This window comes from Protobothrops mucrosquamatus, unplaced genomic scaffold (genome assembly GCF_001527695.2).
Source record: "Protobothrops mucrosquamatus isolate PMUCROS unplaced genomic scaffold, P.Mucros_1.0 scaffold_270, whole genome shotgun sequence".
NCBI classification, from domain to species: Eukaryota; Metazoa; Chordata; class Lepidosauria; order Squamata; family Viperidae; genus Protobothrops; species Protobothrops mucrosquamatus.
The window spans coordinates 172,767-233,714 of NW_015386346.1; the positions used below are offsets into that span (position 1 = coordinate 172,767).

The following is a 60,948-nucleotide window of genomic DNA, read 5'->3' on the forward strand; positions in this document are numbered from 1 at the left end:
ATGCTTCAGGAAATCTCCCAAGAGGATACAAGCAGATTCATAGGCCTCCTTGCCATATTTATATCCCACCTTTATTATTTTTACAAATAACTCAAGGCAGTGAGCATATCCAACACACCTTCCTCCTATTTTCCCCACTACAACAACCCTGTGAGGTGGGTCGGACTGGCCAAAAGTTATCCAGATGGCTTTCAAGCCTAGGGCGGGACTCAAACAGCATCACCTGCTTTCTAGCCTGGTGCCTTAACCACTCGGCCAAACACTATAATTTTTGCTCCATTTTAGAACCTCACCTCATCATCATCACAGTCAGCACTAAGAATCTTGTTTTAAAGCAGCCACTTTAAAAATAAAGTAACTATGTTCCAAAAGAAAAGCAATCTTGTTTAAAAGAAACATCAACAGAGAAGCTAAGGCTACAATGCTCACTAATGCCCATTTAACCTTTTAATCCAATTTCAAGCATTGAAAAGAAAAAAAGCAGAAGCCTAGTCCTCCAGAGTCTCTTCTCAGCTACAGAAAATACATTACAAACTGCAGCCTGAGGTCCTTGTAGCAATACCCAAATGCCTCGTAGTCCCATTTGCATTGTTTTGACAAGACAGAACTAGAACTTTAGCAAAGCCGTCTAAACACTGAGCTTAAAGCTTGTGAAATTGATTTGTACAAGCTTTTCAGTTTGTGTAGCATCTACAGCATCTAATGGGAAACTATTTTGTCATCATCAGTGCAGAAGCCAATGTTTCCTTGGTTCTTACCACCACTTCCAGGAGCTCCTTATTTATCTCCCTGGATCATCATTTTGCAATTCAAATGCAAACACAAACTGGGCCAAAATCCCACAATGTCCCTGCGCAAAAAGTGATTGCCTTTTAGCCTGTAATCAACACCCTGAAGGATGCTGCAAGCAGAGCAGGATCAGGTGCCACAGGGGAGATACAAGTTTCAGACACCTCAAGAAAGTTTGCTTATATATATATAAGTAAACTTCCTTGAAGTGTCAGAAAACCTTGTTTTTTTAAAAAAAATACATGGCCAACTTCCACAGCCCACCAAGTTTTACTTTAAACAGCCTTGCACCAGTGTGGCATGGAGATTAAGATGGTTGACCAGGAGTGAGGGGTCTTGGGTCCAAATGCATCCTCAGTCTGGAAAGACTCTGGACGGCCCCTCTCTTTCACCTTCACCTGGTTTACAGAGGCTCCTGCGAAGAACTACAATGGCAACGTGAACCACAGGAAGAAAGGCAATCTTAATCACCAAGAAATAACTGTGGTTCTTTGAAACTACTACTCCTTGAAGTTGGCAAGCCATTTTCTGGTTAGCAGGTAACCTGTGGACATCAATTAATTTCCAGGAATGTTTTATTCTGACAGGAACATCATCAGGCCATGTTCAGCAGCTCTTCTTCCAGCGGCACCTTCTTATCAATGCCCCTGTATTTCCTTTGTTGACAGCAACCGGAGCTCCCAGGCCAAGAGCCAGTAACTGACAAGAGCCTTGCAGGGGCCGAACAAAAGCAGCACAAGGGCTCCTCAGGGGCCGCTTTCCTTCCAACGACTTTGAAATATAAAAGACAACCTCAGCCAGGACAGGGGGAAGCCCTTCCACAGCTGGAAAGGGAGGGGGAGCTCAACAGGCAACCGACTGAAGGACAAATTCCCACTAGTTCTCAAAAAGGTGGCACTACGAAAAGCCTCGGCGTAAAAAAAAAAGGATTTTGATAGCTAAGAAACAGTGCAGCAATGTCTCAAAGGAAACCTGAGCTACAAGGAAATATATACATAAATAATTACCATCTCTTCTCCTCCAGCCTGACTCTTGATATTGCATAATCATTTGATCACTTGGCCTCACTTTTCCACCCTGTGTCTGCCACACCCTGTTAGAGGAATCTGTACCAATGGTAAGCCAACTGCATGAATCAGAAGAAAACAGGCTCTGCTTGGTTGGGGGTTTGAAAAGTGACCCCAGCCTAGCACTGGCCAAGGTTGCTGATTAAGAGTCCAAAACAATTGACCTGCATCTCCCATCAGTTTCTAAGCAGGTGTAATCTTGCAGTTGAGTGTGAAAAGATAGGAAGCCACATTTGCTCTGCAGTCACGTCAGGCCTCTGCCAGACCTCTTTATAGTGTCATCCTGAACCTTGAATGACGCTCCCCATCCTGATCTGTACATACAGACTATACCTATATATAGGATCCACCCCCACTAAAATCACCAGTTGCCAAAATGCCACAGCCCCAAAGCACCCAGGGACAAGGAGGGTCCCTTCCTTACAATCCACAGTGGATGGATGAAATCAAGCCTGCAAAACCTTTCCAAGTTCTTGTTTGCTATTTCACACAGCTAACTCTGCACTCGTATTAAAGTCTGGCCTATTTACACCATGAGCAGCTACTAGGGGAACAGTAGCACATTATGTTCCCTGGGCACTTGCAGGCAGCTTAATCCACCGTTGGCATGAAGGGTCCTGAGCCTCCCTAGAGAACGTAAGAGATGAAGAGGCCCTACAGTAGTTGCCCAACAGTGGCCCAGCATTCTTTGGTCAAATCCTGCTCACCTCCGCACACTGCAAAAATCCAGCGTAACAGAAATAGGACTGGTCAACACAGGTGTCCACTAGTTACCTTTTTGCGCCGAATACCCGTTTTGCTCATGCAGGATTTATTGAGCGAAAGGTAGCCGCCAATCACTTCGATCTCATTGACAGTGGGGTACCGTTTTTTGATGCGACCCGATTCCTCCTGCTGGAGGGCTCCCATCTGGGCTTCCCTTTGGCTTCTGTCCTCTCCCTCCTCCTCCTCCTGTAGCCAGGCTCCGCTGAAGGGCTCCAGGCCGGCCGTGGGGAGCTTCCTTTTGGGCACTACGGTGAAGGTGCTGCTGCGAGTGACATAACCAGTGGAAAAGGGCCCAGAGGTGGGCAAGGCAGGCTCCAGCATCTCCCGAGCCAGGCCACCTTCTCGGGGCACATGGAAGCCCTCCAGCCTGGGGCTCAAGACTTTCAAGGGAGGCAGGGCTGCCACCAAGTCCTCATCTATGTCAGTCACGGGCACCAGAGGCTCGGACGGGAGGGCCTCTCTGGGCCAAGAGGAAGGGGCCGGCCGGGGCTTCGGAGGGCCAGGGGGCTCCGCTTTCCGTTGGGGCACAAAGAGGAAGGAGTTGCGGGAGCTGAGCCGCAAGCTGGCCAAGGCGCGCGCCTGCAGGTCATGAGCAGGGATGGCGGCGAGGTCCGGCTTTGGGGTGGGGCAGATTTCAAAGGAGCAGCTGGAGCTGAAGAGCGGGCTGGGCCCGGACGGACTGTCCGGAGTGGCACTGGTTGGCGGCGGCTGTGGCGAGGCCTCAAGGGCGGCGGTGGCCTTGGGCTTTGGCTTCCCCGCCTCAGCTTCCAGCGGGAACGAAGCCGCGGGGCTCTGGGAGGATGGCACGGCTTTGGAGACGGCGGCCGCCCCGCGCTGATCGGGACCGCTGGGAGAAGGCGGAGCGTCCTCCTCCACCCTCGCACGCCCGTTACCGGACGCAGAAACGGCTGAGAGGCCGGGGCGGTGTCCCCGCGGATTCACCACGAAGGAGTTGGAGCCGATCTTCTGCAAGAAAAAGCCGCCGCCGCCCTGAGCGCCGGGCGGGAGGTCCGGGCAGGCGGCGGGGGAGCGGGGCGGCGGAGGCACCGGCGGGGCGGGGTCCTCGCCCCCTCGCCTCTTCCCTTTCGCCGCGCGGTCGAACTTCTGCAGCAGCCGGCTGACCAGACCGGAATCGGGGCCGGCGGCGATCGGCGGCGCTTCGGGCTCGTAGACGACCACTTGGGCGGCGCGGATCTCGGTGACGGGAGGGCCGCCACGGGCGAGCAGGTCCCGCAGGGGGCTCTGACGGACGGGCGCGTCTCCCGCTCCGCCGCCGCCTTGCGCGGGATCCGCCGGGTCGCTGGACTCGATGATGAGGATGTTGTCGGCGCGGATGGTGCGGATGCCCGGCACGGCGCCGTAGAGCTGGAGCAGCTGCGCCAGGGCCGGGGACTCGGCGGCGGGCGAGGGGGCGGCGGCCGTCCCCGGGAGATCGCAGGCGCCCCGCCGCCGCCGCCGCCGCCGCTCGCTCTCCAGGCGCATGAAGGGGTTCTCCCGCAGCGGGCCCAGACTCTCGGCCACCACCGTCCCCGCCTCGCGTCCGTCGGGGCCCTGGCCGAGCCGCGGAACAGGGCCCCGGCCGCGCTCGAGACCCATGCCGGCCGCCAGCTTGGCCCGCTTGCGCTCGAGAAGGGCCAGCTTCCAGGCCGGCGCCTCGGCCGCCGCCGCGCCCTCCCGTAGGCTGCTCATGGCGAGCGGCAGCTGCGGGCGCGGCAGCCTCGCCTCCCTTCTGGCCGACCGGCCGCGCCGCCGCCGCCGCTGCTGACTTCCTGGGCCCGCCGGAGATAGCGCCGCCCACCGGCCGCGGAGAAGACGCCCTGGCGGAACGGCCGCGCCGATTGGCTGTCGCGGCGGAATCCCGCCTCGGCGCACGAAAGACGGTCTCGATTAGCCTATCGCGAGCTCTCGGGGCGTTGCTGAATTTCAGCGTGGCAGCCGCGACCGTCTCAGTCGGTAGCGTCATTCATTGGACGGGAGGCGGGACGGCCCCGCCCAGCCGATTGCGGGCTCCCATTGGCCTTTTCGTTAGGTAAGCAGAACGCTCGTTGGAACGAGGGTTTGGAACGGAATGCCGCTCTTTGGGCGGAAGGCGCTTCGGGCGCGGCACAGCGCTGTGCGGGAAGCCTCGCCCGGGTCTAAGGGCAAGGGCAACGTAGAATCACGTCGAAGGATCCACGCGTCCCTTCCCGCTCTGCGCTGCGCAAGAAGCCCCGCCCTCTACGCGCAAGCGAGGTCTATTGGGCAAGAGTCGCGTCTTTTGGAGAACGTCGCAAACCATTGGTCGGGATCCTAGCTGGGGATTCTGGGAATTGGAGTCAGACAAGAGCGGGCCACCGGGGAGCGGCTTTGCAGCCTTTTCCTGCCTCAGCTGCATCCCTTCCGTGGGCGAAGCGTGCCTGAGATACGGTAGCGCTACTTTGGCTTCGCAGCCTGAGGACTCGGGGGTCCCTTCTGAGGCGCTTACCCCACCCCACCCAGCCCCATTCCTGCGTTTTATCCCAGCCATCGCTGGGCCGTGTCTGGCCGTCTCCACGTACTCTCAGATAGGCGCTGGGGCCACTTCCCGGTTCCTGCCCGTCCAGGAGCCCAGAGGAGAAGCATCCCCCTCCCGGCAGAAGGAAAGCCCACCTGGCGCCCTCCTCCTTTGCGGGGTCTGCCATGGGGCAGGAGGACTTTTCACTTATTTCCCTCAGAGCCCAGATCAGCCCCCCCCCCGTGGGCACAGCTGTGACTTCATTCACCCAACTTTTATATTCCTTATATTCAATCCACACATTTGCCAGGGATTCTAAACCATAAGACCAGTCCTGCACGACGTGCCCAGCCTGTCTGTGGTTCTCTGGTTGGTGTGAACTCTTGGAAGTCAGGGAGATTTACATTAAGCAAAACACGCCCAATCTTGCTCACGTCTGAGCTCTGATCATATAGCACAGATTTAATATTTTGTTACTTCTTTCCTACAGCATCGGCCCTTATTGCTGAGAACACAGTGCATCCAAAGCTGCCATGTGAGTATAAGACTGTACTAGGTTTGCCTGCAAGACTAGTCCAGCCAAATTAAAATATGGTTAATTTGCTTTTAGGGTCAGTGTGGTGAGAGTCCAGGCAATTGGGTTAATGTATTATGTTCCAGTGGGCCGTGGGCCAGCATATTGCCCTAACTCAAGAAATTACACACAGAAGCAAACTATCCACGTTATATATCTATATTTAAGGCTGCGATACATGCTCATATATTTTATTCACATTTTTCTACTGGCACTCTTCAGCAATCCAGATCATGGCATTTATTAGCTAAATCTCTCCATGTAGCCCACATGAGCCAAATCAAAATCCTTAATCCTGAAATTAGTTGGTTCAAGCACCTGACAATGTGCAACTTTAGAATGGTAGCGGAGGCGAAAAGCTTTCAATCCACATTGCTGGACTATGACCCAGCGATGCATCTGATGAGCACTTCATTTTCAGCTACACACTTGTAATTTTACTGCCATCAGTTTCAATGGAGTTTGCCCTCTCTTTTGCAGAGGAAGCAGCACAAGAAACCCTGCTCACTTTGAATGTGTGCAGTTAGCAATTAAGTTGGAAGTATACCCTTGCAGAAGGAATCATGTATAAAACTGTCTGCCATTTTTCAAACATTGCTGTCAGCTACTTTTTAAAATAATTTCAGCTTTCCTTTCAACATTTAAAAACAAAATCTCGGTGTTGGGGAAGAAAAGCAAGAGGCTTAAATACTGCTCTACATTTTTTATTCTTGATTTTAATCGGAACTTGCCCAAATCTTCTGGCCCTCAGAAATCAGAGTCCAATGGCAGAATGGGATGAGGCGCACAAGAAGGGTTACCCTTGAGGGCGGGGAGAGGCCTTGCGGTCCTTTCTCTCGGTGTTGGGAAGCAGGTCAGCAGCCACAGCTGGTCGAGAGAGTCTTCCAGGACAGTCCCGGTCAGCCTGCTGCTGTCCAGAGGGGCACGGTCATTCCTGCCAAGGCCGTGCCGGGCAAGCGCCTCCTCCTGCTAATTGACTCGGCAGGCGCGGATCATAAGCAGCTGAAGCAGGATGAAGACGGGCGACATGATCAGCCCGTACCAGAGCGGCTCGTGGCTCTGCTCGCCCAGCTTCTGGCACAGCAGCATCTCGAAGACGAACTTGAGGCTGAGGAGCGTCAGGATCCAGAAGAGGCGCAGCACGGCCAGGCGCTTCTCGCCGTCCTGGAAGAGGCGCACCGACACGATGGCCGTGAAGTAGGTGCTCAGCCCGTCGGCGGCGAAGAGCGGCGCGAAGACGCTCCACCAGCTCAGCCCGGCCGCCGCGCCGTCCGCCTTCAGCGCCAGCAGCCCCGAGGTCGCCAGCAGCGCCGCCGCCTGCAGGAGCAGCTCGAACGGCGCGAAGCCCAGCCACTGCACCAGCTCCCGCAGCGAGAACAGCATCCCCGCCGCGCCCGGGCAGCGGAGGCGGCCGCCGCGCCACCGCCAGAGGCTCCGACGCTCCGCGGGCCGGCCGGGGCGCTTCCGGCGCGCTCTGGTGACGAAGGCGGGCGCGGGCCTTACGCGCGAGGGGCGCGATCACCCAGCCAATGGGCACGTGCGTTTGGCCCCGGTGGAGGGAGCGGCGCCACCGAAGAGAAGAGTTGGCAGCGCTTCCCACGAGCCTTCGCAGAGCGCTCCGCTTGCTCTCCCCGCCCCCGGGCCCGGAGGGTCGTCCGAGAAGAGTTGAGAGCTCCTCAGGGGTTGTTTATTGTGTAGAAGTGGCTGTGTGTGCGAGAGAGAAAAGGAAAGCCCCTGTAACTTTGCACGGGGCCTCAAGTGTTATGTGGAAATGTGAACATGGACGCAAGACTGAGCTCTAGTTCGGATATCATGAATCTGGAGGGCAGTTTTCATAAAACCTTCAGGGTCTAGTGTGGAATTGCTAGATGTAAGACCAGCTTCTATTAACATGAGAGTTACGTATAAGGGACACGGCACTCACTCTACAAATACTTCTACACCATGTCAATTATGTGACTGACTGGTTTACAGCATAATGTGTATGTCGTACGTTAGAGTAAATACATTTTATACACCAGTAATTTGGCAGGACAAATCTTTAGTCTAGAACAGGCCATGTTTAGCCTTGGGGCCTCACTTGTTGGTCCTTTTTAATCAAGACAGGTAAGCCTAGATTCTCAGTGGTTGTTTTGCCTAGTGTTTCCACCAAGTTCAGGATGCAAAAACTGAAAGCCTCGCTGCAAATAGGTGGGCTGAAGTCAAGAGAAAAGTCAGCTTTATCTTTCCCCTGTTTCCACTGACAACTGTATCTTGTTTATTCCGTTGTGGTATTCTTAAATTGGGAAAGTTGTGCCTCCATCCTAATGACTGGATGTCTTCCTCCTGCTCCCCTTCAGATGGCAGAACGGAAGATGCTTGTGCTTTATGGCAGCCAGACAGGAACTGCCCAGGATACTGCTGAGAGGGTTGGTCGAGAAGCCAAGCGACGCCATTTCCACTGTAAGGTTGAGGCCCTGGATGACTACCAGGTGGTGAGTAGCAGCTCAGGGTCTTAACAGGGATTTCAGCCTACATATCTATAGAAAATCGTCCTCCCTTAGCTTATGAAGTGGCTTAGCTGTCAGATCTGTGGAAGAGGTCCCTCCCTCGGCCCCATACCCATGCACCCTTGGAACGTCTATAGAAGGGACAGCTTCCACCCAGAGGAGGTCAGGCGGGCCTTTCATGTTTTTTCCTGAATTGGGCGGGAGCTGCTTTTCTCATTTATTAATTTTTAAATTACATTTTAGCCTTTTTGTTTCACTTTTATTGATTTAATTAATTTCAATAGCCGCCCATCTCAACAAGTGGTGCTTTTGCCATCTTAGCTGCCCCAAATATAATTTGTTGGTGGAAAGATGGGTCATCAATGAAATGGATTCTCCTGAAGGAAAAGAACCTTGGTGGCCTTTGTTGGGAACTAATTGTGACCCTCTCTGTGTTGCATGGCTTCTTGGAAGGCAAGCCTGATTCATGAGCCGCTGGTGGTATTTGTTTGTGCAACCACAGGACAAGGCGACCCTCCGGATAATATGAAGGTCAGTTCAGAAACTCTCCCCTTGTTCCTGGGGAGGTGGAGGGTGCAGGGTGACCAGACAGCCCTTCCATCCCTGATCATGCTACTTGATTGGGCTCAAATTGTTTGGCAGCAGAGCTTCCCGCCTCTGATTTGGACCTAGGAAACGTCTTCACCCTGAGCCGGAGCCCTTTTGCACGGGTGGCTCAATGCGGCTGGCTGCAGCCTGGGAACACTGACCTCTCTTGTCCTTGCCATTCAGCTTTAGTTTCCCCTCTAGCGTGGCTACAGCCAAATTCCCTGCGGCAAGCAGGATTAGGTTCCTATGGGGAAAAGCTTCCATATAATGTCTTCCTTGGGGGCTCCTTTAATTTTCCAGAATTTCTGGAAGTTTCTATTCCGGAAGAACTTACCTCCCACTTCCCTGTGCCAGATGGACTATGCTGTTCTGGGGCTTGGGGATTCCTCATATCCCAAGTAAGTGCTGCTTCTCTCTTGGGGAAATTAACAGGCCAAGCACGTTAGTCAGAGTTCTTTGTCACGCTGGAGTTCCAGCATTCAGAGCTGCTGCCTAGGCTTTGGGACTCTAGAGCTTTGTCAAAAGAAATGTGGGGCAGAATCAGCTAAAGGGCTGATCTAAATTTTGACTGTAGAGTTGCACAAAAACAGGTAACTGAAATGCTACATGAGTGGGACATTTTCCTTTTTTGATTGTCTTTGAATAAAAGCATTCACTATATTCTGAACAAGATTTGCAGACCACTTTTTCTCCTGCAGCTTTTTCTCCCCACTACAAACTCTGTTCGCTGTTTGGGGCCCTTGTCCAGCTGTGCCAATAAGTTGCTTGTGAACAGATTCCTCCCCGCTCTCTCACACACACACATACCCGCACACGTATACACATTGCCATTTCACCACCCTGCCCATTACGGCATCCTGCTTTTTTCTATAAGATTAAATTGTTTATCGGGCCAAACGCTTTTAACGAGGTTATTGTCCACAGTCAAGCAAGAGGTTTCCTGCATTACCTTGATCCAAAAGACTCTTCCTGCTGTGTAACTCATTTCTGCATTCTGCTTCTGTGAGAATGGAGGTTTTGGAAGTCCCCCCCCCCCGATTCCTCAATTGCTGCTCAGTGTGTTGTTCTGTTTCCTGGTCCAGGTTCAACTTCATTGCCAAAAAACTGCACAGGCGGCTTCTTCAGCTTGGGGGCAGCCCCCTTGCGCCAGCAGCCCTGGGAGATGATCAGCATGACTTGGGGTAAGAGATGGATATGGTGGCTTTTCCTTGTTAGGGAGCTCTGAAAAACCACAGGGAATCTCTTACCCTCCACTCCCTCGGTCACTCTTCTGGTCCTGGTCAAAATCCCACTGCCAATTTCATGGAGGCGTCAAAAGCTGCTTCCTGCCCAGTCGCATGGCTGAGTCGAATAGCCCATTGAGTGTGGTGACCATCAGGGACTCCGCAGGGCGTCTTTCCCCACCCTAGCTGGAGAAGCCAGTGAGAGAATGTGGCCGCTCTGCCGTATTGAACCCCATTGACTGAACACAAAAAGGCGTTCTGTTCTGAAACTCATTCATTTCTTTGTAGACCGGATGCGGTCACTGACCCCTGGCTTTTGAGTCTGTGGGAAAAGATTTTAGCCCTGTATCCTCTTCCTCCTGGCCTCCATGTGATGAGCCCCGATGTCCTGTAAGTACAACAACAAGGAAAGTTGATACAGAATGTGGGTTAACCTTTGTGCACCTATTAATTAAAATAAAATAGAAACTGTTTTCCCTTTTTAAACAACCAAATAGAACTGGGCGCCTGTGCACGGCAAAGGGAGAAAAGGGATGGGTTTTCCACAGCTGCTCAGCAATCTTCCTGCCTTCCCCACATGCTGAGGAAAGAGAACTTATCATCCCAACTCTGACTTCTGCAGATTACCACCCAAGTACACTTTTCAATTCCTGGACGAGGCCTCTGGTGACCTCCGCAGGGCAACTTTGCAACCAGAGGATGCATTTAGTGATGTTCCATCGGACAGGAATCCTTTCGGTGCCCAGATGGTTTCCAATCGGAGGGTGACATCAGAATCCCATTTCCAAGATGTCCGTCTTATTGAATTTGATATCACTGGCTCTGGAATCGAGTGAGTTTCCTTGATTCATTTTGCTGCTGTCCTCAAATGGAGCACACTGAGAAAGGGTTAGAAGAGGATCTATTGTGGTTAGACGAAGAAGGGAGAGTCCATTACTCAATGCCCAGGTTAATCCCTGGTAGGGCAAGTGACAGGCAAGGGAACACCCCCCTCCCCTCAGCCCGGTCTCCTTAGAGTTGCTATGACTGAGCAGGTGACAGGCAGCTTCCCGAGTCCCTAACAAGCTTTCCAAGGCAGCTTGGCTTAAAAGAAAGTAGGAAATCTGAGAGTGTCTGAAACTGATCCCCAATGAGGACCCCGGACTCAGGCCTTGCCTCTTCCTGGCAGATATGCTGCAGGTGATGTTGTGATGATCCAGCCACACAATAGTCCTGAGGAAGTGCGCCTTTTCTGTGATCTCCTGTGCCTGGACCCAGATGCCTGCTTCACGTTGAGGCCAACAGAGGCAGGTATAAAGCGTTTCCCTCTGCAGTCTCTTCAATCCAGGCACAAGGCAGATGGGAGCATCTCCCCTCCTCCTGGTTGGCAGAAGAGTCCTTTCCCTGCCGCCGCCAGTCTCTCAGCAGCTGAGCGAGCCTGGGAAATCCCTCCGGCTGCCCACCTCAACCCGGACGAGCAGAGCTAACTGGCTTCCTTGCAGGCCAAGAGCACCAGAAATGCTGGCATTTAAGGACTGGCCAGGGGTCTCAAGTGTTCTGGGTGCCTCTAAAGAATTTTAGTGCCTCCAAATGCCAGACCCGTTCTTGTTCTGAGCGATCCCGTCTGAATCCTGTCATCTTGGTCACCTTGCAATTCTCTGGACAGGATCTGGTTAAAGAAATCTTAGGAGAATGAACCGACCAATTTTAATTAATTAATTGATAGGATTTGCAGAAATGAACACAGCTCTATAGCAGACATTTTGAATGGGATAAAATACTGTCATCTTGATTTCAAGGTGGTGGTTCTATAAAGGGTGGAGAAGCGATAAAGTCCAGTTGCCATTGGTAGTTTTTATAAAGTCGTGGTGTTTAAACAAGCGAGATTAGCCCCATTTTTTACAAGGAGCTTTAATCCAGTAGCTTTTCTTGGACTCCTGCATTCCAGGCACTTCTCTCCCTGCTCATCTGCCCCAGCCATCCACTGTCCGTTACCTGGTGACCCACTGCCTTGACATAACGTGTGTCCCTCGTCGCTCCTTCTTCGAGTTTCTGTTCCACTTCTCTCCAAATGAGCTAGAGCGAAGCAAGCTGCAGGAATTCAGCTCAGCCCAAGGCCAGGAGGAGCTTCACGCTTACTGCAACCGGCCCCGCAGGACCATACTCGAGGTAGGCTAAGCCAGCTTCCTTTCTGAATCCGGGCAGATGGGGAAGAAAGAGCTGCTGATTGCTGGTTGGAAGACTTTGTGGGGTCAGTTTGTCTTGGTCCCCTGTCAACAAACACAACCATGTTCCTCGATTAATCAAAATCACCTTGAAGTTCAGGCCTCCCAGGAGTCATTCCCCTTCACATAGCTTTGCACCTTTTGGTTACATGGCTGTAATTTTTTTTTTCTCTGTTAACTCTGGGTTGGGAGAAGAAATCCAGTCAATCCTGCCTTTTGAGATCTCAGAACCATTTACCATCAGACCTCTGCACGTACTTTCTGCCCCAGCTGAGCTCGTTCCATTAAAAAAAGAAACCTCCCAATCCTCTGCAGCAGGCTCGCTCTCGGGATTAGCTGCTTCAGAAAAGTCCTTTCCAGCCATGGAAATATTGCTGCTTCCTTTTCTGCACGGTTTTCTACTGTGGTTGAATATTACCCGAGTCACATCCATTCCTGTCCTCCTTCCCCAAGGTCCTCTGTGACTTCCCTCACACAACTTGTGCCATTCCATGGAACTACCTGCTAGACCTCACTCCACAGGTCAGGCCCCGGGCCTTTTCGATTGCTTCCTCAATGCTGGTAAGAGAGCGCAGGTGCTGGAGGGGGGGAGTTGTTTGCTGGGTGCTTTGAACTGATGCCAAATGGATTTGGAATAAATTGATGTTCCCCCCCCATCCTGTCCCTGATTCTTCACCTGCCGTACTAGATCTGCGCTGGTCTGAGTTTTGTCCTGAGATAATTCCAGGCTGCCCCTTAGTCTTGCCTTCATTTATAAGGGATTCTTGTAGTGAATCTAAATCAGAGAAAGAATACAAACAAGTCAGTGTGTACTTTCCTGAATGAGAAGATAAAGCTTTGAAAGGAATTTAGGCCTGGAATTAGAATAGAATATCTTTATTGCCATTGTGTAACTCACAAAGCAATTAAGAAATTCAGTCTGAGCAAAGTTGATTTTGATTCTTGGATAGAGGGAACTGAAATCCCGAGGTTTCCCGGTTTCTGCGAACCCTAGCCTAGGAGAGAGGAAAGCCCCCTTGCTTCCCCTGTGCTCCTGCCTGCTTCCTGAAAGTGGCGCCAGCTGAGTGTAACTGACTCCCTCTCCTGAACGAGTCCCTTGAATCCACGGGGCTGAAAAGCATAAAGGGCTGCCCTGGTTCCTTCACTTCTCCCACAGAACCAAAAAAACCAAAACTCTGACGCGGAGAGAGTTTTTCTGCCTGTGTCTGGCCAGCCCCCCCAAACAGCTCATTGCTCATGGGCTGTTTTTTTTAGAAAGAATGCTGTTCTTTTTCTGCTGTTCAGGGAGCAGGTACTTTCTCCCCCAGGATCCCTGCCCGAGTTCAGTTCTGCCAGGTGCCTCCATCCGGGGTCCGGTGCTCATTCTCTCTCTCTCTCTCTGCCCCACCCCTACCTCCCACCCCCAGACTCATCCCAACCGGATTCAGATCCTCCTGGCTGTGGTGCATTACAAGACCTGTCTCAGCAAAGCTCGGCGGGGCCTGTGCTCCACATGGCTGGCCTCTCTCAATCCACAGAATGGTAAGCTACTCTGCTTTCGTGTCGTCAAAACCCCTGCGGAAAGGAGGATTCCTTGCTTTGCAGAATGGGGTAGGTGGGTGGTTGGCGAGTCTTCCTCTGTCAAACATTTGTGTGCTGCCCAACTCCTAACAACCCTGGGTGACTCATAACTATCAAAACAAGGAAATTGTAAAAAAAACCATTTTAAAAAAGAAAGTTTTCTGCCTCTCTCTTCAAAGATCCCAAACGGATGCTCATTTAAGGCACTGTGCACACCTCAGGCCTGTGTTTCGTTTCCTTTCCTTTCACATGGGCTCCTCTCTCCTTTTTCAGAGGTGGTGCGAGTTCCTCTGTGGGTGAAGAAAGGGACCCTGAAATTCCCGGCGGAGCCAGGCGCTCCGGTGGTCATGATTGGGCCTGGCACTGGCGTGGCAGTTTTTAGAGCAGCAATACAGGAGCGAGTGGCCCAGGGCAGAACAGGTGAAGTCGCTGCGTGGGGCAAGGCAAACTTCTAAAAGTCTGGCTGGTTGATCTTTAAATCAGTCTCGCAAGAATAACTCGAACAGCAATGAAGTGTATTGTGTGATCTCACCTGTAATTTTCAGTAGGTGGCCCTGGGGGTGGCTGTGGACTTTCTGAAATGCTCTTTTGAACGGGGGTGGCGTGTGGAAGAACTCCGTAATATTTCTGTCTCTGCTTGTGTGCCAAGTCAGAGGCCTCATGAATGGCTGCTATGCTGACTGTTCAGCTGCTTTTATTCCAGCTTCAGCCATTAACTGCACAACATGCCCTCAGAAGGTTCAGTCCACACTTCGATCAGGCAGGAACTGGGATTGGCTGCGGTTCCCTGTCCACAGGGTAACATTGATTGCAATGCTCAGTCAGCCTCCCTTAGATGGTGATGTGGATGATGGCTCTGCCCAGGAGGACCCTGGGATTAAAATAGCTTTGATCATCGAACAAGCCAAGTTGCTCCTGGCCCCACTTCCTGCTCAGTTTGCCACTTCCCGATGTTGTCCCCGTTTGTCTTGCCTCAGGAAAGAACTGTCTGTTCTTCGGTTGCCGAAACAGAGCCAAAGATTTTTATTGCCAGGCGGAATGGGAAGAACTGGTGAAGAGGGGGCTCCTGACGCTCTTTGTGGCCTTTTCCCGGGATCAGGTAAATCTCGCATGCGCAGCTTTGTGCGGGTGTTCGCATACACCACCGAGCCCAGGGTGCAAGTGTGTGTTTCTCAGCCAGGATTGCCGAAATGGGCATTGAGGAGTCGGAAAGGGAGGGAGAGTGGGCAAAATGAACAGTTCTGCATGCCATCCGGTGGGAATGGTTCCTCCCCTCAGCCTGCAGAAGAGTCTCCCGGCCATCTCCTTCCCTTTGGCGCGTGCTTTTAAAGCCCGGAGGATGAGCCAAACCTGTGGTCTCCCAGGACTGGTATTTTGATGTGTGGCTCACGCCCGCCGGGAAGGGGTGGCACAGGGTGTTTCTGCTGAACGTGCAGCTTGGCTCTGGCCAAACAGTCAGAAAGACGTCTTCGGAAGAAGGCCGGGAAGAGAACAATTACAGGAGCAGCCCTGTGTCCACACCCAGCTTCCTGCGGCGGCTGCTTGAGAACATACAGTTGGTGTGACCTTTTTCTGAAATAGTCTGAACAGGCCTTGTGACTCCACATGTTTGAAATACTTCCCTTCGTTGCCACCTTCCCAGGAACTCTGGTGCTGAGGCTGGACTCCTGGGGAGCCTCTGCATAGGCATGGCTGGCCTGCCGTTGTCTGAGGCGTTCCGGTTGTTGGATTGGTTGAGGCCCCTTAGCAGCCTGTTCATTTTGCCCAGGGAAAAAAAGAAACGAGAGCTCATGCCAGGTTATAGTATGAGGAAAGCCAGGCTTCTGTGATTGCATAAAAAAAGGGGAAGAACTGTTTTTTCCCTGCTTTGTATGTATCTTTTTATTGTGCAACTCCTGAACCCCAGCGTATCTCCGTAGCAATATCCATGACACCAGGTTGTGCCTGGAACAGCTTCCCATTGTTCCAGATACCACCCTTTATGCTCCTGTGCGATTGCACCCGGAACCCAATTCTGAGCCTGCCAGGTTCAAGGGCTTCTGAAGGGGACGATTACGAGCAGCCCCTGCTTTCCCCTTGCTCTCTGGGCATCTGATGGGAGCCTAAATTGCCTGAGGTTCCCTGACCTCTCAGGGGTTCTCCCTGCAGGAAGAGAAGATTTATGTCCAGCACCGGATCAGAGAGAACAAGGAGCTCCTGTGGGAACTGGTGAAGCACGAGGAGGCCCAGATCTACTTATCCGGGTGAGTGCCAGGAAGCGGCCTAAAGAGTTAAGCCATCGTCCAGTCATCCTCAGCACTGAGCAAACTCTGGCTCCCATTTAGTGTATCCAGCCCCTTCAGAGGCGGCAGGGCGTGGAAGAAATCCCACCGTGGGTGGAGTCTGTGGTCAGGGATAGGCCTGGTGCTCTGCACTCTGCACTTTCCCCCATTCCTCTCGGCAAGTACCGTTGGACCGAGTCTGAGCAAAGGGTTCTTGCGGCCCAAGGACAGGGAGCCAGTTCGTAGCATTGAGTGATGCTAGGTTTTAGAGCAAACGCACATCACGGGAAGCCCCCGTAGCAAAATGGTTGGCTTTGAGGCACAGCTAAAAGCTGTTTTCGTTTACCCAGTCCCGTGGTATATTCCTCCTTTTACCCCACACATAAAGCTCAAGCTGGATTTACTACCAATCCGTATTTTGGAATTGCAGCCTAATCCATCACACCCTCTGGAAACAGGTCTTGAGGGAGCCCTGGCGGTGGCGGAGGCAAGGGCTTCTAGGGGCAGTTTCCTGGAGCAGAAGGTCTGGGGGGGTCAGGCAGGAGTGCTGAATCCGTGGCCACGGATTCTGGGCAGAGAGTTGGTCTTTGGCGAGGGCTGCTGTCTGAACCGTCTTAACACTCTGTCCTCCTTCCCACGTGGGGCTCCGGCCTTCTTGGATCCTCGGTTCTGCGTCTGCATTGACTCCAGCGTGGTGGCACTTCCCGAGTTTTTAAGCCTGGGCTTCTTCCAACGTGTAGCCTGTTTACGTGCAGAGGGTGTATCTTTGTGTCTATCCTGGGGAATCCCGGGCGGAAGCGCTTGATTCATCTTCCTGCCCAGGCCAAGGTGGAGGCCACGTCGAGCCAGTTCTTGGGGTAAAACAAGTTTTTTCACATTTCTGGAGACACAGGCCAGCCTTGAGGATGAACTGGGTGTTGCACGATTAGCCCAGATCATGTTGCACTTCTAGAGCCGTTTCCTCAAAGTTATCTGAAATTTAAAAGTAATAACTTTCAAACACTCAAAGCAAGTTCACTCCTGCAAAAAAAAAAAAAAAAAAAAAAAGCCCCAAAAGCCGATGGGGAAAAAAAATCTTTGCCAGGATTTTCCAGATCATTTTCCTGAATTGTCAACTTCCCTTAACACCCCCCCCCCATGTTTAAATATGTTTCTAGGTGGGTTTTTTTTAACAACTAAAAAAAGTAACGGCTGCTGTTCCGACATTTGATACTTGGTGTTATTTTATACAGAATTTGCATTAGATTTTTGTCTAATTTCTTGGCTATATAATATTGATGTGGAAACAACATGTGGGGATCGATGTACGCAGATTTGGGAGAAGATTCTGGCAGGAAAGTCTGGCTCTGCCTTGACCAAGCAGCTGAACCGTGCCTAGAGAGCCATTGGAGTCTGACCCGCCCTGGCGCACAGTTGGGTCTTCTCTGGTGTCAGCTGAGTCAGCCACCCTGGGCTGCACTGGGGCCAGGCAGGACTGAACCTTTGCACATGGCTGCCGCCCTTCAGGAGCTCCTGCGTGCCCACCAGGCCCTGATGATTGGCAATTGCTTTGCTGTCACCGCTTTCTCCTCCTGTTATGGCAACCCCTCTCTTCCAGAAATGCCAAGCAGATGCCAGAGGCAGTGGCAGAAGCCCTGAAGTTTGTTTTCCAGTCGGAAGGAGGCCTCTCTGCTCCAGAAGCGGAGGAGTATCTTACCCTCTTGGCACAAACCCACCGCTTCCAAGCTGAAACCTGGTCTTGAGCTGCCGTGGAATATGGGATGGATGGGGAAGCTCCTCACCAAAGACGGAATAGCTGCAGCCAGGATGGCGATTCTGAACCAATAAATCAAGCCAGGCCATCTGAGCCTATCCCACCGGTCGGCTCTTGCCTTTGGGTGCGAGGAGGGTTGGCGGAAGTGCTCCAGATCCCTTTTGCCTTAATAATCATAATCACAACAACAACAAACAAGCAACAAAACAATATAATAATAATAATAATAATGATAATAATAATAATAATAATAATAATAATAATAATAATAATAATAATAATAATAATAATAATAATAATAATACAAAATGCCAAATCCAGTCTGAACATCTGGCTGACTGTGTGGTGGTGGTGGTGATGATGATGATGATGATGATGATGATGATGATGATAATAATAATAATAATAATAATAATAATAATAATATAATAATAATAAAAGTTGGAAGAGACCTTGGAGGTCATCGAGTCCAACCCCCTGCTCAGGCAGGAAACCCTACACCATTTCGGACAAACAACTGTCCAGTCTCTTCTTAAAAACCTCCAGTGTTGGAGCATTCACCGCTTCTGGAGGCAGGTTATTCCACTGGTTAATTGTTCTAACTGTCAGGAAGTTTCTCCTTAGTTCCCCTTGCTCCAAAAGGGGATGGTGGTTGAGCCGGGGCCGTGGGTTGGGCCCTGTTGCAATATCCCCAGCCATAGTTGGGACCCAGATTGAGCAAAGCCCCCCTCGCTCTGCATGCATCCGGGCGTGCCTGGCAGTGACCAGAGGACGGTGGTTTTGACCTTGCGTGAGAAAACACGAGAGGAGCCCCACCAAACCTGCCTAAATTATATCAGAATTCCCCTTTCGTGGCTTGCAAGAGTCTTGCCTCATCCAATCCCCTTCGCCCCTACGGAAAACGTTCGCTGCACAGAGAATTTGTTCTTTTTCTCACAGTAAGAAGCAGAACTTTTTCACGGTGTGCAAAAGGGGGAATCTAATGTTTTCTACTCAAATTGGGGGGTCAGGAGATCAAGGGAAAGGTGGCGGGAAGTATGTCCTTTGACTTGAGTAGGTGCCCCAAACAGCCCAGGAGGAAGAGGAAGGTGGTCAGGCTGGAGCCTTCCCAGCCAGCCTGGCTCTGCCTTCTGGCCAGAGCGGTCTTCTTGTGCCAGACTGACCTTCATTCCCTTGTTATTTTCAGGGGGTGTCTTGTGTTTCTCTCGTCCTTCCTTGAAGGAACAGGTGGGGTCCCCCAAAGCGAATCAGGCTGAGGCATCTGCACAGGGCCTTCTGCTCCTGCAGCATAAAACAGCTGGCTTCACGGGCAGCCAAAGCCAGAGGCACAGCCCCGGGGAAGGAGGTGCTGGCAGAGCGGCACAGACGGCCGGGGGGGGAGTGGGGGGCTGGGAGGTGGCGGTTAAGGTCAAAGCCAGACAGGAGCCGAGCCTCTAGGCCTGACCAGCCCAGCCTCAGGGCTTCTCCAGGTGCCCAGCTCTGAGCACTCCCTCCCTGCTTTGCTCCCACCTCTGCTGCTGCTGTCCCACAGATGAGCAAAGAAGCAGAGGCTGGGCCTCGCTTCCGAGTCAAGCTCCTGACTTTGCTCCTTCCTGCCTGGAAGTGGCACACGGGTGTCAGTGTGGTTTGGAGTTGTGGAACATGGACTGTTAAAAAAACAAGGGTAGAGTTTGTCTCCAGAAGCATCAACCTCCTGGTCTCTGAGTCGGATCTGGCATTCATGGAGACTCTGCGCAGGAGCGTCCATGCGTCCCAGCAGAAGAGGGGACAGAAACCGAGGCCAATGGGGAGACAGACTCAGCCTTTCTGCCTTAATTATACTCCCAGCAGTGATTCCTGTGAGTAGCAGAGAAGCCCCCTCGCTGCAAACAGGCAACGCTTAGAATGGCTGCTGCTCAGAGCAACATCCCGCCTCCTCCAGAAAAAGATGGCCCAGCCCGAAGAAGGGGAGCAACCCAGCTCCTCCAACAGAAACACAGCAGCCTCGTGCTGTGGCGTCATATCGGCACGGAGGAACAGAAGCCGCGCCTGCCAGCATCTGTGGAGCCACCTGGATGGTCCTACCTGCTCGGCCGGCCCCAGCCCCGCCCCCTGGCCTGCAGCCGACAGGGAGCTGCTCCGCCCTTGATTCAGAGTCTCGGTTGTCACAAGTTGAGAGAGGATCGCAGCTGTCGCCAGCCTTCCTGTTGGCAACCATTTGGGTCGGGCTGCTCAGCCGGAAAGCATAGGGCTGTGGAGCCCGTCCTCCGGAGGCAAGCGAGGCAGCAGCTCTTCCTGAGCAGGAGTTTCGGGCTAGGCGAGATGGAAGCATGCCATGTCCCACGGGCAGCTTTGGCCCCAAGAAGCGGAAGACAGCAGCTGCTGATCCGCCTCCGGACTGCCTTACCTTGAAGCTGGGAGCAGGACGGGCATGGGGACAATCCCCTCGGATTCGGCCCTTGGGACAGAGCCGATCATTGTGGTTCACCCCGAGAAGGAGGTGTCTGTGTTCAGGGCTGCACCTTCCTTGGGCAACTTTCGGCAAGGCTTGCTGGAGGAAGAGCTTATAGAGGAGGAGGAGAAGGAAGAGGAGGATGGCAGTGAGGGCAAAGGGCCCAGGAGTGGGCTAGCTGCAAATGACCTCTCTGGATCCAGAGAGGAGGAGGAGCCAAGCATCGCTTCCCTCGTTTGGCACCCAAAAGAAGGCCTGGGTGAGCTAGGAGTGGATTCTGGAGAGTCTCTTGCGCCCGGGAGGTTTTCTCCTGTGACCGAAGAGGCCTGTGGCACAGCTGGGCTTGCAGCACTTGGGCCGGAGGAGGAGGAGGAGGAGGAGAGCTGCCCATTGGGAAATGCACCCCAACTACCTTTGGGGGAAGAGGCGGAGGAGATGGAAGGGGTTTGCCTGCTGCGGAGCAAAGCTCTGGGCCCAGGCAGGAGTGCCCAGGGGGCCCTGGCGCAATCCTGCTGCATCCAGGCCGAGGACCCCGTGGGGGACGAGCAGGAGTGCCCCATCTGCACGGAGCTCTATGACCAAGATCACCGCAAGCCGGCCTTGCTCAACTGCAGCCACGTGCTCTGTGGCCAGTGCCTGCAGGCCATCCTGCAGGCGGGCAGTGCGGCTGACATTGGCCGCGTGCGATGCCCCATCTGCCGCCAGAAGACACCCATGATGGAATGGGAGATCTGCAAGCTGCAAGAGGAGCTGCTCCTGCTGAGCACTGCCCAAGTCCCGGCCTCTGCGCCTCCGGCCTTCAGTCCGCTGCCGCCCCGGCAGCCAGGGTTCTGGGGCGGCCTGGAGCACCACTTCCACGTGCGCTTCCACACCAGCCGCGTGGTGGGCTTCTTCCCCTGCCTCCGCTACCCAGCCTGCCTGGTGGGCGGCCTGGCAGAGCTGGAGCGCCGCTACCCCTGGTGCTACCGGACGGCTCTCTTGGCTCTGGCCGCAGCGGAGATGCTGAGCCTCTTGTTGGTCTTCCTGCCCATCCTTTTGCTGCTGCTGCTCTTCCTCATCCTGGACAAGTAGGGCTCCTGCTGGCCGGACTCGGCCCCCGGGGGCTGCGAGCGAGGGTGGGGACCTCCAGCACTGCCTGCAAGCAAGGAGGGGCCCGAACGCCGTGCTGGCCTCTGCATGGCCTCCCTGAGAACTGAGTGCCCACTCCTTTGACCAAGCGAGCGGTCACTTGGGAAAGGAAGCTTTGGGAAGCAGAGGGCGGGGGCTTTTGCAGGGGGTGCAGCTGAATTGGAGATGGCCCGTCAGCACCTGCTCTTCTTAGCTATGCCGGTGCCTTGAGGCTGGGCAGGGGTTCTCCTGGCTCCGGGGGTGCAGCAGAGGGAGGGGCTGTCCCTGGCAGCCAGCCAGGTGCTCCCAGGGGACCCACCGTTCCTCCCCTGAGGAAGCCGGCCTTGTTTGGCCCATTCCAGCAAATTGGAGAGCCTCCCAACAGTGAGCCCCCTTGCCCAGGCTCTCCCCCGAGAAGCCTCGTCTCCTTGCTCCCTCTGGGAGCTTCTCTTTGTCCTGGGCCCAGCTCTCCCAGGCCCAGCCGGCAAAGACAGGAGACTGGCCTGGGTGTCGCAGGTTCCAGATGGAACAGGGGCGAGAGAAGAGAGGGAGCTGCCAGGCAATCTGGCCGAGCAAGCGCGCGCACGGGGTTTATGGCTTGGTGTGACTCAGCAGGTGCCAGGCGCCCTCTGCTTGCTCGGTGGAGGAGCCGCTGAGGAGGCCGGGCGGAGGACAGAGGGAGCGGCTGGCACGGCCTGCCCCAAGTGGAGGGGAGAGAGCCCGCTGGTCAGCAGCTGCCCAGAAGCCATTGGCTTTGTGCTGGTCTAGCAGCCTCTGTGGACTGTCTCTGGCAAGGAGGCTCTGCCCACCTGGAAGACCCCCGTGGCCTCCCTGGCCGACCCCCCTGGAATGCAGCATGCCACCTCTCCACCTCTCGGGTGCAGACCCACATAAAGGCTTTCTGAGAACGGCTGCCTCTGTTTCAGTCCTTTCAATGCTCCTTTCCAGCCAGAGGGGCGACTCTCGTTCGCCTCGGGGTTTCCATGCCGTCCTGGAATCGATTCTGGTTAGTGAGAAAATGAGGGTCCCCTCAGGGTGGCCACCGTGGGGGGCTCACAAGCCCCTTCCCCAGGGACGGCAGGGAGAGCTGGTTCCTTGCAGGGGGGGGGGGCAGGAAAGGGGAGGGGCATGGCTGGGGGAGGGTGCTCCTCTAGCCTGTTGCTCAGCAGCACATGTGAGCTTTGTAGTCCCTCAGGAAGGGTGGGAGGAAGGAGGGGCTGCCTGCCCTGAAGGGCGGTGGGGGGGGCAGGGTTACGCCTTGTGGCTCTTTGACCCTGACCCCAGAGCCTCTTCTCACCTAGTGTCATGTAGCAATGAATACTGTGATGTGTTGTGTGCAGAAGTATTATGGCGTGGTTACTTACAACACAAATAGGAGACGCCACCAGGTGACCCTGGGAGTGCTGTTTTGTGTGTGTGCGTGTGTCTGTGAACCCCTTTCCGGTGGCCATTTCGCCCTGCCCTAACCCCAACTGCCACGCCTCTTCTAGGCTGTCTCCCCTTTTGAAGTATTTCTCACTTGATTGCAAAGCTTCAGCAAAAGAACCACTTCCTCTTTCCACCTTGTGGCAAGAACTACGTGGAGGAACAGATCAGAGAAACAGTGGAGGAGGCAAAGCAAACACCCCTCCCCCCCCCAAGGCTTTTCATTGAAGCTGCTGGTTTAAGGTCAGGGTTTAGCTGGGTACCTTGAAGGAGGCAGGAAGCTGATGCAGAAGAGGAAGAGCCGGAACCGGTCAGGGTGAGAGGAGGGGGAGCCGCTTCCCCAGAAAAGGGGCCCAGAGTGTCAGAAACCATGTTGCTGCTCTCCTTCCTCCTCCCCTTGCCAGCCAGTTGCGTCTCTACAAACTGGTCCAGAGAAGCCAGTTTGCCCCACCCCACCCCACCCCCACCTCCCTGGTCCTCCTTGCCCAGGGTCCCCATGGCTCTTGAGGGGCAACTGACCGCCTCCTCAAGGAGAGGAGAGTTTGGCCCCTTGGACACCCCCAGGACAAGCTCAGCGTTCACAGCTTTTCCTTCAGCTGGTTCAATATTTTAAAACAGTTCCGGATGAGGGGATGAAACTTAGTCTTACCGGCAGGTCTTCCTATTGGGCGCTTGTTGATTGAGGTAAGGAAGGTGTCCTAATATAGTCAGGCTGAGCCCTCTGCGAGACTCTCTGGCCGCAGACAGAGCGGTCAGCTGAGGAAGTCCCACCTCTGTGGCCCAGAGCCCAGTTGCTCCAGCACCCAGTCCACTGTGAGGACTCTGCAGGTTGACCTCTCCCCCCCCAAAAAACACACACATACACTTACCTCCTCTCTCTACATATGCACACACATGAATGGAAAGGACGTGTCTGTTTTGGTTCAGGAGCATTCTTTATTTAGATTTGGCTGAGGGTTAACAAGACCACCATGTAGAAAACAGGATCTTCTTCGTCAGCCATCTTGTTTTCTGGGTTGATGCTTTCCCTCTCCTGTTCATCTGGGCGGCTTTGGCCGAAGTTCGACAATCTACCTGAGGGACAAGCGGCTGTGAGCCTTTGGGCAAGCCAACGCCAGACCTTTCCTGAGCCAAGATGTTCCTGGGAGGTTGGATGGGGAATGCCCAGGCTGCCACTGAGGAACATTGCCCTCCTCCGCTCCTCCCTTGAGATGGACCCAGGGGACGTGGCTCCCCCTTTCCTGCACCCTTCTGCAGAAGCCTGGCTAAGGTAGTTCTGCCCTTTGGCCGATGTTTGCAAGAGTCAGGCTTTGTTGGGCTCCAACCAGGCCTTGCTCCCAGCTGTAGTCCCAGCCTCCTAGTGCTGTGGGTTCTCCAGATGTTGAACCTGGCGTGACCCAGGGATGCCCCTTAGAGCTCCACTGCCAGTCATGCCAGCTTCCTGGTTTACTACTAGAAAGACCCACAGGGCAACTGAAGATTTAAATCTCCGCTCTCCCAGACCCACAGGCACGTGGGGCTGAACCTCAAGAGATGGGTCACTAAGGAATGCCCTTTTCTCTGAGTCTGGCCTTGGGTGTTGGTTGGACTCAGATCAAGTTATGGCTTTTTTTTTTCTAACTTGGCACAGAATGTTTTGCAAGACTGATACTTCCTCCAAGACCAGCCTCCGCCAGAGGAAGTGGGCATTCTCTTCCCTCCAGCCTGATACTACCATGGCGTTCCAGTGATCAAACTGCACAGGCCGCCCTCTATCTGCCCCTTCAGTTGGGAAGGTCTTTTTCATGGGCTGAGGGGTCTCTAGACACAGTTATCAGGACCTGGCTACAGTTGGGGAGTGGCCCACACTCCTGAAATTGCCCCGGATGGAGGAAAAGGTCAGGTTCCCCTGCCTTTTCCTCGGAGGAGATTCAGTGTCAGAGGGGGGAGGGGGCTGCTTCCCCTTCCATTGGCAGGGACGCACCTGTCCCTTTGCCCTTTGCCCCAGGAGACGCAACCCAAGGATCGCTGCACTCTCAGTCCATTTTATTAAGCAGCAGGGGCCTAAACAAGATGCATTTCGGAAACAGGGCTGAGGAATGCATCCTCCAAAATGAGGATTAAAAATGTACATTTGTTTTCCGCTTCCCTTAAGAATTTGCATCAAGAAAACAGGGTGATTCTTCAGGAATTCCTGTTTCCAACTGGACTTCAGTTGGCAGCACAGAGTGAATTTACAATGCTTGGCCACAGAATCAGAAACTTTGGCAAATAATTTAAAATCGGCATCTGCCTTGTTTTCCAGCACAGGCCCCGCCTGGCATCGTTTCTGTAGTGTTCCAGGGCCCTGCCTTGGCTCGTCTTCTCCCAACAACCGCCCTGTTCTCCCCTCCAGGACACATGGAACCCGCTGGGATTAAGCCGTGAGCTGAAAGGAGAGAGATCAAATCCGACCCGTGAAGATCCAATCCAGGCGTGGCTTAGGGTCTCTCAGGATGCGCAGAGGAAGGGGAGGTGAATGGACGGGGACGGCAGTGGGCGGTCGGATCTCTACAGCCCTTCCTGGTGGCTCTTCCAACAGCCACACCTGGGAACAAGCCGTCCTGACCAGGGGTGACCCCCAAGATTACTTCCGCTCCTCAAAGCAGCAGCCATCCCAACTCAAGGTGCTGATCCCGGAAGGCCAGTCTGGTCGGCCTTGGCATCTCCCAGGACCTGTGGAAGCCACCCTTTTCTCCCTCGTGCAGTCCCACTGCCGAGGCCAGCGAGAGACTGTGGGCAGAGTGGGGCAGGGGCGGAAACACAGCTTACATGATGGTGCACGAAGAGAGCGGGTTCCGGACGTGGCAGGTGCAGGCAGCCCCACAGTATTGGCGGAAGGTCTGATAGCAGCTGCGGTCGGTCTCGCTGCTCCACTGGGCCTGGTTGGCCGAGAGTGCTTCGGCCGGCAGCCTGTTGAGGATGCTGGTGTTGACTGCCAGGGCAGCCAACCCGTAGTCGGTGAAGAGCACCGTCTCCCTCTTGCACGTGGGGCAGGAGATGAACTTGTACTTTGGACAGGACTCGTAGAGGATCTGCAGGCATTCCTCGCACACGGAGTGCAGGCAGGAGAGGATGCGCGGGCGTTTGTTGGTGAAGTTGTACGTGTGGCCGCAGGTGGGACACTCCAGGGGCTCAGACGGAGTGGAGGGGTGTAGCACGTACTGGTTGACGATCACCTCGTCCGAGGCCGAGGCTTGGCGGTGGTAGCAGAGGTCGGAGCTGCCCTTGCGCTGCCCTGGATACAGCCGCTCCCGCCGGGGCAGGGGCGGGGTCCGTGACAGCCCCAGAGACCCTGGGTTGTGGTCTAAGGTTGGGATGTCACCGCAGGCCTGGTTAACGATGATCTCGGACTCTGAGGGCCAGGCCCGCTTGGCAACCAGGGGAGGGTCCCGGCGGGGGGCCGGCACATAGCGTGACTGGGAGCTCTGCAGCTCGGAGAACTTTTCAGGATGGATGATCTTCATGGCCTCCATTTTGATGATGACCTGCTGCCCTTTCAGACATGACATGAGGAGGCTCTTCACCTTCCTGTCCGCGGCTCTGGGTCCTCCGAAGGCCTCCTGCATGAGGCTAGATGGGGCTTGTGGCAAGCCAGGCTTTGAAGCGGGCGCGGACCATGAAGGGGCAGCGCTGGAGGGGGACAGCAGGGCAGAGATGCATCCCGCAGCAGGACTGCCAAAACGGCTCCGACCGTCGTGCCGGCTGCGGCCTGGGCCGTCCAAACTCTCTGGGCAAGACAGGTTGCAAGGCGAGGGGCGATCTTCACACCAGACTTTTTATGCCCACGGATCCCGCTCTCTTGGCAGCAGGCCGTTGGGCCTAGTTCCCAGGAAGGGTGCTTGGCTGGCAGAATGAGACCCGGCTGGCTGGGTGAGCAGAAAGGAAAGGAGCCGGGGAAAGAGCACCGGTTGGCGGTTTCTTCTGCCCTGCCGGTGTAGCTGAGCCCACTCGGCTGCAGAGGAGTGGATGGAATGCGATTGGAGTCTCCGGGGGAGGCCTGCGCGCCTTGGTTCCTGTTTACGTGTGGGGAGATCCTAACAACGCTCAAGAATGTGTTTTGCAAATTCCTGAGCTCTGATGTGCAGCTTTCTCGGTGCTCTTTCCTGCAGATCAGGTCCCAGGAAAAGGCCCCCAGGTGAGGCAGGTCCTGCTCAGGTTTGCTCTGGGAGAGCTGCCCCTTCTTCTTCACTTGGAACTGGCTTGGCCCTTCAGAGCCCTGGAAAACAAAGCAGAGCAGTGCAAGTCGTTGGACAGCCGTGTTTGTGGGTGCCTTTGCTTTCCCCACCCCAAGGCAGCAGACTGGGACAATAAAAACACTTTGTCAGTTCTAAAAGGCATTCAGAAACTGGGGTCTCCTTTTAAAATACCAGCAATCCCGCCCGCATCTTCTGTGCTCTGCTGCTCAACTCCCCACTGGGGACTGTCATTTTTTTCTCCGTTATTCCCTGCCTCTTTCTTTTTTGTGTCTTTACTGTCTGTGGGCTAGGAGTATGCTTATTCTCCTCTGCCTGCTGCTCTGAGGCAACAAAAGGCCCCCTGGGGCTGTGGGCCCTCTTCGCTCAGCACTCATTGTCCCTGACCTTCCTACCCAGAGATAGCAGGGACAAAATTGGGCACCTTCTCTGTGCCAAGCATCTTATCTGGTCTTCAACCACCACCCCTTCCTGGAGAGAGGTCTGAGGGGCCTGGAGCTCTCGACTAGGTCTGGTGCTCTGCAAGCCGTTTTTGAAACTTGGCTGGGTGGGGGGCAATACACGGGGCCCAGGCACCTGTGTGGAAGGATAACCTGCAAAAGACCCGCCAGGCCCCAATGCAGTCCAGACATGGATGGGACACAAGGCTGCCTTGGCGGCCCCATGGAAATGTTTCCAAATGAGCACTGGACTCTTGAGTGCAGGTCTCTCTGCCGCCCCCCCATTTAGACAGGGGGGGAAGGATCAGGCAAGGGCTGTGCCAATCTCTGTCTACAGCTGCCAGGAACAATCTGCTCAAGCAGCGCCAGCCCAATTTCCACACTGCCCTAATAAGAGTCGTTGGTCCTTCTGCATTTGAGAGGCTGGGCCCCTGCTCCGCGTCACGGCTCCCTCGCTCTCAAGCCACAACTTGGCCACAGATGCCGATTGCAACTGCAGCCGCTTCCTCTTCAGAGGAATCTGGGAACTCCTGGTGGGTTTGTCTAAAGAGCAGAAGCAGGGGATTGTTGCTGAAGAAAGTAGCCTGCACTGAAAGGCTGGGGGGGGGGGTCTGAATCCCTCTTCAACTCTCACATGACTTTGTCCAAGTACAAATCTAAATGACAAAGCTGGTTAAGGGTTACCCATGGCAAGCCAGGAGGCATTGATGTGGACTAACGTTTCGGGATGGAAGCTTGTGAGAGAGAAAAACTTCATATTGCAATGCAGTTGTGCCTGTTTTGAACTTTAGGAGCCATGATGGGGAGGCGAAGGAGCCTCGGGAGGAATCGGTGCCATGAGGCCAGGGCACCGACCTAGCCTTTGCCCCAAGCCTGGCCAGGAAGCCTGTTTTGCAAAGGAAGGGACGACGGAGTCCTCCTCTGCCCGCCGCTCCAGTTGGGAGACTCCTTTGGGCTCCAGATAAGCTGTGCTGGCAGAGCAGGAGGAGAAGAGGACTGGCTGGCATCTCTGTACGGCCACAAAGCTCACGGATCCTTTCAGCTGCTGCCACCGCCTGGGTGGCTTCTGGGGGCCCACAGGCCCTGCATCGCTCTGGAGCAGAAATCGAGGCCAGACTGTCAGGCTCCTGTCCCGGGGGGCACCCCAAAAGAGACGCTCCTGCTGGGTGGCAGAGACGTTCTTGGTGAGGGTGACGAGGGAACGACACTAATGGAGGAGGAGGAGGAGTGGCATCTTTTGAGGGAAAGCGCCTGGTGAATTCAGGCCACGGTGCTTGCGTCCACCACCCTCCTTGCAGAGGCCCAGAAGCCCACGGCCGGCTCCGGCTCCAGCAAGCCCATCAAGGTTGCTGCCTTTGTAGAGCAGGCTGCTGCTGGGGCCTCTCTACTCCAGGACCCATGTTGTTTGGCCCGAGGCAGATGCTCAAACCGTCGCTCACGGGCATCCCCGCCCGCTCCCCCATCGCGCCCCCAGATCCTCACCTCCGGCGGTTCCCTGCCGGCTGTCCGGGAGCCCCGGACATCCTCCGCGGCCGGCTCCCCCCGCAGGCTGGCGCCGCTCCAGCGGTTCGGCCGAGGAGCAGGTGCGCGGGGAGCGGGCGCCGCGTCCTCCGGCTCCGCCGATGCGCCTCGGGGCCGGGACGGCGGGGGAGGAGGCGGAGGGAAAGCGCCCGGCCGGCGGGTCCTCTCTCCGGTCTCCGAGCGGCCCCGAGGCGGAGCGGGATGCTAAGCTGCGCCCGGCTGCGACTGGTACCCAAGCGAGGCCGCGGCGGCGGCGGCAGATTTGCCTCCCCTTCTGCGGCGAGCACAAGCCCGGAGACGCGCGGGCTGGCGGGCGGGGAAGCCTCGGCCCGAAGGCGGCGGGGCCGTTTGCTTCTGGTCGATCGGGAAGCCTCCCTGCCCTCCCGCGGCGCCGCCTCGCTCCGTCCCCCTCTCTTTCCGCAGTGAGAGCACTGCAGTGATGCAGGCGGCCCGGCTCGGCTCGGCTCGGCTCACGTTTCCCTCAATCAGCAGCCGCCGCCGCCGCCGCCGGCCCGATCTCGCGGCTGCGCTGCCTTAGCGCCCGCCCGCCCGCCCGCTCCTGCCAGCCGCGCTGCGGAGAAGCTTCTGCCGGGAGGTCGCGCAGGAAGATAAGAGACTCGCTGGCTTCTGCTCCGCCTTTCTCGCCCGCCCGGCCGGCCGGCCGTTGCGAAGCTACCCTTCGAGGCGGCGGCGGTGGCGGCGGCAGTTGCAGCAGCAGCAGCAGCTTCCTTCCGGCTCCCGGGTGGGCCTTCCCTCGCACCCCAGACCGAGAACCCTGCGGGGTAGGTCGCTCTGGAGCCGAAAGGGCAAAGCAGAGGCCAGGTGACCTCCAGCCGGGAGCAGTTGGGCTAGGAAGCCGGCAGAGATGCTGAGGAGCCGAGACGGGAGGAAGGCGCTCTGCAGCAGCGCTCTGTTGATGCTTCCAGCTGCTGTTGCTCAGCTGGAGCAGACGTCAACGCACACCCCTCCTTCAAGCTCCCCCCCCCCAGCCAGCCATCCCAAACTTGCTTAGCCTGCTCTCCCATCCCCACACAGTGGAAATAGAGAGGAAGAATGAAAGGAGACGTGGCCCCCTCCTGATCCCGGGCGGGTGAGAGCCTCCTTTCTGGGACCCTCCGTGCTCTTTCCACCCGTTCAAGATCCACCTTGCAGAATTTCCATCTTGCCCTCGATAAGAAGAGGCTCACTGAGTCCCTTTTAATCCCCACCTTTTCCACGTTTGTAAACTGCTTGGAAAATAACATAAGCAGTAAGACCATAATAAAAGTGGAAGGGGTTTTTGGCCCAGGCTGCCAATAAAAGCTTGGCTGTCCTGAGCAGATTCCTTCCTTCTCTGGGGCTGTGCCTTGCCAAAAGTTATTGAGGACAGTGGGGGGGATCCTTTTCTTCCCTGTGGGTCTGTACCCCACATGGGTCAGGGGACGCCCATAGAACAGGCAAGAAGTCTGCCTTCCCTGAGGACTGTCTCTTTAGTAGAAATGACAGAGGTTATTTTTTCAAAGAAAGAGAAAACAAATCGTGATTTGGGGATAACAAAATTCCTTTGTGCTTCGAGACATAAAGTGGGATAATTCATCTAACCATGGGGGAGGCACAGATGACAGGCCACCTGCAATTGGTCTGCACCTGCATGCACACCTTTGCTGTCTGTGCTCCTCCCGCCTGCCCCCTCCCCAGTTAATCAGGACTTTCTTGGGAAATCTCCCCTCCCTCTTCAGTTAACCTCAGCCCTATGGTAACCAGGTCCCCTCCTGAGATGATGGTCATCCAATGTCCTGAACAGGGTATTAAAATTGCGCGCCCACAAATATACACAGCCACCAAATGCTGCCTTGGAGATTGTTTTTGTGTGTCACCAGGCAGGAGGATTCCCCTTTGTTAAGCATTTCTGAATCCTGCTCTGAAATGAAAAGCTTCTGCTAAATGTGGCTCTCAACCGTTTCTTCAGACAGTCTAAAAACAACCTGTGGAATCTCCTGCCTCCAGAGATGGCCTGAGCTGGCTGGCAAAGTGGTTAGCGAAGGAGGCGAGGAAGCAGGAGGAGAACCGTTGGCGCTTGAAATCACCCTGGCTTCAGTTCCCGAGGCAGCAGAGAGTGAGTAGCCCTGTCTTGGGCACAGCGCAGAGGGCATTCCTATTTCTCTGCCCCACCTAGACGACTTTGGCTGCTGAAGTCCCTGGTCCCAGCCAAGGAGGACCCGGGGAATTTGGCTGGCTTGCCCCCAGTGGAAGAGCACCTGCCCTTCTCTTGGGGCACGGAGGGGGCCTGGCTCAGCATCCATTGCCTTCGCCCTCCCAGCGTTTGCGTTTGCGATTTTCCTTTGCACAAAGCTGCCTTTTTTCTCCAGCCCTTTAGTCTCCCTTGGCGGCCCCCTGCCTTGCCCCACTGGACATTGAGGCAGGGGGGTGTGGGGGCTGTGGGCAAGAGGGCACTCTCAGAGGCAGGGCTGGCAGACACCATCTTGAAGATGAACTTCGAGACAGGGCAGCCTGTTTCCGCTGAGGCCCCATCCATAAAGGAAGTGCTATTTTTTCCCCCTTCGTTCTACAAGCTTTATGTCTTATCGATGCACTATGTTTTCCTTCAAATCTAACTCATGTGTAAATGTGCACAAATTTAATTGAAACTGGTTTGGCAAACCAAGTGGGGGCAGGAAATGATGCCCACTTAACTGGAGGATGCTGCGCAGGTTTAACTGGGCGCCTGGCTGAGGACTGCAGAGGGCAGAGGGCACCGTCTTGTCAGCCGGGATCTTCCCTGGGGAGGCCAAGCGAGCCACTTTCATTCTAAGGAAACTTGCTCAGAGTGATATTTTGACTTGGTAATGATAATAATGATAAAGAAGATAACATTGCTGATCCCAGTCATGAGTCGAGCTGGAAAATTTGCTAAGTATGACTAAGAGGCAGCACCGGGCAGGACTAGGGTGGAACCCTCACCGCTTGGGGGTTATAACCACAGGGAGGGGCCCAGGAGATGGAAGCGCTGGTTCCGGGACAGGAAATCCTTGGTTTCTCCTCCAGCTGGAGACTCGGTGGGCGGTCACAATGGCCGGCTTTCCTCTGCCCCTGGAAGGGGGCTGGGGGGGGAATCAGGCCAGCTAGGCGACTGTTGGCAAGAGGCAGCTGGACTGGCCCGGGGCTCCCTTGCTCACGAGAGAAGACCGCCTTGGCAAGGGCCGATGGAAGCTTTCACCAAAGTAGACAAGGCCGTTAGTTGGGCTGTTGTGCTGGACCTGACCAGAGCGGTCAAGCTGTCTCTTCACCCTGAGCTGAGCGTCAGAGGCTCTCGTGCTTGCAGGTGGTTGTGAGCCGTGTGGCCTAGTGAGTGCCACACGAGTCGTTTGGGGAACCAAAATGAGGAATGGGGAAAGCTGCATTTTCTTTTCATTTTACTTACACATACATATGCATATAGATACATTATTTCCTTGTTTTTAAAATATGTATACCTCGTATGTAATAGTTCTTTTAATATGTCATTCAGTAGTAAGATAGGCGTGTCGCGCGCAGTTTATCCATAAGTTTGGTTACCTGCTGCCTTTTAGAGAACATCCCCCCCCCCAACTCTCAAGCATTGGGGTGGAGGGAGGGGAAGCAAGCCAGCAGGGCTAGGGGAGGGCTGACCCCTAGCGTCGGCTCTGGGGAACAGCACTCGCCCAGCCGGCCTGTCTCCTGGGGAGAAGGGCCCCCGAGACCCGCCTGCCCCCTCCACCCAGCCTCGGTCGGAAGAGCCGCTCTCTGTGGGGAGGGGGAGCCAGGCGCCCGGATGGTGGGGGCAGCAAAGACCAGGACTTGCCGGCCCAGATCTCCGCCCAGGCCCGCTTAAGCCCCCGAAGCCCTTCCTCTGAGCCAAAAGGCGCCGGGCGCCCGAAGGAGGGATGGGGGAGGAAGGGCCTCTGCCAGGCGAGCCGCTTCCAAGCAGTAGCGGGGCTTTGGAGGGGGCATCCTGAGGAGCCCCCTGCCCGGTGGGCCCTGGGAGATTTTGCCGCCCCCGGAGCCCTGCGATCGGGGCAAGGCGGGCGCCGGGTTGGGAAAGACTGCCGGCAGCGCCTTTTCCCCGGGCGCTCTTCCCAATGGGCCGGCGGGGGGCGGGAGGGGCGGGGGTCGCCGCCTGGAGGGTCGCGTCTCCCCGCCTCGGAGGACGAACCGCCGCCGGCGTCGGGGGTCAACCAGGGGGGCGCGGCGGAGCAGCTGCCGCGGCGCGTGTAGCCCCGAAGCCGGGCCGGGCGGGCGGCGGCGGAGAGCTGCGGCGGGGCTCGCCGCGTCGGCCGAACTTTGCTGGGCGGTGCGGAGAAGGTGGACCTGCGGAGGCGGGGGAGGGCCGGGTGCCTCCCCGGCTGGAGGCGGAGCAGACCGTTGGCAGAGAGGCCAGCGCAGGCCGGGCGGGCGGCGGGTTGACGGGACGTCTTCCTCCCGACCATCCTGCGAGGTAGGTCGGGGCCGCGCTGAAGCCGGCTCTCTTCCCCGGGGCAGCGACGGCGAGGCCGGGGTCCGGGGACGCACCGGGGCGCGGTTGGTGCTGCTCGGAGAAGGCGGGCAGAGAGCAGAGCCCGGGGAGGTGCTGGCCTGGCAACCTGGGGCAGCCGAGCCCTTCCGAGGCAGGACGACGCCTAGCTTGGTTTAGAGCAGCCTCTGCGTCCCCAGGGCAGCAGCCCTCGCCGCCGTGGGTGGGAAGGCCTTCCGCCGGGGGAGCTGCTGTCCCCCCCTCCCCCCTCCCCCCCTGGCATGAGGAGAAGCTTGCAAGGGGTTTTCCCAAAGAGAGCTGGAGGCCCCTCCCTTGGGCAAACGTCCCCGGGGGGCTTCCCTCCCAGAAGGAAGAGCAGGACCAGGGAAACAAAAATTCATCCAGTTACAAGTTGCCCAAATGCTGGAGAGCGAGTGACAGCCCGCTGCCCCCCCTTTCCTCGTTGTTTACTTTCTCAGTGCCCTTGTTGTCTTCTGTGCTACTGTTGCCACAGAGCGGCCAGGTAAAATTGGGAAGACCGGCTCTCTTGCTTTGGGCAGCTGTCCAGGCAGCAGCAGGACCCCCCAGGCCACAAGGCAGTTAATGCTTTGGAAATGGGCCCCTTTCTGTAGCCGCCAGACTTCTCCTGTCCGTTCTTTGGAAGAAGGGGGATGGCTGGTTCCTGACTTCCGCCATAATTTTACCAAAGTTACTTTCAGTATGATTCTTTTTAATGCCTCCTTTCTTGCTCTGCAACATGGGGAAATTGCTGACAATAAAATCTCCTTTTTGTCTCCAAGCGTTGGCTCTTTTCTTTGGCGACCGGACGAGGGAAGCAAGAGCCACCCTCGGGGGCTGCTGCAGCCGCTGCTCTTCCAGGAGCGTCTGCAGGCAGAGCAGGCAGCCATGGACCGGGGGCTCACCATCGAAAACCCCTATGCCAGCGTCACCATTCCGCGGGCGCAACTGAAGGACGACTTCCTGAGGGAGGACTTCCTGGGGGAGGACTTCAGTCCCAACGTCTTGCCCCCCTGCTCGGCAGCCCCACAGAAAGAGGCAGATCCAAAGTCTCCCTCTCTGGCTTGGAACGGCCAGAGGAGCCAAGCGCAGGTGGAGTCGCAGGCCAGGCCCACCAACCCCTATGCCAGCCTCAAGGTGCCCAGGGAAGAGGCTCCGGAGCCCTTCCGCTGGAAGAGCCACGAAGAGGCAGCTCCGGATCCCGGCTGCTGCGGCTGCTGCGGCTGCTGCTCGCCTTGCTGCAGGAAGTGCTGCTGCGTCGTCTCCTAATCGAGGAGCAGCTGAGGCTGGCTGCTGGGCATCGCCCTCCCTCCGCCAGAGCAGGTGTGCCCCAATGCCCGGGAGGCCTAAAGGAGCGGTCACCTTTCCTTTCCCCTTGAAGCCACGTGGGCAGCGGAAGAGGGCGGTCTGAGCCGGCATTCCACGAAGAACAGGGAAAAGGTTCCCCCAGCAAAGAAAGATGATGAAGTGTGGACATGGCGCTAACCCTGCAGCTGGAGCTGGGAGCCGGATTTGCTCCCTCTCTGCGAGGACCACCCAGAGCAGGGCCAGGAGGGCTGTCTGCCGTGCCTTCCCTTCCCTTGGGCACCTGGCCTCACCCCCCGCCCCTTTCTCGGGAGGCACTGCACTCCAGCAGGTGTGTGAGTGTGTGTGGCTGCAAGTGCGGGGGGGGGGGGGAGGCCGACCTTGCTTGCTCAGGGTGGGGCCCTTGGCCTTTGCCCTTCAAAGGGAGGCTCGGTGAAGGTGCTCTGTCAACAGCCAGGGTCATAAAACCTGTCCTTGTCCAGCCAGCTTGTCTTCCTGGTGTTCGTGGGAGGGGCACTCCAGCTCCCCCCCACCCGCCTGCCCGGTTTTTCTGCATTCTGTGGAAGCCTTTCCATTTTCCTTATCTTCACCTGAGGCAGCCTGGCTTGGGACCTGCTTTCTGAGCCTCCCAAGGACACACACTCGGAAGGTCAGCCGTGGGCGTTCCTTGGCACAGCCCCAACAGGGCGAGACTCCTCGTCTCCCTTGCCAACCTTGCCCCACCAACCTTTCCTGCACGTGGCACCCTTCCTCGTTCTCTGCCACGCCCTGCCTGGCCTCCCTTTCCACTTCATTGGCAATGGGGGCATCCGTGCCGGAGCGCGTGGCTCAAGGACAGGCGCCTGTGGCCCAGCTAGAGGGCGAAGGGCTTTGGGGCTGCTTCTCCAATGCTGCCAGGGAGGAGGGGCTGGCTTCCTGAGGCTCTGGGCTGAAGAGAAGAAACCAAACTCACGGCTGAGGCTGACTGGACAGCAGGGCACCCTGCGAGCGCAGAATAAAAAAGCCAAAGGAAAAATAAGAGGACTAGCGTTGCTTTCGGGGCGTCGGCTCATCCATTCGGAGGTTTTTCCTGACCGGATTTCTCAGCTCCTTCGATAGTGGTGGAGAGTCTCGTGGGAGACATTCGGAGACGTTTCTGCCTTGGAAATGGCCCACGTTGACCTGTATCAACACAGGAAATATTTTATGACATTTTGTATTATGATAATGTTATTGTCACAAAATGTTTTATAAAATTTGCCAAATTTCAATTCCACTGGAATCATGAGTCCTGGATTTTGGACACATTCTGTAAGTTAGCCCATTTGAAGTACTTGGTCCAAAACGTTTCGCCCTCTGGTCAGTTTCGCCCAGTAGGTAGAGATTTACTTACGTGTGTGTGTGTGTGTGTGTGTGTGTGTGTGTGTGTGTCTGTCTGTCTGTCTGTCTGTGTGTGTGACAAAGGGGACTGTGGGCTTCCTGCTAGTGGCCAGCTAAGGGGAGGGCCCACACTTGGAGCTGGGGGTTTGCCGGGAGCAGCAAGCTCCCCCCTCCTGCTTCTTCCCCTTCAGGCACGGCTTTCCTTCCCTCACCTGGCCAGGTGAGAATAGAAGTGGTGGCTGCAAAACGTCTGAAACAGCCACGATGCTGCTGGCCCAGGAGGAGCAGCCTTGCAGAGTCTCTGGAGTCTCTGCGGAGGAGCCTCCTCCTCCTCCTCCTCCTCCTCCTCCTCCTCCTCCTCCTCCTCCTCCTCGGTTGCCGGGCGGGCGAGAGGGAGCCAGGAACTGGTCAGCACACAAGCAAACAGCAGAAGGCAGGCCTTCGCCACCTAAATGTTTCCCCCCCACCCCCCAGGAGAAGGGCTGACTCTTACCCCTTATCCCCCCTCTCCTAAAGCTATGCCTCCCTCGAGTGAGCCCAGTTAAACAAACTCCCCCCCCACCCTCCGTTCTGTGAGGGGTTGAGGAATGTGGCGGGGTGGTGGTGGTGGCTGCCCCACTGCTGGCTATTCAGGGGGAAAGCAGGCGAGGGAGGGCTTACTTTGGGGTCTGGCACACTCAACCGTTAGGCCTGCAGCAGCGCTTTTCCCTCCATCGGTCTTCTGCCCCACTTCTCCACTTGCAACGGGGCTGCTTCGTGAAGTGAGGACAACACAGAACGTCTCTGCCCCATGTGTGAGAGGCTTTACTGGGTTGGCACGTGGTGGGTTCTGCCCCCTGACCTTAGTTATTGTAGCCAGAATGGAGGGCAACGTCCGTCAGCAGCCCTCCTGGGAAGACTTTGGAAGAGCAGCCTCTGTCCATCCCAGCCCTTCCACAGCCCTCCTGGGTGGGTCCTGACTACTGGGGAGGGGGAGGGGGCAGCAGCCCTATTTGGACTTTCTGACAGCCAAATACCCGGATTTGTCTGTAGGAAGAGGAGAATCTGAAGGTTGGCAAAGCATCTCTTAGTTTGAAGTGGTCACATTCTCTTCCTGCTTCCTTTTATTGTTCAGTCCATTTGGAAGTTATGGAGACTTTATGTCAAACAGGTGCTGCATCATGGAACAGTAGTCAAACTGTGAACATTTCAGAAATGTGGAATTGTTATTTAACTTTTTTACCTTTCTTTCACAGGGCAGTTTACAATACATGCTTAATGCGGCATATCAGGAAAGCTAGTAGATTTCCAGTTCAAACAGCAGGGACTAAATGCTGAGCCTGAAAGCCACCAATAAGAGGCTGAGTGGGATTTAAGAGTCGCCCAAAGAGGGGGGTCCTTCCTGCAGAGAAAGGAGGGCCAGGGAGGGAGCGGCTGGTGAGACCTTCCCTTCTAGGCCATTGGCCAAGGTTGGGGCTTCAGGCCGGAGAACGGCCTCCCTGAGGCTAACCTGAACCTGCAGAAGGAGCATCACCAACGCAAAAGGAGCAACTCTGCTAGCAGCCCTGCTTTGCGTGCGTGCACACACACACACACACACCCCGTCTCTTGTTGCTGGCAGTGTGGCCCTCAGGCTGTTCTCAGGTTGCCCAAGGGGCTTCCCTGAGAGGCTCACCTGAGGCTCCTCACCCAGCAGCCCCTCTCTCCCAGCTATCCTCCTCCCTGCCTCTTGGACTGAGGATAGAACAGCCTCTCTCTCTTCCACCTTGGCAGAAGCCTGTGCTGCAGGCCGAGACCAGAGGCTGGGTTGGGGACACGGGGACCCTGAGGTCTAGGAGGGGTCGCAGATGGCTCTGGAGGTGCAGGAATCTTTAAATCCTAGGGGTCGTTTCTCCTGTGGGCAGAATGTGAGCACTCCAGGCGTTTGTGCAAAAGGCGGCTTCATGACTGACTCCCAGGGCGATGCTGGGAGATGAGTTGGAGGAGGCAGGCAAGGAGGGAGCATATCATTTCCGTGGCTCTTGTCGGCCAGGACAACAGTAATTCTATCTTGTGAAGTTGGCCTCCTCATGGTAGCTACAGTGCCAGCAACTGTGCCTGAAATGTGAACCTCAGATAATTCAGTAGGGCGAGAGGCTGTGGCCAGAAGCTGTCAGCCTCCCTTTCTTTCTCTGGAGGAGAGTGAAGATGCAGCAGGAGCAGGAAATGTAAGTTTCTCCCGCAGAAACCGGCCTGCTGATTGTGTAGCCCCAGAGCCCCATCAGCTTCCACACTTTGGCCTTGGGTAAGGTGAGCCTTTGCAGAGGATCGTGGCCTGTTGCCCGACCATTTGCAGAGGTCACCCTTTTTGGGGTGCTGCATTTGGCAAGGGTTTCCATCTCATTTTCTCGCTTGTCACTTGAATTAAGGCTCTTAAGTGACTGGCTTGGTCACCTGGTTGTCTCCTGCTTTCAAAGGGTCAGTTTTGCTGGGCAGCTTTGCATGAAAATTGCGGGTGGTGCCGCACATGATTCCCCCAAAGGAATAAGCCACCATCTAAAACCTGTAATTCCTTTGCCAGCAACCTCTCTGTCCAGATCAAAATGTGACTGGGAAGTTGTGCAAAAAACCTCGCCCCATTTTTTTACTCTAGTTCAGGGCTTCAGAAACCGAATCGGGAGAAGATTTAGGAGTTTCCGACTGACGGGCATTGAAAAGCGGTCCCAGAGCTCACTGCCTTCTGCAGCAGGCAGATTTGAAAAAGTGGTGACTAAGACCAATTGGGGCTGCCGCCCAGAGTCCGGTCCGCCTCTGGCCCTGAACGATTCTTCTCTTGGGTTCTTCCCTGCAGGATTGCTGTGGCTTCTGGGCTTGAGGACGACGAGGCTGCCAAGCCCGGCCCGGAGGCCACTGTCCCCAGTCCCAGCGGCCTGAAAGTGGAGTGCATCGTCTGCTACTGTTGCTATGATCTCTCTGCCCACCTCCCTCGCCGCCTCCACTGCGGCCACACGTTTTGCCAGGCCTGCATCCGGCGCCTCAACGTGGTGGCCAGTGAGCAGTGGTGGATCCCGTGTCCCCAGTGCCGCCAAAACACCCCCACCCCGCGTGGAGGGGTGGCAATGCTTGACTTGGACCTTGTGGCCTTCCTCGCCGTCAAATCCGAGAAGGCAGTTCCCCGGCAGGGAGGCCGGCTGCAGCTGGAGTGGTTCTCCAAGGAGAGGCCGGTCATCACGGAGCAGCCGAATGGCTCCTGCCTGGAAGTTCTGCCTGAGCCCCAGCCCTGCTTTCCCCAGAACAGCTGCTGCCACTGTGACCCCACGCTCTGCTGTGGAACCGTTGCAGCTTTTCAGAGCTGAATTAGCTTCCTGCCTGCCTGGGGCAGAAAGTAGGAAGAGAGGAGAAGCCTTTACTTGTTGCTGAACGGCAGAGTCCCGGATTTTCTGAAAATGTCTCCATCTTTGCTGCATCTTGCAGGACTTCCCCACTCTGGTGGTTTTTTTAGCAAAATCTCCTGACCAGCCCAGGGCTGCGTGTAAACCTTCTGGTCCCAAACCTTGCACCAGCTTCTCAGTGCTTGCTTGGGGATAGCAAGCTGGGCATGGCTGCAGACGATAGATGGCCGGTCCTATTCCTCGGTTGCGTACTTAGCGAGGTGTCTTGTTTTTTTTCTTAGTTGAGCCTCCATGGCTTCCCTTGAGAGTTTAGACTTCTGCTGCTGAGAGTGTCCAGAGGATAAATCTGACCTGCAAGGGTCTCTCCCAGCACATCCGGCGGCTCGGACTCTGCCCCTGGTCTCTTTTTAGTAAATGACAGGCTGCTTCCAGAGAAGCACAAGGTCTGGAATGGCTGCCATTTTTACAGAGGAGGGAGACTCCTACGTGGAGAGCCGTTTGTCTGAAATGGTATAGGATCTCCTGCTTAAGCAAGGGGGTTGTACTAGAAGACCTCCAAAGTCCCTCCAACTCTGCAATTCTGTAGTTCTGCTCGTCTCCCTCTTTTATCCTCCCCTGATCCCTTCTTGTCTTTCTGCCGCCCTGGGCATCAGGCACCCTTGGAGCAAACACTCTCAGCCCTTCTCTGTTTTCCATTTTTGAAGAACATGCTTGGGGTGTGACTCTATTGGATGCCGAACCTCAGCAAAGTAGCACTCTTTGACTCTATAAGTTTTGTAAAAGGTATATTTTCTTAATATTTTTAAGTTAGTCTCTTCTTCAGAAACTGGAATGTCTTTCTGACAAGAGTTCACAAATGAAAGAATATCATACTGCCATGCTGCTGAAATAGTAATATTACAATATTTTCTGGTATAAATGATATCATTATTAGAAGAAAGTAATGTTAACATTGATGATCTACAGAGGTGCTAATTTCACAAGGGGTCAGTACTGGACAGTAAATTTTGATTTTCAAATCTGTGATACCCGAATGCTTCTCAGACACTTGGTAAAAACGTTGTTTAACTGTCTGTTTCTCATCTCCATCCCCTTAATTTCACTTGTCGAATTTGGCACAAGTGAAAATGCTGAATCTAGCCCATCTTGGATGTTTGAATGACAGGCAGGCAGAGTCATATCTGATTCATGCAGGGATCCAAAAGGTTTGGCTGCTTCTGCTTTCCTGATGCACCATTACTTGATCTGTCAAGTTATATTTTAGCTTGAGATGCTTTGATTGTTTTTAATTAAAAGTCACAAGTCTGTCTTTCCAAATATGAACCTGCTCGGTATTTATTGATTTATTTTTTTATAAGTGGCTGTCATTATAAAAAAAACAGGGGAATTCTTACTCATGAGTATGCTTAAAAGGCAGCCACAAAGTCCTACAACCTGCACCTGGAGGCGGGGCAGAGGGGCAGCCCCACATCAAGGGGAAGCCAGCCTGGGAGCCTCCTCAGGAAAGCCTCTCTGGAAAGAGCAGCCGGTTTCTGGGTTGCGCCTCCCCTTCGGGGCAGGCCGCAGAGGGCCTCTGCAGAGGTGGGCCTGGGGAGACCTTGGGGAGACCTGAGCAGAGCCCTGGGCGTCTGGGCCTGCTGCTCTTGCTCGTGGCCAGGCGAGAAGAGAGGTAGGAAGCATTCGGGCAGGTCTCCTGTTGCTCTGGCCCTCGGAGGTCTCTGGGCCTGCCAAGCTGGGGAGGCGCAGGTTTCCAGATTGCTTATTCCCCCCCCCCCCCCCCCCCCCNTCCTTTCCCTGTTCTCGCTCCAGTTCCTGCGTGAGGCCTAGCGGCAGAGGCCTCACCGGAGAAGCCTGCCTGGAGTTAGCAGGGCCAGTCGAGGCAGGTGTGGCCCAGAGGGTCTCTGGAAGGTCTTGGCCAAGAGAGAGCGGAGAGGTGATGCGCTGGCTGTCCGACCCGTGGGTGGAGGGGGCCCCGTGACGCCCAGAGATGTCCTCCCTCGGAAGGGGCCCAGCGCCTGGGCAGGACCCCTCGTCCCCTGCTGCACGGTGGGGTAGGGTGGGGAGTTTCCAGTCCTGCTCAAACGTTGGTCCTCCTTTTACTGGCGGGTGTTCCAGATGGACTGTGTTACCGAATATCTGGGCAGCTCTCAAGTGAGGGCCCAGCTTGGCTTGATCAATGGTGGAAACGTATCCACTTGAAGGTGTCCTCACATCCCGGAGGCTGCCGAAGAAAAACGATGGTTTTCTCTGATTTTAGGACCCGTTGAGATGGGTGGAGCAGAATCGCACTGGAAGGTAGCCTGGGGGCCATTGGCATTGCTCTTCATAAGTTCTGGTGAGAGGATAATTCATCTAATCTTCTATCTATGCAAACAGAGATCTCCCTTGCTATCGCCCTGGTCAGAAGTGCTGGTCTGACCGGTTATCACGCTCCCCAAGTCCTCATTCTGAAATATTTCCTTTTCATGCCCTCTTGTTTCTTCCACTGCTGGGTCTGCCAAATCTCATTTTATTATTTGGATTTAAAGATTTTGACCTGTGGATTCTAAAAGGCCTTGTGAGTCTGGCTGTGTGAATGAGGGCAGAGAGGCACACAGAACCTGCTAGAAGATTGCTTGCAGAACCAGTGCCAAGTTGCTGGTAGACCAAAGAATGAAGCTGGCCTGTAGTTAGAAGAACAGATCACCTATGTGCTCCACCGTGCCTGTGATAAGTGGCTGTTCCTGAGAAGGTTGAACCTTGGCCTGATGTGTCTGAAACTCAGTAGTCGTTGTAAGGTTGAGTGGAACTAAACACCAAAGGACTAAAGTTTAGCCCTTTTCTGTTTAGCAACAAAAATTCTGATCCAAGATGCACCTTTACTGCTTCTCCATGCAGGACAGGGGTGGTGCCCCCCAAACTGGATCCCATACAGAGATGAGTTCTGCTTCTATCTCCCGGCTGCTCCTGCTCTCTCCTGGAAGGAGGCCAGAATCTTCTGTCAGGACCAAAAGGCAGATTTAGTGGTTATCAAGGATTACAGCAAGCAAGTAAGAAGTGGTCTTTGAAATCTGCACTCTCCATGCAGGGGTTTGGCTTGGGTCCAGCTACCATGAAGACAGCTCTGTTGCAGATAAGGCAGCAGCTGCACCAGGCCCAGACGGGCTTTAACCTGCCCACTTTCTGTAGAAGTGGAGAGAATGCTGCTGTGTTCCCAACCTTGCCTTTGAAACTTACCTTGGCACAGACGTTCCTGAGGGACCTTACCGAAGGTGCCAGGGGTCATGCATCATACTTCTGGATTGGGCTGGCATGGCGAGAGGCTCAGCTCACCTGGGTGGATGGCACTCCAATATCACAGAGTTGGTACAGGTGAGGGAGGAAAGAGTTTGGTGTTTGGTGGGTAGGTGGGCGGGTGTCGCGAGAGAAGGGAGGATTCAGCCAATGTACACAAAGCCTGAAGAGGTGGCCTAATCGGCCTCTCCTCTCCCATCGCTTCCTGACTGGGGAAGACCTTCCCAGGTGGCCTCCAGGTCACGGAACGTCCATCGACATTCTTTTTTCATGCAGTCCTATTGAAATCCCTTCCAGCTCATGCCTTGGTTTTGGGTTTTTCAATTTCACCAGCCACTGGCTGCAGGGCCACCCCGGGAAGGAGCACTGTGTCCAGCTTGTGGGCATCTACACTGCACAGTGGAGAGACTGGGACTGTGAGGCCAGCACCTCATTTATCTGTGAGAAGCCGATAAAAGGTATGGCAAGAAAAACTGGCTCTTTCTCCCTCCCAACTCCAACCATAAGGAAGAATAACACATGACAGATACGGTGGGAAATGGAATTGAATTAGGGGCGTACACACCTTGGCAATGCGGAAAAAGGCATCCTGGGACTGATCAAACCTGACTTAGCCCACATCTGTTACACACACACTAGACAACTCACCCTCAGGACATGAAAGCAAAAGGTGCTTCCTGATGAGTTCCCACGTTACCGTTACTTAGTAGTCGAGTGCCTCTGAACATGGAGGATTCATCTGCCCTCTCCAGAGGAGTAGAAGGTGTTGCTAGATAGGAAATCAGTTTCTCTTTGAAACCACGACCTCTATACTTGAGAATCTCCGCAGACATTTTTGAAACTCGCATTTTTTTCTGTCTCGTCCAGATGCCTTTTCCAGCATCACCAGAAAAGTGCGTTTCCGCTCTCACTGCTATGCCTTCCATTTCCCATCCCTGCGGGAACAGAGGTCGTGGAGAGAGGCCCAGTCTTTCTGCCAGAAGCTCGGAGGGAACTTGGCCATTATCCACAATGAAGAGGAGAATGCTTTTCTCTCAAGTAAGAGGTCTGCCGATTCCCCAGGCTGATCAAAAGCGACCCACTTGGAATGGCCAGACTCAGCTGTCGCCTGTCCTTCGGTTCTCTGCTTTTGCTCTTCTAAGAATGACTGCACCCCCCCCACCCCCACCCCCCGTGCATGCTTGACGGAGAAGAAAGAAGGAGGGGGTCAATGCTCTTCAGGGGACTCATTCCTGCTGGTTCTGCCCCCCCCCCCACTTACAGGTGCCTTTCCTGAGGATGGCTGGCACCTGTGGATCGGTCTGCGCCTGGGGGCCCTGTGGAAGTGGAGTGATGCCTCGGCCCCCACCTACCTCCGGTGGCACTCAGGTACTTTTCTGGGCCCCTGTGTTACGTGGCTGAAATCTGTTATTTGTCCTGACATTTCCTTTTTTTAAAGAGCATTTTGGGTTATAATTACAATGAAATCATAAATGTCAGAACAAAAAAATCCCATTACCCTGTTACAGCACATTTCTATAACATTATTATGCTACTTTAATGAAAATGGTGTGGGAGCTTTACTGTACAGAGGGAGGGCGTTACCACCCATTCACAGATTTTAAAACTTTCCTGTCACACCATCTTGAAGAAAGTTTTAACCTGCTTGTGAGAATAGGCTGCAGAGTGTCCTGGAGATGTGGGAGGCTGACTGAGCCCAGCATTCCCCTTCCTCTCCCATCAGCCCCGACCACAGGCCAGGACCAGTGCGTGGCGCTCAGTCTTCGGCCCCTGGATAGCAGGCAGCATGGGACATGGAAAGCCAGGCCTTGCCAGCTGCGCCCCACAGCCGAGTACGTAGGTTTCATCTGCCAACTCCAGTACGGTGAGTGCAATAAATTGAGGTGGGAATTGCCAGACAGATCCACACCCAGGTTGCTTTTCCTAATAGTACTCAATCTAAATAACCAAGGAGGTGTGGAAGCCCATAGAATAACCTCTTACTCTTGTGTTATTGTGGAACACGGTGGTGACTTCCACAATGGGAAACATGATTCAGGAATATTTTTGTGTGCCAAGCCCAGAAGACTAGCCCTCTGGCCTGTTGAACTTACTGTTATCTAAAGCTCTAGAAAAGTCAGATCCTTTCACAGGCTGGGAGCCTCACATCACTTCAAGAGATGATCCAAATACTATTTCAGAACCCAGCTGTAAATTCCCTCCACAGGCTGCTCTTCCTGGACTTCCTTGAAGGAGGCCTACTTCATTCTGTTCTTTGCTGGCAGATTCCTGTGGCCCCCCAGAGCCTGTCTGGTTTCTCCTCCCGGGCGGGATGGGTCCTTACGCCACAGCTGATGTCACCTTCTCCTTGCCTGGCCGTGCCACCTTCTCTCTGGCTTTGACCTGCTTCCATCCGAATGGCACCCTCTTCTTGATCATCTTTGAATACAATGCCACTCATACCCATGGCAGCATCTTTAGTGAAGACGGCAGATTTTTGGTGCACAAGAATTACCCTCATGCACCTTTTCCCTCCGGCCTCAACACCTGGAGCTTCATCAGCTACCCGGATGGCTTCGCCTGCTTCTTCAACCACCAGGAGCACTTCCGACTGTCAGACAGCCAAGAGGTCTTCCTTGCGAACATCAGCTCCTTGCAGATAAGCGGAGCCACCGTAGTCAACGCTTCCCTGGGTAGGTTGGTCCAGCCAGCCTCAAGCAGGCACAGCAAGGGACGTGACCAGCTGCCTCGGGGAGGGGGACAGGACTGGCCTGGCTGGTACATCCTGACCCCCCCTCAGTCGGAGAAGGGTCTGAGCATGGGCTGCTGCTTCTCTGGCGGCTACTCTGCTCTCCTCCTCGCAGAGGGAGCCCTCCTGGGAGAGCCAGTCTTGTAGCCATGCACTGGAACTAAGGAGGCCAGAGGTCCCCGGCGACTCTGGTGAAAGATGGCTGTCTCCAGATCAGAGGGAAAGGCAGAATTCAGGGCTCTCCTGAGTGTTTTGAAGGGGCACGGAGCCCCTGTTGCCCCTGTGAGATGCCCTCACTCCTTGGCATCTTCTTCCAGAGTATCCGCTCTCCTCTGACTTGCGCTTCCCTTACGGGAGCAGCCTGCAGCTGGAGGATGCCGTCCACCGCTACCTGGGCAACTTCACCCTTGGGCTGTGGATCCGAAGCTCCTTCCGGGACTCTCCTCGGATGTGTGCAGTCAGCTACTCCTTGAAGTGGCAGCAGCAGGCAGAGTTTGCGCTCTTTCTTCTCTCGCCTTCTGGACTGGAATTCTACGCCAAGGGGTGAGGCGGCAGGGTCTGTGCCATTGGCCCTCCCTCCCTCCCTCCCTCCCTCCCTGGGGCCATTAGAAATCCATAGCCCCTTCCTCTGACGTCCCTGCGGCCTTGCCTGGGAATGAGCCGCGTGAGAGAGCCACACAGGGAATGGAGCCTTTTGCCCTTCCTGCTCTGATTCTGCCTGCAGGGCCCTGCTGTTCAGTGGCACCCGAGTCCTCCTTTTGGATGGGTCCTGGCATCACCTGGCTGTCTCGGTCTCCAACACTCCCGGCGTCGCTCCCTTCGAAGTCTTCGTGGATGGAGAGACCTGGCAGCCAGACCGGTCTGAGAGCAGCGGCTTCCTGTGGAAAGGGCTGTCCCTGGGAGGAAGACTCAGCCTAGGGCAGCTGGAAGGGGGCCACGGGGGTGAGTCCTGGCTGAGTCTCTTGGGGATGATCTGCTCCGTGGTATCCATGGCAGGTCTGCACTGGTGCCAGGAGTAATGGCCTTTACCATCTCAAGTGCCCTTCCCCCCCCTCTTCTTTTTCTCTGTAAGGCCTGTATCTAAGAGAGAACAGCATCCTGGCTATAGTTACTGATTTATTTGTACGTGTGCGTGTATTGCATCAGGTGGGGATCTTGCTAACCAGGGTCACCTTGCAGGGACCAGCTTCTACGCGGGCGATCTCAGTGAGGTGAATCTGTGGGACCGAGCCCTTTCTGAGTTCTCGGTGAAGCAGCTGGCAGCCTTGAGAAACAGGTGGAAGTTCCCCGGGAACGTGGTGAGCTGGAGCCAGCTGGTTGCGAAGAAGCCTCCAAGTGTGCAGATCAGCCCTCCCAGTGAAGAGCCAGGTAAAGTGCCGAGGGGGGGGGCGAATTCTGAAGGGTTGGCTGGACACCAACTATGGCTGCCCTGACGGGGGAGTTTGTTGGGGCATCGAGATGGGTTGAGATGGGGGTGATGCAGCTGCCGGTCAGTGGGTGCTCCATGTTTCCCATTTATTTTGCACCCCCCCCCCCAGTTGGCCTATTTGTTCACCTCCCTTTGCTGATGGCTGAGTTGCTGCCTCTCTCCCCAGGAGGAGTGGGGATCCCTTCCCAACTTCTGGTATCACCTTCCTTTCTTGCTTCCTCCTTTTCTGCCGCTGCCCGAAGCCTAGCCCGGCCCCCTGTTCAGCAGGGTCTCTTGGTCTGGGGATGAGCCCCCAGGGTGATTAAGGCAGAAGGAATCTCTTCCTTACTCAAAAACCGCTCCAGCTCTTCGTCCTCTTGACCCCAGAGCTCCCAAAGGACAAGGGTTAAGTTCACTCTGGTGCTTTGGAAATAAATGGTGAACCGTAGTGTCTTTCTTGCCCCTCCTCTCCTCCTCTCCCCCCCTCCCCGGCCCCCCAGCTCGTCCGTTTGTGTGGCTTGGCCTCCTCCGGCTCAGAGAGAAGGCGGCTTGGGTCCTCTGCACAGACCCGGAGCGGCCCATCCTCCACATCCAGCCCATGCTTGGCCCGTGTGCCAGGCGGGCTCTCTGGGGGTTGCAGCTGAACGGTCGACTCCGCAACGTTGCAGACCCTCCCGCCTGTCTTCTGGTCAGTCACGGCTTCTTTGCATTCTTAACTCTGTATTTTGCCTGTTTGTCTTTTTGTCCCTGGAGACCCTGGAGGAGTCTGAAGACTGTCACTGTGGGAGGGTGCGGGCATTCCTGAGTCCTTCAGAAAAGCACCCCTTGGTTTATGAGCCAAATGCAAACCAGTTCAAGGTCATGCGAGCCACTCGCGGTCCACTCTGTGCAGGTCACCTCAGGCGGGTCCTCGGTGCTGAGCAGCTGGGACTGCTCTGCTGACCCCCGGAGCAGCTTCCGCCTCTTGCCGGACATGCGCCTGCAGAGTCTGCACTCGGGGCTCTGCTTGTTTCAAGAAGCCGCCAATGCCACCCTGTATCTGGGGAAATGCACCACTCGGGCCTTGTACTTCCTTCTGGATCAGGGTACGGTCTCGCTTTTTCCCATCAGCAGTTCAGCGTTGCTCGCGACGTTCTCTGTCCTTTCTCCGCCTCCGGCGAGGCTCTGAAAAGTCCTCTGGTGAAGGGAAAGAGAGGGGCTGAATCGGATGCGTCTCCTGCCCCCACCCCCCACCCCAAGCGCTGCTGGGATCGGGGCTCCTCGTTTGGGAGGCCACTGAGCCTGCCCCTCACTCTGAGGCTGGAGGAAGCCAGTTGCGTTCACAGCCCCCCTCCCCCCAATCTGGTCTTTTCTCCCCAGATGTGCACTGCCCCCGTTCTAGGGGCTGGAGACCTTGGAAGGACAAATGCCTCTTCTTCGTGCTGGATGCAGCCCTGGAGTGGAGCCAGGCGCAGAGGTTCTGCCAGCGGTTCCACGGGGGGAGCCTGCTCTCACTGAACAGCCCGCAGGATCTGGTGAGCAGTTGAGCTCTGGAGCTGGGAGTTGCTGGCAGGGCCGCCTGGAGCAATAAGGCGAAGGGCCCACCCGCTCTGCATCTTTCTGGGAGGCTCCAAGCCCAGCCAGGAGGCAAGGGCCCTGCCTCCTCTGGGGCCCGGAGATTTGGGTGGGTGGCGAGGAGCAACGGGCAGTTCTGTGGGTTTGGCCTCCGGATGGCCGGGAATCCCACCGGGCGGAATTGCGCCCTCCCCCCCCTGTGTGTGCCTTGCAGATGTGGCTGCAGGGACAGGTCCCAAGGAGCCTCTGGACGGGTTTGCACAGCAGTGGCAGAGATCTGTGGAGCTGGCTGGATGGGTCCCAGTTCAACCAAGCCTTGCGGCGGTAAGAGGCCTCCCCACCCCCGAGGCTCCCCTCCAAGAAGCTCTCTGCTCTCCGTGGATCTGCTCCTCCCACAAAATGGCCAAGGCTAACTCTGCCCACTCCTGGCATGTCGGGATCTTCTCTGACTGGGCCAAATGTGTTGTGGAGCTTACCTGGGTTTTCTTTCACACCTTCTCCTCTTTCTCTTTTTCACGCAGCTTCATGTTCTCTCTGGAGCCTTCCAGCACGGCAGTCTGCATGCTTGCTCTGGCCTCTGGCTTCCTGAAGGCCGAGCCGTGCCACAGGCCTCACCGGTGGATATGCCAGGCTCCGCGCCGAAGCGGTAAGAGCTGGTGGAAAAGAGGGCAAGGCCTTTGCCCCTCGTCACACAGTTTGACTGTCTGGCCAACGGCTTTTCCACAGAAACGGCACTTAGAGGAGCAGCCCAGGAGCCCCTTGTGGCAGGATGGAAGCTACGGAGGGTGGTGTTTTGTGGCTGATGGTGTTAGGGAGTAGAGAAAAAAGGAAGAAGAGGACAGGGGGGGGGCTAAGCATGGCCAGGAAGGAGACGGAGCTACATGGGACGGGAGGCCGAATTGCCCACTCCAGCAGTGCTCTAAAGGTGGCCTAAGCAAAACCTCAGTCTTCTGGTCAGCTGCTGCATTGTCTGAATCCCCCTCCCTTTCTTGACTTTTTAAGAACTAAGCAAGCCAGCTGGAGCCCCGGCTGACCTGGTCTCTTGACCAAAGGAAAAGTGCGGGGGGGGGGGAGAGGGCCCGTGAGAACAGCAGGAGGGCTGATGCAGGGACTGTCGCCTGGGACCCTTCCAGCTGCAGACCGGGGGGGGGGGTTTCTTGCCTTTCACCTGGCCTCTTTGATCTCCTCCAGATTTATACATGACCTTCCCTGGGAAATCCTTTGTGGGTGCCAAGGCTGCGGATCTGAGCTTTCGTTCGCTGCAGGCCGCCCAGCAGCAGTGCAGCGCATTGGGCGAGGGCTGCGAGGTTGTGGTCAGCTCTGCGGCAGGCCACCACCTTATGGTGGGGAGACGCTTTGTCAGCCTGGAGGATCCTGGAGCAGCAGCAGCAGCAGCCGTGCACATCAAAGCAAGATGCTCCCCTGGCTACTCTGGGCAGGACTGCCAGGCAATGTGCCCTCGATGCGAGCCCAGCTTAAGCTGCAACCCGCTGACAGGGCTCTGCGATGGCTTCCTCTATTACCGAGAGGCTCCCGGTAGGTGAACTGGGAGGGTTTCCCCTTGGATCGGCCCCTTCCGGCTCTAGCTTCGGCTCCCCCACAGCTCAGCCTGGCTGAGAGCCTGGCTCTGGCCAAGAGGGGCCGTCCTGGGCGCGCCAGTGTGCCATCCTTGCAGCGAGAGCCTCTCCCTCAAGCCCAGGCAAGCAGGCGAGGGACCCTGGCCCTGGGGGGTCCGGAGGAAGGGGAGGAGCTTGGGGTGCAAAGGGTGGGACCTTCCAGACAGAAAGGACGTGTCTGCCTCAGATTCCTGCCCCGGCTCCCCTCTGGGGTGACGGTATAGCCCCCTTTCTTGTCCATCAAGGTGAACCCTCTTCTCACAGCCCTCATCGCCTCACTGAAGTGCCTCCCGCCTGAGGTTTGGGTGTTTGAGCGAGGAAGCTGCTGGTCTTACGAGCGCTACAGGAGTCGGGCTGAAGCCAAGGCCATGTGCAAGAGGTACCTGGGCAGCACAGTGAGGAAGGTTCCGCCCCTGAGCAAGGTGAGGGGCGTGGTGGCCTTGGAGTGGTCCTCTCCTCTGGGGTGCGTCAAACCCTACCTGGGAATTGCGATAATACAGTTGCTCCATCTAGAGAGTTTTTGCAAGGATGGCTCGGATACCTGGAGTCTTTAGAAGCTGAGCTGCAGAGTCTGTCTGGCCCTCCCCTCTCTCTGCCCCCTCAGATCCCAGCTGGCCCCTCTGCAGATGGGAGACGAGGCTTCCGGCAGCCAGGAGGCTCACTTTGGGCTTGCCAGCGAGAGGAAGGTAACATGGTTTTGCTCCACACAAACCGACACAAGAACCAACCTGGGGAAGGAAAAAGGGAGACGGACACAAATACTTTGCTCTACAATCACCAAGAACTGACATGCTTCCTCTGGGATTTGGCAAGGACAGAACCTGTCCCGATTTTATCTGAGTCTCTTCAGAAAAAAATTTTTCAGGAAAACCTGAGCTGAATTCAGACTCCACAGGCCATGGAGCACAGCACCTGGCTTACTGCAGTGGCCAACCCAGTGGGAGCCCTCAGCCAAGGCAGGAAGCTGTCTGTGCAATCCCCCAGTGGCTGATAATCAGCAAGGCCAAGAGGCAGGAGAGCCTCTGGCGGCTACTGACGGGCTGAGCCTCCTTTCCTCCACATCCTCTCCTTCTTCCATTATTTTTGAGCCTCTCACTCACTGTTATTTCTCACCCAATTGTTGCTGATGTAAAAAGAGAGTGGGGGGGGAGAGACTGGGAGATGTGCCTAAGCTTTGTGCCACTCTGCAAGTGATGAGGCTCAACCTGTTGTGCAGAGACCGGGGCCAAAGCTTGGTGTTCTGACCTTTCTTCAAGTTGCAGAGGCAAAAGGTGCTTCACCCCGTTCACCCTCTTCCCCTGCAGATGTGAAGCTGCCCTCATTTAGGGAGAAGTTGCTCATTTCCCATCAGGACGCTGCTCCCGAGCAGAGGCATGCGTCATTGCAGGAAGCGGAAGATGCTTGCTACCTGCAGAAGGAAGGCTGTACGGGGCTCCTGAGCCTGAAAGGAGCTCATTACACGTTGGCCGGGACGGTGCTGGTCGACAGCCCTGGCTCAGGGGCTCTCCTCTCTCTGAAGGCAGGTCAGTTCCTCTTTGTCTCGAAAGGCAGGGCGATGGGCTTCTCTCCTTTGACATTTCAGGGTTGTCCGTGCTGCAGAGAAGAGCCCTAGTGGATCAGGCAGGCAGTCTGTCCAGTCTCCTGATTCCAACCTGTCCGCTGAGATGCTCTCCGGAAGCCCACAGACAGGCCCAGGAGCAAGAAATGGATCTCCTGGTTCTTTCTTCTCAGCAGGTGGTCTTCAGAGGTAGCCTGAACATGGCCTTCCTTGGACAGCATGGTTGGTGGACACTCATCATAAAAAACTGTAAAGCTTTCATTGGTTGATCAAACCAAATTTGGCCCACCTAGCGCACACGGCCAGGCAGAGAGGTGGCTCTGAAGGCTACTGGCTGGCCTGGAAGGGTCTTCTTTGCTAGAGGGAGGACCATCCCCGAACAGCCTTCCTTTGGCAGGCTTTGGTGCATTAATTTGAGCGGTAAGCCCTGCGTGCTCTGCAGGAAAACCCATAGGTCGCCAGCATCTTCGGCTTCCTGCAACGACGCATGCCTCTGCTCGGGAGCAGCATCCTGGTGGGAAATGAGCAACTTCTCCCTAAACCATAGTCCTTCAGAGCCAGTAGCAGGTTGCGGTAACCAGGGTGGCTCTTTAGAAGAAACCCGGGTCTTCCTTCTCTGGAAGGGCCGGGACTGCCTTTCCCACCTTTCCTCTCCTTGCAGCTTGCTCCCCCGGCTTCTGTGGAAAGCGCTGCCAGGGGCGCTGCTCCCCTTGCCTGAGCACGCGCACCTGCAACCCTCTGACTGGCCACTGCGACGGCAGCCTGCGCTGTGTGCATCGCTTCAGCCCGTCCTGTCTTCACGGTAAAGTGTGCGGTTTTGTTCTGTGGTTGCATTCATTAAAGGTTCACAAACGCACCCATCCCTTACATCGCAGGTCTAAATATCTATTCAGGCGATGTACAGCTAAATTATTAACCCAGTTAATGTTTCCCTTAGGTCTGGTACATTCCAGATGTCCGAGGGGTCCCGGCTGGTGGTTCTGGGGCGGACATTGCTACTACGTGGAGGAGCAGGGCAGCAAGAGCTGGCAAGAGGCCAAGGCTGCCTGTCAGGCCTATGGCGAAAATGTGGCCCTCCTGGTTCTGGACAGTGCCAAGGAGAAGGTCAGAACTTTGGGATGTCTCTTTCATGGGGGGGAGGAGAGGGCGGTGGCCAGGCAAGGCAAAGCCTCCCCCCCTTGCGCCTGGCAGTGAAACAGGAGATGCTTTCTCAGCCCTGCTGAGCATTCTCTGCTCAAGCTGCATCCTCTTGGTTGCACGGCTGTTGGAACAGTTTTATGAATTAACAGTGTAAATACACAAAGATACTTAAGCACAAACAAGCAGGGAAGGCATAAAGGCAGGCCAGGCAGACTGCTTTGAACAAGACGATGGTTTGCTCTCTTGATCCTTGAGCGCCAAGCTCGGTCTGGCTTTTCCTCCCCTTCGTGCCAGCCTCTGGCGCAGGCAGCCTGAGCTGCGAGCCTTCCCAGGGGGGGACTGAGCTTCTCGGCCTCTGGGGAAAGAGCACAGAGCCGTTCTTTCCCCCTGATGGCCGGAGGCTTGAGAGTGAGGGGGTCCCTTCTCCCTCACAGGCCTGGGTGGCAGCCATGGTGCAGAAGGGCAGCTGGACAGGGCTGAGTGATGCAGACGGAGACGGAGTATGGCGATGGGAAGGAGGCCCAGTGGATAGCCTCTCTCCACCGTGGTGAGCGCCTTGGGGCAGGAAGTTGTTTTTTGGTCGTCTGAAGCTGGGGCTCCTCCCTGTTGCTCTGCTTCTCACTCCAGATCTTTTCCCTGGGCTCTTGGAGGCCGCCTCGTCCACGCTCCCACCCCTCTCCTCCCCTCCCCCCCCCAGGATCTGAAGTGGCCAGTGAATCTTTCCTTCCACCTGCTGAGAAGCAGAGCGAAAAGCCACATGTGGCGTCTGTCCGCACCTCATGGATTTACCACTTCCTGTCAGCTCCAATCCCCAGCCCACCCACCCCCCGGGAATGGCACCTGCCGTTCTGTGGGATCTCCAAGCCAGGCGCAACCCCGCTTGCTTCCCCTGTTAGGTTCCCTGGAGTGCCCCTTGTGACCGGAGGCTGCTTAGAGATTCGTCCTGGGGGAGACCCGGATGTGGCTGCCTCCCCGTGCTCCCACCTCAGGCCCTGGGTGTGCGAGGGGCTCTGGGGTAAGTGGCTGGCTGGGCTCTGGTGAGGTCGAGGCAGTCAGGGCCGCCCTACAGCCCAGGCGGAGGGGTCCCGCGGTGACCGTGCCTGCATCACAGGCCGGCTCCCCATCAGCATGCCAGGGTGGGGACTTGGATTGGCTGCACTTCCTTTGGTGAGGAGGAGGGTGAGGACCAGTCAGCCAGTGCTTGGGAAATAAGAGGGCCGAAACATGGGCTTGGCGGGCATCCTCAGCACTGTGGGTGTTTTCTTTACTCGTGCCCCTTTGGGGTGGCCTCTCTCCTCTCTGGCTCAGCACCCCGGAGTTCCTGTCCAGCAGAGCCCGGCTGGAGCTACTGGAATGGCAGTTGCTACTTCTGGGACTCGTCCTCTGCTGTTGCCTGGCCAGAGGCCCAGGAGGCCTGCTGGAGGTTCAGAAAGACGGAGCTGCTGTACCTGACCTCACTTCAGGAGATGGTACATTCTAAACATCCCTCCCGTGCCAAACACTCTGAGGGGCTTCTGGGGGGCTTCTGCAGGGGGCTCCCTCTCCCTGCGCAAGCATGGCCCCTCTGGCGCTTTGGGAAGAGTTTCCCCTTTCCCCTTCCTCCTCCCAGGGGAGCCAGTCGGAGAGGAGAGGAGTAGCTACTGGCACATCAGGTTCCCACCGGGGAGACCTTGGTTCAGGGCACTTTGGGCCAGGGGGTTCTGGCAGGGGGCGGGGGAAGATGAAAGCTTCTGCTCCTGGAGGATCTGGAGACCGTGGATCCCTTTTTCCCCCATCCATCCATCCATCCATCCATCCAGGACTGGGTGCGTTCACACTTCCAAGGCGCTTTCTGGACAGGCTTGAATGATCAGGAGGAGGAGTCGGTCTTTCGCTGGACAGCCCTGGAGCCCCTCACCAAGCAGGTGGCCCAGTAAGTGGCCATAGGACTGGTGTGCTTGGGGTAACTTCCTTCCCTGGAGCGAGTGTCCTGCAGCTAGACAAGAGCCCCTAATGAGAGGCATCCATCAGGTTCTGGCAAGCTACTGCACCCTGCTCAGCCCCTCCCACCCCAGTCACCCCACTGCTGCCACATCTTGCCGGCTTGTGCTCCCTCCGTCAAGGGGTGCTCCAGGCTGGGTGCCAACCCTTGTGACCCTTTTGCTCTTCTGCATGGAACAGGCACTTGCGAGACGACGTGGGAAACGGAGGGCGGAAGGACTGTGTGTGGTTTGACTCGGCAACTGGGCTTCTGCGGGATGCCAGCTGTGGGGAGGGGAGGCCCTTCCTCTGCAAGAGCCCTGAAGGTGAGCGGTGATGATGGGTGTGGGAAGCAGAGGCGCTCTTCCGTCCTTCCCCTGCTTGCCTTCTGCTCTCCCTCTTGGCTTTCCTGTGTGGTTGCGACCCAGAGAAGCTGCCCTGGGTGGGCTGCTCAGTGGGGGCTCCAGGTGGGCCTTTTCCAGGGTCCTTTTGGCTCACTCGGCTGCTGTTGTGAAACCTTCCCAAACTTCAGAACGTCTGCTAAGTTCATGTTTATCTTTGCATCAGGGTTTCCAAGAACTGTATTTATGTTTTGTGAACAACTTTAGCTGTTTCTTCTTAGTTTTGGAAAGCAAAAGCTATTTTTTTTAAATGGATAGTGAATAATTTTTCAGTGTTCCACAAGTTGGCTGATCTGATCCCCTCTTGTGTTCCCTTCCTTTCCACCCCAGCCACAGAGTGGTTTGATCAGTGGACTGGCTACGGTGTGGCAGGAGAGCCGTCACTGCTCTATCCCTCTGCAGAAACCCTGGAGGGGGCCAAGCAGGAGTGCCTGCTGGAGCGCCCCGTGTGTGTGGCTGTCCTGGAGACAAGGTCCGGCTTCTACCTGCTCAGCAGCAAGGGTGAGGCCAGCCCCAAAGCAGACTCGGTGCTTCACGTGTGGACCAGTAAGTGTGTCTGAGTGGGCACCCGGGCGTGAGCAGAGGAGGGGCTCCTTCAGAGAGGAAGCTCTGTGTTCAGAGGCATACAGTTTCCTCTTTCAGTGGGGAAAGGAGGCGTCCCATTTATGAGCTTCTCTCTCAGGTCATGGGTGAACGTGCTGCCCGAGACCAGGTTTTGATCCCCAGGCCCCACGGAAGTATCACAATTCACTGTGAGGCTGTACGTGCCGCCCCCTCCCCCGGGCACATGGACAGATTTGCCTTCTGATGAGGGCCGGCTTGCCCCAGAACGTCCCAGCTTTAACTCAGGGGGATTCTTCTTCGCTGGTGTTTAACCAGGTTGTAATACTTCCTGACATAAATTGATGTTAACAGCTTCACCAACTGAGTTTGGTATATAGGCCTAAGAGCTGTTTCAAAAGATGTAGGGACTGACCTCCTTGTCCTTCCTCTGCCATTTTGCAGTTCTCCTCTTGCCCTCAGCTTCAGAAATTTCTGACTGCTTGAGAGTCATCTGAAAAGAAAAATAATGGATCTCATCTGATGTGGGTTCCGCAGTTGCCACAGTCGTCCCTGTGTTTTCCAGAAATGGGGCTGGGGTCTTGGTGCACTTGCCCATCATGCCTGGCTCTGCTTTCTTTCAGTTTGCGCGGAAGGGTTTAGTGGCCTGGCCTGCCACAAGTCCTCAGCAGGCGCCGCCCGGCCAGCCTGCGACTGCAGTGGCACGTTTGAGACAACGGCAGAGAAAGGTGAGGGCCCAAGGGGGCCAGCAGAGACCCAGTGAGCTCTCCGGCCAAGGCAGCTGCTCTGGGATTCTCTGCCGTCTTCCTGTGTGTCTGGAAAGCAGACAGCGATGAGGTAAACATTGGTGTTTATTTCCAAAAGGACTAGAAGTTCTGCTCTTCTTCCCACCCAGCCCACGTATTGAAAGCCCGGCTCTGTGTTTCTCGCATTGTGGTGGGAAGGGGCTTCCCTGAGGAAGCTGAGGTCCTTTTAGGAAAAGGGAATTGGGGTACAGCTTCCGCCTTTGGCTCTTAGATGCCACCAGCTCTGCCGTGTTATCTTTCCAGAAGGTCTTTACGCTTTCTTCCATCGAGTAAAAACTATTTCCGTTGACTTGGTATATCTGGGTCCCACCAACAATACACCCGGGAAGATAGGTAGATCTTGTTTATTTCAATCAATTTATTTGGAGAAAATAGAAGCTGCCAGCCCCAGATCTCTTTAGCCTGCTTGAATAGGAGGATGGCCGGGAATATGCCCGTCCCTAAGCTGGCCGTGTGGTTCATCTTGCTGCAGTTTGTGGCGTCCCTGTACAGACCTGTGTGGAAGATTGTCAGCAAATGACTCCTCGGACTAACTGCTCCCTTTGCATCCCTGTCTGCACGGGTACGTTAGCTGAGGAGCATGAGAGAAAACACCCCACCATGGCGGGATCCGCTCTGTTCTGAGGCGGGATCCGCTCTGTTCAGCTAAAACATGCTGCGCTGATGCTGCTCGCAAGCCGGGCTCAATGGACTTTGCCTGGGCAAAACTGGCCACTGTCTTGCTCGGTGCCTCCCTCTGGAAGCAGCTGCTGTTGCTCTCCTGAAATGCCAACCCAGGTCCCTTTCACCTGCGGCTCCAGGCCAGAGTTTGCTATCACGATAGGATCCCCCCACCCTGTGAAAGTGGGACAATTAACCGCGGGTCCTTTGGTTTTTCCCCATGCAGAGGCCAGCTTGAGCTTTCTGGACCGTGAAGACTTTGGTCTCATCACCATGATCCAGTTCCAAGTGTCCCATTCCCTCAATCTCACGGCAGAGGACGAAAGGGACCGAGCGGTCTCCTCCAAGGTCATATACGATGACGCCAAGTATCCATGATGGAAAAGAAAAGGCCAATAAAGGCTCTGGAGGTGCTGAGGGTTGTGTTTTGGTGATTCTTCTGTTTTGTGAGACCCTTGCCCCAAAGGTGGGGGTCACTTTGTCGAGCATGAAATTATCTCTACAGTATAGAGACAAGTAGTTTCTACAAGTGGTTTTTAAGTTTGGAGCCCAGGCCCTGGGTGGTGTGTGGGCTGAGGATTCTCTGTGGTCTATACCAAATAATTCCTCTTCTCCCCCCCCCCCAGCCCCTGGGATCCCTTTGGAATTTTGTGTTTTCCTTTGTTTTCACTAATGAGACAAATATTTTAGTAAGGTGAATTCTTGGCTAATCTCGGCCTTCTCTGAAAAGGGGAGAGGAGGGGAAATAAGATTGACAGCTGGGCCAGCCCTGGGATCTACTCACCTGCCCACCTGTGAGAGGGAAGACAGGCTGCCAGGCACTCCTGCGCCTCTCTCTGGGAAGACGGTCAGGCCCCCAACGGGGCTATTTCCGGAGGGCACCTTGCCAGAGCGCCCTTATCGTTAGGCTGGTGGTGGCAGTTTGGGAGAAATTTCCCAGGGATGGCTGCTTGCTGGCTCTCTGGACCGAACCCAGCGTTCATGCACTCCGCCAGCTTTTAACAATGGCTTCCTTGTTAGATGTCACCAACAGTCTCCAGTTGCTTCACCCTGGCTGCTACAGAGAGATTTCCCCTCAGGCCAGCCCCAACGGCTGCTGCTGGTCGCTTCTGAGACTGGCCGACCCTGTGAGCTTGTGATACTTTAGGTGAGGTGCTTTTCTTGAGATCAGCACTGCCTGTTCCACCCTGGCGTGCCTTGCAGACTTTGCATCCCAGAGATGCTCCTTGGCGGGAGACGGAGAAGTGGAAACCTGCCGGTAAGTAACTTTCCTGGCACGTGTCAAGGCCGTCTGTGTACAGAATGTAGCCAGACTAGGAGGGGCAGGCATCAGGTGATTCCTTGGGCCAGGACAGCTGGGCCCATAAGGAAGTTGCCGCTTTGCCCCTTGGCACGGCTGCCTGTCAAAATATTTGCTAAGGAAGTGCAGAAGCCTGACTCAGAATTAACTACACACTCAAGAAGTTGTGCTAAAAGTTGCTCCGAACAGAGAAAGGTGTGTGTAAACCTTTGAGAGCAAAGGTTGTCGAGTGAGGAGACCCTCGCCCGTTCCTGAGCCTCCCCTTGCTTGAAGCGGGGGAGCTGAGGAACCAATGGGGAGCCTCTCCGAGGGTGGGCGGCCCGAGAGACCCGCGGCCTCGGCTTTGCTCTTGCCAGCCATCGATCGTCGCTGCTTCCCTGGTGGCCGAAGGCGAAGAGCCCTCATAGTCCTCGCCATCCTCCTCGCCTTGCCACGCTTTCCTGCTTCCGGCTGCCCAGATGTTTGCAGCTGCTCCTTGGGGAAAGTAAACTGTGTGGACCGTGGGCTGCGTTTTGTACCTCTCCAGTTGCCCACAAACGCCACCGCCCTCTCGCTGGACCACAACCAGATTGTCAGCCTCCCGAACGGCACCTTTACAGCCCAGAAAGTCTTGCTCCGCCTGAGCCTTCGCAGCAACGTCCTGGGCAGCGTTCACCGCCTGGCCCTGGTGGGCCTCTGTGAGCTGCAGGACCTGGACCTGAGCGACAACTCCCTCAGCCTCCTGCACCCCGAGACCTTCCTCCCTGTGCCAAGACTGAGGACGCTCAAACTGGGGAACAACCAGCTCCTGAGGCTGGAGCCAGAGCTCCCCGGGGCCCTCCCCCATCTCAGGGCCCTCTTTGTCCACAGCAACGCGCTGGCCTCCCTCCCGGCTGGCTTCTTGGAAAGCCTGCCCTTCTTGTCTTACCTGACCCTCGAAGACAACCCCTGGACCTGCTCCTGCGGCATCCGCCCCCTCTTCCTGTGGCTGCTGAAGAACAGGGACAAAGTTCCAGGTAAGCAGCCGGCTGGCACTCCAGGGCAGGGTAGCCGCCTTCGGTGCCTGAGCCCCTCTAGACCTCCGTGGGCCCTCGCTGTTCAGCTGAGCGCCTCAGAGATGGCGGAGCAACATGGCCGTGTCCTGCTGCTCCTTGGCTGAGAGTGCGGCGCTTTCATGCCAGTATGTTTGGGCTGTTACCCCAGAGGCTGCTCTGCCCGGCTCTGCACCCAGCCCTTCGTGGTGAAAGAAGCACCCCGGTTTGGGCTGTTTGCTTGAGCGGTTCTCCCCCCCCTTTCCCCCACCCCCTGGTCACCTGGAAAAACATTTGCAAAAGGACCAGCTCTGCTGCTCGGAACCCATTTTAATTCTGAAAAAGCAGAGCTGATATCTGTTAGTGTGCCTTTTCGAACAATCGCTATAATTTCAACCAGGCTCAGTTTGGTTTGCACACGTGGTGGAGAAATCCTCTGGGCATTTTCTCCACTAGTTCTGCAACCAAGACGGCCTTGCCATGACTGGCTCTCTGCTGCTCTTTCTTCCAGAGGCGAATTCAGTGACTTGCAAACACCAAGCGTCCCTCGCCCAGTATCCCATCGCGGCCCTTGGAAATGAATCCTTTGCACGATGTCAGGCGCCCCGGATGCATCTCCCCGGCTATGCGTTCTTCTTCCTGATCGGCCCATCTACTTTCCTGGCCAGCATTTGTGTCGGCATCCTACTGGGCTCGCTGGCAGTGGCCCGCCTGAAACTGAGGACGACAGGCTCGTGCATTTGACCAAGGGCTCTGGTGAGGGGCTCAGGGACCACCCTGCAGTAAGCAGGTTTCCCTCCCAAACAAGCATCCTTCGGCACTCTTTCCCCGTGTCTCTGCCAGCAGAACTGCAGCATAATAGCTCTAGAAATCGTTTCTGTATCAAGTGTTTTGTGCATAAAATCCCAAATCCTCTCTCAGCCAGTGGGTGGATCCTTGATTTGGGCTTGTACATATCTGTCTCTATCCAAGGAGCCAATCTAGGAACCCTGGTGTAAGAGCAGTCCATATGTGTAAAAAAGGTGGTCCGAGGGAGGAAATGCCCGTGCCTCTTTTCTGGATCCAGAGGTGGGCATGAGGGTCAGGCAGATGCTGCCACATCCTTTCCATGTGACTCGGTGGCAGACTGCATTTGTATTTCCTGAAAAGAACGGCACCCTCCTCCCATTTCTTGCAGTAAAGTGCCATGAAACAATAGTCCCTTCTATTCCCTGCTTGGTGCCTTCACAGGTTTTCCTCAAGAAGGGAGATAAGATAAAATGAAGGCTGCCAATGCAAGGAGGACTGTGGCATCTCAGTGCCCCTGGAAGCTTCTCTGCTGGGCTCTGTGCGCTGTGCCCTTTACTGCTTTGTCTGGCTGGCACAGCCAGAGGTCCCTGTTGTTCCTGATTTAGTGAGTGGCAGCCAGGAGGCAGCTGAGGGGCAGCCTGTGCTGAGGACAGAGCCTCTTTGAGGATGCTTCCCAATGGGCAGAGCAGTGCTGGAAGGAAACATCTGAACACCAAGGTGGGTTCCCCTCACCACACCCGGCCCTTATGAAACACGCTGCCCATGATGCGCAGGCCCAGGGGCTTCCCCTTGTTCTTCCTGGGAAGGGAAAGGCAAGAGGTG

The 60,948-nt window shown here is 55.6% G+C and overlaps 7 protein-coding genes across 7 annotated transcripts in view; 4 read left to right on the forward strand and 3 right to left on the reverse strand.

Moving 5' to 3' along the window:
* TPRN (taperin) overlaps window positions 1-4,310 on the reverse strand; it is a 6,844-nt gene extending 2,534 nt beyond the window's left edge. Inside the window, exon 1 of the mRNA XM_015831634.1 lies at window positions 2,631-4,310. Within this exon, the coding sequence (XP_015687120.1) occupies window positions 2,631-4,310 (1,680 nt within the window). The remainder of the gene's footprint in view (window positions 1-2,630) is intronic.
* Window positions 4,311-5,099: 789 nt separating this feature from the next.
* Window positions 5,100-17,848, forward strand: NDOR1 (NADPH dependent diflavin oxidoreductase 1). Its single transcript, XM_015831644.1, has 16 exons — window positions 5,100-5,154; window positions 5,585-5,629; window positions 8,008-8,142; window positions 8,611-8,688; window positions 9,046-9,143; window positions 9,828-9,926; window positions 10,257-10,358; window positions 10,591-10,800; window positions 11,137-11,258; window positions 11,896-12,116; window positions 12,626-12,733; window positions 13,579-13,693; window positions 14,006-14,152; window positions 14,710-14,831; window positions 15,881-15,975; window positions 17,591-17,848. The coding sequence occupies exons 3-16, from the start codon at window positions 8,008-8,010 to the stop codon at window positions 17,733-17,735; spliced, it is 1,797 nt and encodes a 598-aa protein (XP_015687130.1). The 5' UTR covers window positions 5,100-5,154; window positions 5,585-5,629; the 3' UTR covers window positions 17,736-17,848.
* On the reverse strand, window positions 6,357-7,051 carry TMEM203 (transmembrane protein 203). The gene has a single exon (XM_015831645.1). The coding sequence runs from the start codon at window positions 7,049-7,051 to the stop codon at window positions 6,638-6,640; it is 414 nt and encodes a 137-aa protein (XP_015687131.1). The 3' UTR covers window positions 6,357-6,637.
* Window positions 17,849-25,495: 7,647 nt separating the features above from the next.
* RNF208 (ring finger protein 208) lies at window positions 25,496-26,248 on the reverse strand. The gene has a single exon (XM_015831667.2). The coding sequence runs from the start codon at window positions 26,237-26,239 to the stop codon at window positions 25,496-25,498; it is 744 nt and encodes a 247-aa protein (XP_015687153.2). The 5' UTR covers window positions 26,240-26,248.
* A 7,050-nt stretch (window positions 26,249-33,298) lies between these two features.
* Window positions 33,299-34,618, forward strand: CYSRT1 (cysteine rich tail 1). The gene is made up of 2 exons (XM_015831635.1): window positions 33,299-33,316; window positions 34,132-34,618. Exon 2 carries the CDS (start codon window positions 34,238-34,240, stop codon window positions 34,616-34,618), a length of 381 nt encoding a protein of 126 aa, XP_015687121.1. The 5' UTR covers window positions 33,299-33,316; window positions 34,132-34,237.
* A 3,561-nt stretch (window positions 34,619-38,179) lies between these two features.
* RNF224 (ring finger protein 224) lies at window positions 38,180-39,327 on the forward strand. Its single transcript, XM_015831636.1, has 2 exons — window positions 38,180-38,199; window positions 38,823-39,327. The coding sequence occupies exons 1-2, from the start codon at window positions 38,180-38,182 to the stop codon at window positions 39,325-39,327; spliced, it is 525 nt and encodes a 174-aa protein (XP_015687122.1).
* Window positions 39,328-58,458: 19,131 nt separating this feature from the next.
* On the forward strand, window positions 58,459-60,257 carry LRRC26 (leucine rich repeat containing 26). The gene is made up of 2 exons (XM_015831668.1): window positions 58,459-59,322; window positions 59,849-60,257. The coding sequence occupies exons 1-2, from the start codon at window positions 58,620-58,622 to the stop codon at window positions 60,079-60,081; spliced, it is 936 nt and encodes a 311-aa protein (XP_015687154.1). The 5' UTR covers window positions 58,459-58,619; the 3' UTR covers window positions 60,082-60,257.
* The last annotated feature ends 691 nt before the right edge of the window (window positions 60,258-60,948 follow it).

Bases quoted from the DNA above. Each gene is read 5' to 3' on its own strand.
- TMEM203 (XM_015831645.1), bottom strand. From the start codon at position 7,051: ATGCTGTTCTCGCTGCGGGAGCTGGTGCAGTGGCTGGGCTTCGCGCCG.
- NDOR1 (XM_015831644.1), top strand. From the start codon at position 8,008: ATGGCAGAACGGAAGATGCTTGTGCTTTATGGCAGCCAGACAGGAACT. The intron at 9,144-9,827 runs GTAAGTGCTGCT...TTCCTGGTCCAG, and splicing joins GGGGATTCCTCATATCCCAA to GTTCAACTTCATTGCCAAAA. The intron at 14,832-15,880 runs GTAAATCTCGCA...TTCTCCCTGCAG, and splicing joins TGGCCTTTTCCCGGGATCAG to GAAGAGAAGATTTATGTCCA.
- RNF208 (XM_015831667.2), bottom strand. From the start codon at position 26,239: ATGTCATGTCTGAAAGGGCAGCAGGTCATCATCAAAATGGAGGCCATG.
- CYSRT1 (XM_015831635.1), top strand. From the start codon at position 34,238: ATGGACCGGGGGCTCACCATCGAAAACCCCTATGCCAGCGTCACCATT.
- RNF224 (XM_015831636.1), top strand. From the start codon at position 38,180: ATGCAGCAGGAGCAGGAAAT. The intron at 38,200-38,822 runs GTAAGTTTCTCC...TCTTCCCTGCAG, and splicing joins ATGCAGCAGGAGCAGGAAAT to GATTGCTGTGGCTTCTGGGC.
- LRRC26 (XM_015831668.1), top strand. From the start codon at position 58,620: ATGGGGAGCCTCTCCGAGGGTGGGCGGCCCGAGAGACCCGCGGCCTCG. The intron at 59,323-59,848 runs GTAAGCAGCCGG...TCTTTCTTCCAG, and splicing joins GAACAGGGACAAAGTTCCAG to AGGCGAATTCAGTGACTTGC.